Source organism: Hemibagrus wyckioides, unplaced genomic scaffold, assembly GCF_019097595.1.
Source record: "Hemibagrus wyckioides isolate EC202008001 unplaced genomic scaffold, SWU_Hwy_1.0 Contig10, whole genome shotgun sequence".
Taxonomy (NCBI): Eukaryota; Metazoa; Chordata; class Actinopteri; order Siluriformes; family Bagridae; genus Hemibagrus; species Hemibagrus wyckioides.
The window spans coordinates 110,385-182,473 of record NW_026690770.1 but is presented as its reverse complement, the minus strand read 5'-3'; the positions used below and the strand labels follow the sequence as shown (position 1 = coordinate 182,473).

The following is a 72,089-nucleotide window of genomic DNA, read 5'->3' as shown; positions in this document are numbered from 1 at the left end:
GAAGAGGAAGATGCGAGACACCAGACCCAACAACGCAGAAGAGCTGAAGGACGCTATCAGAGCAACCTGGGCTTCCATAACACCTCAGCAGTGCCACAGACTGACCGTCTCCATGCCACGCCGCATTGCTGCAGTAATTCATGCAAAGGGAACTCCGACCAAGTATTGAGTGCTGTACATGTTCATACTTTTCAGTAGTCCAACATTTCTGTGTTGAAAATCATTTTTTTAATTAGCTTTTTATTGGTGTAATATTCTAGTTTTCTGAATTTTGGGTTTTCATTAGATGCAAGCCATAATCATCAAAATTAAAAAAAATTAAACACTTAAAATATATAAAAAATATATCAGTCTGTGTGTAATGAATCTATATACTATAGAGTTTCACTTGTTGAATTGAATTACTGAAATAAATCAACTTTTCGATGATATTCTAATTTATTCAGATACACCTGTGTATATATGGTGGGGGGGACAAAATCTCTGCTGCCCTCTAGTGGACAACTCTGAACATAACCATGACGACCACGATTTGACCAAGCAGGAGTAAAATAAAAATATATAAAGGCTAAAAATATACATTATAGAAATATAACATACATATAATAATAAAAATGCTTTTTATTACAAAAGTACAGCTTTTGTATAAATATATAATCACTGCCCGATGCCTGTGGGTCATTATACACAGAATCGAACTGAGCAATTATTTTCTTTACCCGTGTCACGAAAACTGAAGGACGTCATAGTACGGGTTTTTAAACTGTGGTCAGCCCTGAATAGGGGACAATGTCATTTATTTGTTGCTGCTGTTTCTTCTTCTTCTGGTGTCCTTATCCATGAGAGACAGAGAGAGAGAAAGAGAGAGACTTTGACTTTTACAATCCTTTTATTTACACATAAGTCACATAATATGTGGTAAAATCAGGGTGACTCAGTAATTCAATAAATACATTTTAAAATATTTCAATAAATTAAGTTAAGACACATCAGTGAATGGTGGATTTAGTTTAGCTCTGGTGCAAAGCAGAGTTTCTCTTCTGCTACAGAGCACAGAGCATTAGCATGACACCACACTGTCTCAAACATCTTCACATCATTCATCTTTCTGTAGAAATTAAAATCAATTAAAATTCTTGATTTAACAAGTCTGAGGAAAATTCTCTTTGCATCAGTCTGTGTTTTGTGCAAACACAGGTATATCGCCATTTTTGCCTGACCAAATATAAAATTGATCATTTGAAACTGTTCCTCCTGACGTACTTAAAACATACTGAGAGAGAGACAGAGAAAAAGATCTTTATGTGGTGGGTATGAGAACCCTGATTTGGCTGATGTGATAATTATAGCATCATTACAGATAATACAGTCTATCTGTGTAAACTGTGTGTGACGGATAAAAAGTGCAGCTTTGTTCCAGAGCTACAGTATCCTATAGTAATGTTGTAAATGCTTGATTCTGATTGGTCAGATTCATTCGTTAATAAAAAGGGTGTGGCTGGTGATATGTTGAAGCTTTTCATGAGGAAATGTGTAATATATTTGGAAGGAGTCTCCAGTTTTAGTGTTTTTCTAATAAGGTTTGTTTGTGTTATTTTCAGTAACAGGATACGTTTTAGATTTTGGTCTAAAACTTTAAGAGCAAAAAATCAAGAGTTTGGTGAGATCATGATCCTTTATAACTGGAATAATGTGGATAATTTGCTTTGGTGATGTTCCACGATATTGGATGCAACTCAACAACAAAAGATGTTCATTAATTAGTAAAACATTCTACACCAATTACCCATAACATTATGACCACCTGCCTAATATTGTTTTGGTCATCCTTTTGCTGCCAAAACAGCCCTAACCCGTCAAGGCATGGACTCTACTAGATCCCTGAAGGTGTGCTGTGGTATCTGGCACCAAGATGTTAGCAGCAGATCCTTTAAAGGAGAAGTTCACTTCCAGAACAAAAATCTACTGATAATTTCCTCACCCCCTGGTCATCCAAGATGTTCATGTCTTTCTTTCTTCATTAAAGAAATGATGTTTTTTTAAGAAAACATTTCAGATTTTTCTCCATATAGTGACCTTCAATAGTGTCCTGGAGTTTGACCTTCCAAAATGCAGTTTAAATGCAGCTTGAAAGAGTAGTGTTTACGTTAGGTTAATATCTATGCATTGAAAATATAGTCAGTGAATGTTTTTTGGGGATTAATTGCAGCTCAGCCTCTTTCCTGTCCAGGCCTATACAGTGTTTCTATATTAATATTAAAAGCCATTTTGAATTGGATTCATTATTGGGGTTTGGAACTTAACTGTTTAATGTTAACTGCTTACATGATGTCATGAGGTCATGTGACCAACTGGCATCATGTAGAATTCTGAATTCTGTTCTGAACATCACCTGACGACGTACATAGCAACCATCCTCAGACCACCTTTAGCTATTGACAGAGAAACAGTGCCCCTTGTGTAACAGCGATTTTACACCATTTAGCAGCGGTTTCACTGAGTTTAGCAGTATTTTACAGCGTTTAGCAGCGGTTTCACTGAGTTTAGCAGTATTTTACAGCATTTAGCAGTATTCCACCACTTTTAACTGTTTTATACAATGGCTGCACTGTTTGTGAAAGATCTTCACCCTGAAGTATCAGAGGTGATACTTTCTAATAGATTTAGACCTGCAGGACACGTCCAATCTGTCCACATTTGCAGGGACAGGAAGACCGGCTCTCCTCTTGGATACGCGTACATCAACTTTCGCTATCGAGATGACGGTAAAACAAACCTTTTCTTTTTTCTACACTGTTTCTTACCTGTTTTTGCAGCAGATTTAAGGCTACATGTGTAACTTCTGTAGTATTTTATAGTTTTACTATATGGATATGGTCATGTTTTAAATGGTACTAAAAAGATATGAAAAGATATTTGGATGAGTTATATATAGACTATAATAGACTTTAATTAAAAATGAATGGTTTATTTCTGTTCCCTCAGCTGAGAGAGCCATTGACATGTTCAGTTTTGAACTCCTCCTGGGGAGACCCATGCGTGTCATGTGGTCTAACTGGGAACCCACCGCCAAGCCCATCAAGGGAGGGAACATATTCATCAGGAACCTTGATTGGTCCATTGACTGCACCTCCCTGTTTGACACTTTCTCTGTGTTCGGGAGGATCGTGTCATGCAAGGTTCGAGCTTTGAGCTGTTATATATGAATATATATATCTGAATAGCTGAATATCTGTGTTTCATGATTAGTGTGTTGTTGTGTGTTGACACGCTGTGTTTCTCCTGAAGGTTGTGGAATCAAAAGGTTATGGGTACGTTCAGTACGAGTCAGCGGAGGCGGCGGAACGGCTGAACGGAAAACTCCTGAACGACCGCCAAGTGTAAGTCACATGTAAATTAGTGTCTTTTTACCAGCCAGGGTTCAAATATCAGGATTTTTTACATTCCTTTTTAAACTAATTGCATTGAACTCTTTATATTGTCGAAACAGAGATTTGTTTGGTCTTATGAGGGTATTTCAGTCAACATCTGGTGGTAATTTTGCTGTCGAGGACATAACTTTTAACAGCAGGGTTTAGATTCTAAGTGCAGCTTCTCTGTTGTGTTACAGCACCATCGAGTACTTCAGGTCTTGGGAGGAGCCCAAGGTGGAGGCACGCAGGGCCGAGGAGCCCAAGGTGGAGGCACGCAGGGCCGAGGAGCCCAAGGTGGAGGCACACAAGGCTGAGGAGCCCAAGGTCGAGGCACGCAAATTTATCAAGAAGATTGACCACACCATCCACAGAAAGTGCCTGCGTAGAGCCCCACCATTACTGTACAATGTACCACCAAAACTGCGCCAACCAGTGCTGCCTCCCTGGTTCAAAAGGAGCACCCTTAAGACACCTTGCACAAAGGACACTGTCCAAAGCACCAAGGCATCTGCCTCAGAGGACATCAGCCAGATTGTCTACACTGCTGCCTCACAGATGGTCCAAGCCGCTGGATCCCCTGCCCCAGTAAACAATGTGGAAGCTGTTGAAACTGCTGGCCCAGAGAACTCTGAGGAATCTGTTGAGACAGCTGCCTCAGAGGGATCTGTGGAAGCAGTGAAGACAGTGGCCTCAGATGACAGGGTGGAAGCAGTAGAAGCAACTGCACCAGTGGAAGCTACTGAGACAGCTGCCCCAGAGGAAACTCTGGAAGCTGTCTCAGAAATCAGAGTTCCGGCTCCACTTCAGGTCCAAAACACAACAAAAAGCACCCTCACACAACAATAACAATATTCTGCATGCTTAATATTACATGCTAAAGATAGTGTATGAAGGATTATGGTACTAATCTAATTGTGTGATTATTATATTGTGTAGTAATATTATTATTATTATTATTATTATTATTAATAATAATAATAATAATAATAATAATATCCTGTGTTCCCAGGATGTACCTAAATTTCCACCACCCCAGAAGAGGCTGACGATCTATATGTTAGAGTCAGCAGATTTAGATGACCAGATCACGATGGCCTGTGAATTTCACACACACACACACATCCGGCTCGTATACACTCCTGCTCTCCAGCTTAGCATTTTATTCCACTTTTATCATCACATGTCCACTGAAAACATCTACAAACTCCTGCTTTCAACTGCATTTGTTTTTAGTACTTGATATCAGTTCATAGAGAGTCTGAGCCCCACCACCCATGCTACCTGATCAGATGCCTCTGTTTCTGTTCTCTCTCGCTCTTTCACACACCTCACACACTTTCTCTCTCTTTGCAGATGATTACTTGCTTCCACTGGTAGCAGAAATCCACCCTGCTGATGCAAAACAAATCACTCTGATGCTTGTGCAAGGAGAAAACAATTTCAAGATCATGAACATGATTAGTGATCCCGAGCACTTGCAAGCCAAGGTACACACACACACACACACACACACACACACTATACATTCAAGCAACATGGCAAGTGTTTCATATCAGATTCGTAAATATCTTTAACATGTTAGCTTTGGTCATTTGGAAAACAAAGCCCAAAGTGTGTGTGTGTGTGTGTGTGTGTGTGTGTGTGTACGTTTGTAGGTGGATAAAATGGACACTTTACTGCGGGCAAGAGAAGCTGGTGTCAAGCTGGTACTAGTGAGACAGGTAGCAAGACAGATACTAGTGAGTATAGATGGTGACATAATGAAGTTAGTGCCTCCACAGGAGCAGTCTGACACTTTCACGGTTGGCAAAAGGCAAGCTGTCAAGAACAAAGACAACAAATCACCTAAATTTATTGTAACTGCAGGTATAAATGAACTGCAACACTCAGGGTTTCATAAATTTGGGGCAGAAGTGTAATGCCTACCTCAGGAACGAAGTTCTTCATTAGGCAGGGAGGCAACATGGGCTGGCAGAGTTTCTGAGGAATATAAAACTGCATCCTCTGCATTCTCTGACAAGCAAGGAAACCATAACCTCATTCACGGAGCCGAACCCCCTAGAGCGGCCGTTCTCTATCATCACCTTTATGTTTTTGATTATTCCAAACTGCACAAAGAACAAGCGCGGACCCTCATAACCCAGGTTCTCATCCACGTTCTTAACGTAGAGATTCAGACCCTGGAGCAGAAGAGGCAGAGTTAGCATTCCTTTTGTGTGTGTGTACACATGTGTTTACCTGCTCAGTCTTCTGACTGAGCCCAGTCTGCCTCTCTACACTTGTCTGCCCTTATCCCACATCCAGCTTCTTGTGCACCTCTGCCTCACGATGCTTGAAGGATTTGAAGTGCTCGAACAAACGTTGCTCTTAGAGTCTTTATCTAAACCCTGCTGTTAGAATGACATCTTTGCCAGCAAAATTACACCAGGAATTTGACTGAAACGCTCTCATAAAATCAAACAGAACCCTCTGTTTCAACAGTATATGGAGTTCAATAGACATCAAATGCAATTAGTTAAAGCACAAAAAAACCTGACACTTTAACCCTGGCTGGTAAAAACATACAATTTTACACATGGCTTACACTTTGCAGTTGTTTAACAGTTTTTCATTTAGCTGCTTGATGGCCATCTCCGCTGCCTCCACCTACTCATCCTGGGTGTCGTCCAGCACAGTGCCATGCGTGTGTCCATCTAGTGAGATAAAAATCACTGAAAAGAAGTTGGACTACTGGTCGGAAGGTTGTGAGTTCAAATCCCAGGTCCATGAAGCTGCTACTCATGAACCCCTGAGCAAGGCCCTTAACCCTCAATTTCTCAGTTGTCTAAAATGAGATAAAATGTTGCTCTGGATAAGGGCATCTGCCAAATGCCAGAAATGTAAATGAAAATATCTGAAACCTCCCTCTTCTCTCCTCACAATAATCTCGTGTCACAATATTCAAAACTCATGTCACTAAGACCTATCGTAAACATCCATCCATCCATTTTCTAAACCTGCTTTATTCTTAATTGGGGTCACGGGGATCTGCTGGAGCCTATCTTAGCACACACTGAAAGGCAGGGGTAGACCCTGGACAGGTCACCAGTCCATCGCAGGGCCACATATAGACAGACAACCACACACACTCACACCTACTGTATGAGGATTTAAGAATTACCTAATTACTCCTATTTAGAATTACCAGTCAGCCTATTGTACATGTGTTTAGACTGTCATTGGTCTAGGAGTATGATTCTCGCTTCATTGCGAGAGGTCCCAGGCTCAGATCCCGGATGAGCCCCCAATTTCATGTTACACCCCGTCTAGGGAAAAGGCGAAACAAGAAAGAGTCGATGACACAGGACAGTGTGGAAAAAAGGCATTAAAGTGGCATTTTAATGAAAACCTAGGGGTTTAGAGTACTACGGGGGAGTGTAGCTTCGGAAGCCGGCAAGGCCAAAATAACAAACAAAAACCCACAACCGTCCAGGATCTAAATACCCTGCTTCACAAAACAAAAATAAATATAAAAGACAAGTTCCTTCCCTAACTCCCTATCCAAAACAATCAATGAAGGATCCAATAAAGAAAATGGCATAAGTCTCCCTACATCCCCAAAATCCCTTGTAGAACTATGTACAGTATTAAGAACAATTTTACAACAGGGAAATCCAGAGTCAAGGCCTGAAAACAGGCAGCAGGCCGTACTATAAAGAGTTGAGCTAATCACATTAGCAAACAGTCGGTTCCTTACCCTCAAACATTCAAACAAACACACGCTGTCTTAGCATATACCTAGATAGCTATTAGACAAGGCAGGGCAAATACAGAAAGCCAGCACAGGACAGAGCAAACACAGCAAGTGAGCACAAGGCTGAAGGCAGGAAGTGATGAAGGAGACTTCTTATAGGTTGCATGGACACTGGGGGAACCAATTAGGCTTCTTCCTAGACAGAAGACACAAACAACTTCCCAAACAAAAGAAAACACTGAAGTAATACCAAACAGGACATTATTGGGAGGAAACCAGAGTAAACCCACACAAGCACAGGGAGAACATGCAAACTCCACACAGAATGACCCCTGGATCTTCTTGTTGTGAGAAAACAGTGCTAACCACTAGGCCACCGTACTGCCCCCAGTGTAATTTTAAAACCTTTTTTTAGTGTTTTTTTTTTTACTTTAATTTGAGACTTGAGTACATTTTGGATGGATTCCTCTTTTAGTAAAGATTTTCACATTGACTATAATTTTTAAAGTCTACTTTAAATTATAGTTTTTTAAACTTTTTTTTTTAACTATACTTTTTAAAAAAAATACGTTCTGACCACATCCTACATATTCCTCAGACTTTACCACTGTATCTGCTGATGCTGATTGGACACTGCAAGGCTCCCAGGCTGAGACCCGCCCAAAGTGACATCATCACCCAGGGTCACGTTTGGCACATGTGTCTGCTGTTGAGACATGGTGCCATTATGCAGGTGCAGCCTGTAGATCTCCCAGTGCTACTGTAAATACACAAAGAACATCAACTGTCAAAATACACTCGTTGTGTGTAGTACCCTATACTACAAATGGGTAGGGTTTCTCTTTGCTCTCAAAACAGCCTTCCATGGTAGATTCTGTTCCATGTTGATGTGACTGCATCATGTAATTCCTGCAGGTCCTTCAGGTGCATGCTGTGAATCTCCTGTTCTACTACATCCAAGTCCACATTCTACTGGATTCAGATCTGGTGACTAAAGACCAATAAAGAACCCTGAACTCATTGCCATGCTCATGAAACCAGTTTGAGACAACTTTAACTTTCTGAGGCTGTGGCATTTAAGCAGCCCAGCAGGCCCAATGTTTTTGCCCTGGCTTTGGCCGAAGGGACTGCCTGGAGGGGGGAAAGAAAAAAAAGGGGGGGAGGAGGGAGGAGGGGGGGAAAGAGGAGGAGTTTTTTTTTTTTACTCTCCTACTAGATTTTACTCAAAAAAAAATTACTGAAAGGTCAACGCTCAGATTTATTTCACCTTATTTTTCCCAAATCAAGAGACATACCAATAATATTCTGTTTTTTTTCAACAAGAATATATCTACACTTAATATTAAATTCTTTGTATACTTTCATTAAACTAAAAGATTACCACACAGGACACTTATTTCTCCAAACAAACTTTATTCCCTTTAAACAATTAAAAACTTTACTTAATAACAGCACAAGTATTAATAACAATAATTATTATTAAGAACAACAAAATTACAATTAAAAAAAAAATTACAAGTCTTTTTTTTTCTTTACAAAAGTCTTTTTTTTTTTACAAAACTACAAGTCATTACAAAAATTACAAAAGTCATAACTACAAAACTTTTTTTTTTTTTTACAAAATTACAAGTCTTTTTTTTTTTTTTTAAACAAAATTACAAAAGTCATTACAAAATAGACTATAGAGAGGCTTTCCACTGCTCAATGGTCTTCCCAGATGCTGGACAGTACCATTTTCCTTTCACCTGAGTGTGGCCAGTAAGTTTGTTTTTTGACTGACCACATATTTTGCATTTGTACTCATAGCCTTCTTTAGAATGCCGCTTCCTTGGTGGCTCCCCTCTTGCCACACGCTCTTGATCCTCTTGCTCTGCCTTTCGCAGTCTCCATGCACGTTGTCGATTCTGAGACTGCAGTACTGGAGCTGATGGCTGAGGACCCGGCAGAAAGGATGACCACCCCTGAGTCTGCGGTTCTGGAGCTGATGGCTGAGGACCCGGCAGAAAGGATGACCACCCCTGAGTCTGTGGTGTTGGAGCTGATGGGCGATGAGCAGGTGGAAAGGATGACCACTCCTGAGTCTGTGGTGTTGGAGCTGATGGCCGATGAGCAGGTGGAAAGGATGACCACCCCTGAGTCTGTGGTGTTGGAGCTGATGGCCGATGAGCAGGCGGAAAGGTGGACCATTCTTGGGAATGTGGTGTTGGAGCTGACGGCCGATGAGCAGGCGGAAAGGATGACCAACCCTGAGGCAGAGGTCCTGGCGCTGATGGATGATGATCCTGCTGATCTGAAAACCCAGGCCAGTTAAACCAATCAGGATCTTGCTGGACCCCAGGCCAGAAGGGTTCACCTGCTGCCTGACTCTGTGACGCTGTAGTCTCTGTTCTTGCATGCTTACGGCGGCGAATTACTGCCTCACCCTCAAGATTTTCAGGTTCCTGGAACTCAATGACAGCATGTCCATGTTGAACAGGTGTTGATGGGAGCCCTCTAGGTTTTGGCAGTAAATCTTTTGCCACACTGATCTGCTGGGGAAGGTCCACTCCTTGTAGCAAGGTGTCCCGGTCAGTTCTCTTCTGCCGATCAAGCAGCCTGAAAAAACAAATCCATTTTAGAATAAAAAATTGCAAAGCTTTCATCATTGAACTGAGTGTAGAGAACAGAAGCCCAACTCACCAAGAAGAAACTGTAGTGTTATTTATGGTTACTAAAACCAGGTTGGTCCGGTCCAGCAGCTCTTTGCAGTCTTCAAGCAGCTGCTTGATGTGACTGTATGTCATGACGATTGCCTGTGGAATAGGAATTGTTGTCTTTAGGCCTATTCCTTGCTTCCCTGTATTCCTTCAAAAGCTTGAGGGCAACACATTCAGAAATCCTGTTGGCATCAGGTCTCTGGGCAGCCTGGCCATGAGTCATGAACAGTCTGTGGATAAACAGATGCATTGTTTGTGTAATGCATGATCAATATCCTATCACTACAATTGTTTCAATAACAGCATCACCAAAATATACAGAATATTATTTCAGAAAATGCAAATCACATACGACTATTTTTTATTTTTGTTTACACGAACATGCGTCTGCCAGTTTTCAATTAAGAAAGGTAATTGCTATTGTGACATGATAATTTACACAATTCCTTTGAGAACTGTCACTTCCACAGTCTGTATGTAAATTACAAAATGTGTGCATCCACTAAAGGTCAACTCACCTCTCAGCTGCTTGCTGACCAGGGCCTGAGCCACTACGCTTCCGTGAAGCTCTCCATGGACCTGGCAAGGTCTTTTTCTTGGATTTAAGTGAATATCTGGAGGGGATTTGGTCCATGGCATGCAGACAGGAATACAGTCGCAAGATCTCTGCTATCTCGTTGGTTGATAAAGCAGTAATGGTGCGGTTGAGGCTGACAAGGTACCCTGCCAAGTCATCCACTGCCTCCCATCCAAGAACACCCCTTGAATCACAACGACTATCCTGTTAAAAAAAAAAATCCTTAATTTCGGTAAAAAAAACTGATAAATTATTCTTCACAATTTACAGATTATCAAACTTTAGCCATTTTACCGGAGCCAATGCGTCGGGCACACCAGAGTAAATATCCTCAGTGTCACTGTCAGTAAGATGAGGGCCACTGCTTCCAAGACTGGTTTCCTAAATTATGCATTGTTAGTCAGGAATAAACTACAAAAACTCTAAACAAAATGTAGATTTTGTTTAGAATCTACAACCTGTAGATTCATGTGACAATTCAACATAAAGAGCAACTGTAAATTAACTTTCCCTAAAAAAAGTCACATTACCTGGTATGAGGAGTCAGCAAGTATGTCAAGGCTGCTGGAGGTGTGTGAAGTGTCTACACTGATATCAGTCACATCACAGACTGTGACATCCAGGCACTCATCCTCCTGAACTTCAGCCTGCACCTCTGGCAGAGTGATGCCTATTTCAGCATGCTGCAGAGGAGCCAGCAGATCCCCTCTGTTGGACTGTGCCAGCAAGTACTCCACAGCAATATGCTCACCTATCATAAAAAACATTAAATATTTTTTGAATTAAGAGAAGTAGATCAGACTATGTAATATTTTTAACAAACAATCTATTGTTAATTATTTGCCATTAATTTAAATCGCTCATGAAAATTGCACTGAGTAAGAAAAATAAAATCACATAGGCAGAAGACAGCAAACTAAACTGAATAAATTTACAACCTCACATTCAGTGATATCACGTTAGATTTGGTCAAACTGCCAACTTGGATTGTAAATCCATCTGCTAATATTTAAATAACACATTTTGTTTATCAAGTGATATATTTTGAATATATCTTGACACACTCTGTGCTAATTTTGTGATGTCTTTTGTCTATGACCTTATCTTATGACCACTATATCCTTTGTTTAAGTCTTCAAAGATTGAATAAAGAATGTGTCGTGCACAGACACTCTGTCATTAGTCTACCTGTAGTGAACTTTGCCACCACCTTCGTTAACACCTTTGATGTCCATCGTTAATGCCTTTTGTTACCCATGGACAACGCTTTTTGTCATTAGCCCATCTGTAGTGACCTCTGTTGACACCTTTGACGTCCATCGTTAAATGCCTTTTGTTACCCATACGGAATGCCTTTTATCACACATACCATAGATAATGACAAATCCAAGTGTCTGACTCCCTGTCTGTCTCAATAAACTCTGAAAAAGCATTGCTACCTAAACCCTGACTACGTTTGTCTATCATCAAGCAAGTAGTTAGATGAATCTTACCGGTGGGTTTCCCAGGGGGTGTGAATTCTGGCAGGAGGGCACATCCGAGGACTCTGCTGCTGAAGGCATTCATTTGAGACATCAGACGTACACTATATTGCCAAAAGTATTCGCTCACCTGCCTTGACTCGCATATGAACTTAAGTGACATCCCATTCCTAATCCATAGGGTTCAATATGACGTCGGTCCACCCTTTGCAGCTATAACAGCTTCAACTCTTCTGGGAAGGCTGTCCACAAGGTTTAGGAGTGTGTTCATGGGAATTTTTGACCATTCTTCCAGAAGCGCATTTGTGAGGTCACACACTGATGTTGGACGAGAAGGCCTGGCTCTCAGTCTCCGCTCTAATTCATCCCAAAGGTGTTCTGTCGGGTTGAGGTCAGGACTCTGTGCAGGCCAGTCAAGTTCATCCACACCAGACTCTGTCATCCATGTCTTTATGGACCTTGCTTTGTGCACTGGTGCACAGTCATGTTGGAAGAGGAAGGGGCCAGCTCCAAACTGTTCCCACAAAGTTGGGAGCATGGAATTGTCCAAAATGTCTTGGTATGCTGAAGCATACAGAGTTCCTTTCACTGGAACTAAGGGGCCAAGCCCAACTCCTGAAAAACAACCCCACACCATAATCCCCCCCTCCACCAAACTTTACACTTGGCACAATGCAGTCAGACAAGTACCGTTCTCCTGGCAACCGCCAAACCCAGACTCGTCCATCAGATTGCCAGATGGAGAAGCGTGATTCGTCACTCCAGAGAACGCGTCTCCACTGCTCTAGAGTCCAGTGGCGGCGTGCTTTACACCACTGCATCCGACGCTTTGCATTGCACTTGGTGAGGTATGGCTTGGATGCAGCTGCTCGGCCATGGAAACCCATTCCATGAAGCTCTCTGCGCACTGTTCTTGAGCTAATCTGAAGGCCACATGAAGTTTGGAGGTCTGTAGCGATTGACTCTGCAGAAAGTTGGTGACCTCTTCGCACTATGCGCCTCAGCATCCGCTGACCCCGCTCCGTCAGTTTACGTGGCCTACCACTTCGTGGCTGAGTTGCTGTCGTTCCCAAACACTTCCACGTTCTTATAATACAGCTGACAGTTGACTGTGGAATATTTAGGAGCGAGGAAATTTCACGACTGGATTTGTTGCACAGGTGGCATCCTATCACAGTTCCACGCTGGAATTCACTGAGCTCCTGAGAGCGACCCATTCTTTCACAAATGTTTGTAAAAACAGTCTGCATGCCTAGGTGCTTGATTTTATACACCTGTGGCCATGGAAGTGATTGGAACACCTGATTCTGATTATTTGGATGGGTGAGCGAATACTTTTGGCAATATAGTGTACATCATAGATTTTACTCTGTGATGTACCACTCATGTCGACAGCTTGATATGCTCGGTTGACATTCCATCTAGATACACCCTCAAGCATGTACATCTGTGTGTGCAGAGCATTGCATCGCCACCCTATAAAGACAAAATGATCATAAAAATACTAACTGCATTTAGTAAATAATGAATCACATGTTCACCCTTAGGAAATCTTCCAGTGATAAACGAATAAGACATCGAGTTTCTTAAGATGAAGAATTCAACAGCAACCATGTAAATATAACAAATGATTTATGTGAGATCTATTTAAACAAATATGATATTTTCACATAATTTCAGTTTACCTGGAATAAAATTACACTGGTGGTGATGGAAGCTCTCCAGAGAAGAGGACCCTCTGCCACACCTCAGAACATCCAAGACCTTGTCGCCCTTTAACCCAGTGCCCAGTTTTGTATAAAGCTGTACACCAGGTAGATCTTGGATGCATGGCAAGTGCCTTTGTTGTACCTCCCACACGTCATGCTCTCTGGATTTATGAGACGCAAACCTGTGGTGTCTGTCAGTTCCCACATTGAGTCCAGCAATCCTTGTATCATTGACCGTGTTTCTTCAACCCCACGAGTCCTCCTCCTGCAGTGTTTGGCCAGCTCACTGGAGGTGATGCTTGACAGAACTTGGGCTTCAGATGGAATATGGCTGCCATGTTTTTTTAAAAGCTCTGCCTTCTTTGCTGCTTTAAGCTGACAGATGTCATCCTTGTCCCACTCAAAAATGCAGCTGGACAACTTGGAGCAAAATGTGCCAAACAGTGGATGGTGCTCTGTTGTAAGACCAGAAGTGAAGCGCCTCATGAAGTGGAAAATATCAAGTCTCACTTTGGTTTTCCATGGTCGAAACCAGGTGAGAACTGGGGTTACACCTGTACCAATGAGAAACGATAAGTGAATTTATGCAGAGAAGCAATGAATCATTTTTTTTTTTATTTCAATTTTGAAGTGAAATTAAAAAAAATAATTGACAGAATTCTTGGTAGGGAAAGATTGTCACACACCTGTCTCACTGCAGCAATCCCTGTCAACATAAATCACTTCTGGCTCTGCCTCCCCAGCATCCATGTAGCGCTTAACTATACCTTGACACAGTTCATCCAGACCAGCTCCCTCACCAGTGGTCAGGACACAATTCAGGACTTGGCCAAACTCGTTTCCAATGTTGGTCATCCATGTAGCTGTGTCTGCAATGCCACCAGCAAGCTTTTTGGTGATCTATACAAACACAATGCAAAAAATATATATATTTACATACACACACACACACACACACACACACACACATATATATAACATAAATATATGTGTACTTGCCTTCTTTGTAGAATCAAGCTTCAGGATTCTACCATATGTTGAGGTAATGACACCCTTTAGCTCGTCAAGATGACCAAGGATCTCATTCGCATGAACGGTTTCAAACCACTGGGCCAGGGGTAAGGGGCTGAAAGGTGGTGGCCGCTGATAGACTGCCTCAGACTGGATCAGGGCACAATGCTTTTTGTGAAGTTCACAGTCTGACAGGTATTCTACAGTTCGTCTTGCCCACTCCTCACTGTGAATTTCTTGTAGGGACTGCTGCAAGTAACTTGAGCTGTTTCCTGCAGTCCTTGACTTCAACAAAGTCACGCATTTCCTGTCAAGGGCAAGCTGAGTGGTGAGGACAGCCGGGAATTTGTTTCTGTGGGAAGGATCAAGTTGTTGTAGCACCTCCATACTCCAAGGGCAGATGGGAATCCTACACTTGCTACAGCGAGGGTAGTCTGCTCCAATGAGATAATACCTGGAGTCAATGTCAATGACTTCCCTCACTTTTGTGTAGATCCCTGAATGGTGCATTTTCATATTACATGCAGTGCATTTTATAGGAATGCCCCACATCCGCATTGGTGCCCACAGAAACATTCGCTGCCTGAAATAGCTGCCTGGATCAGGAGGTGAAGTTCCAGGCTTGCCAGGACTTGGTGGATGAAACCAGTTTTGGGAAAATTGTTGCTTCAGCTGTCCTGTACTGTCATAAAGACACTGCGCTATCCACCTCTGAACTGCTGGTTTAATAACTCTACAGAATTGCTTGGGGAGAAAACTCACCCAATTCACTTCTGGAGGCTTTATGCTGATTTCAGGCGTGGTTGATGTGTGAGGAGCACTTCGTGGAGCTTCTTGTCACTCTTCAGGATGAGTTGCAAATGCCTCTTTGAGTGGAGCTGGAGGTGGCACCACAGTTGTCATTCTTTGATCTGCAGCACTGGTGGAATGGTGATCATTTTCAATGTGCTTAAGCATTCCAACTGCACCCTGAACTATTGTGTCACATTGGTCACAACTCTCTTCGACATGGTAGTCTATGAGATGTCCAGAGAAATGCTCCAAAACAATGTCTTTTTTGCATAAACTACAGGTGATCATCTTATGCTCACTTGCTTGAGTAGTGGTCTGAGTGGCTGGACAAACTGTGGTGCTGGTCAGAGGTGCTGGACGAACTGATGGTGCTGGACGAACAATTGTGCTGGTCAGAGGTGCCGGGCAAACTGATGGTGCTGGACGAACTGTTGTGCTGGTCAGAGGTGCTGGATGAACCGTTGTGCTGGTCAGAGGTGCTGGGCGAACTGATGGTGCTGGACGAAGCGTTGTGCTGGTCAGAGGTGCTGGGCGAACTGATGGTGCTGGACGAAGCGTTGTGCTGGTCAGAGGTGCTGGGCGAACTGATGGTGCTGGACGAAGCGTTGTGCTGGTCAGAGGTGCTGGGCGAACTGATGGTGCTGGACGAACCGTTGTGCTGGTCAGAGGTGCTGGGCGAACTGATGGTGCTGGACGAACTGTTGTGCTGGTCAGAGGTGCTGGACGAACCGTTGTGCTGGTCAGAGGTGCTGGCTGCGTTGCTGAGCTGGTCTGAGGGGCTGTTTGTATTGGCTGACTCCCTGTCTGCTGAGTTGACTGAAAAAAAAAAGAAAAAAAAAAGCATTAGTGTTTTCCACAGATCATAAAGTATGCCAGTGAATTTTAAACAAAATGTATTTTTTAATTGACAATAAATTCTGCTATGAAGAATAAAACATGGAAGAAATTTAAAAAAATTAGTAATGGCAGTGGAAGTTTATCATAACCTACCTTGTGATAACCGCATTTGCAAATGATACTTTGCCCAAAGATGTTGTGACTATGAGTCTTGTTGTGTAATGGACAGTTATTGATGGAATGCAATACATCCTTCCACTTCTTTGACCCCGGCTTCTTGCCTGTTGTGAAGTGGTACTTCCCTTGGGCATACTTGCACATGATGTCATGCCAAAAAGTGTCTGGTTTACCCGTCTTAGTCATATCTACATATATGAAATAACAGGGTACAAAGGTCAGGAAACATGTACACAGAGAATGTGTTTATCAAATAAACAATCGTACACAGTAGGACATATAGTGAAATGAAAATATAGTGAAAAAAATCAGATATTGAAATGAAAATATAGTGGAAAAAAACAGATATTGAAATGAAAATATAGTGAAAAAAATCAGATATTGAAATGAAAATATAGTGAAAAAAATCAGATATTGAAATGAAAATATAGTGAAAAAAACAGATATTGAAATGAAAATATAGTGAAACAAATCAGATATTGAAATGAAAATATAGTGGAAAAAAACAGATATTGAAATGAAAATATAGTGGAAAAAAACAGATATTGAAATGAAAATATAGTGGAAAAAAACAGATATTGAAATGAAAATATAGTGGAAAAAAACAGATATTGAAATGAAAATATAGTGAAAAAAATCAGATATTGAAATGAAAATATAGTGAAGAAAATCAGATATTGAAATGAAAATATAGTGAAAAAAACAGATATTGAAATGAAAATATAGTGAAAAAAAATCAGATATTGAAATGAAAATATAGTGAAAAAAAACAGATATTGAAATGAAAATATAGTGAAAAAAATCAGATATTGAAATGAAAATATAGTAAAAAAAAATTAGATATTGAAATGAAAATATAGTGAAAAAAATCAGATATTGAAATGAAAATATAGTAAAAAAAAATTAGATATTGAAATGAAAATATAGTGAAAAAAATCAGATATTGAAATGAAAATATAGTGAAAAAAAAACAGATATTGAAATGAAAATATAGTGGAAAAAAAATTAGTTATTAGGCTGATGGTATCCTAAGTCTGTGACCTACTGAACCAGTGTTAATGTATTCATCAATAGAGACTTCAGAGCACTTTTGTTGCTCTGGATAATAGTGTGTGCCAAATGCCAGACATCTGAATGTAAATGCTTTTTTTTCTATTACAACCGAGTGTTCGCGCCAAATATAGAGAGGGACGTGTCTGGCCTTTATTCTAAACGCAAAAATTTGGCACGAACACGCGGTTATAATAGAAAAAAAAGTTATACATTTACATGCCTGGCAACGTAAAAAAAAGTGCTCCGAAGACTCTATTAATGAATACATTAACACTGGTATCCACAGACTTAGGATGGGATCCACAGACTTAGGATACCATCAGCCTAATAACTGATTTTTTTTTGACTATACAGTATATAGTATAAGTAAAATCATGCCCAGCAAAAGCGGATCAATATAAATCGATATAAATGTTCGTCGCGACGAAACAGATAATAAAATAGTCTAACCAACGACTGAACAATAAAGTTAGCCAAATCAAAGACTGTACTCACCTGCACGGTGCCGATAGGTTGCCGAAAGGTCCGAAAGGAGACTAAATATGTGTAAATATGTCTGTCACAGCGGTAAATATATATGTCAGGATCGCGAACTAAAGTCACCTCCTTCACGCAAGTTACGTGATATCGCTTCGGCCAATGACAGATCATCCCCGCCCCAACCTCCTGCTTCGGCCAATGAGAGGTTATCCCCGCCCCAACCCACTGATTCAGCCAATGAGCGTTTTGCCCCGTTAGGACTCGCTGTTCGGATTTGTTAGGACTTGTTAGGATATCTGTTCGGATTTCCGTTAGGAATCGTTTGAAGTGTGTTAGGACTCGTTAGGACATGCTTTGCCGTCCATTCACCTCAGGGTGCGGCCACCTCGTCAGGCGGCAGGACTTCCATGGAGCCTTGTCAAAAGCAGGGGTTTTCTAATGGCATGCGGGCTAGGTAGCTGCCTTGCCAATGATTCGTACAGAGGTATTAAGGCATTAAGGCATGCAGTCACGTAAACTGAAGGGTGCAGGCTAAGCGTTCAACGAGAACCCAAGAGTTCTGTAGCATCCGAGTTTTTTTGCTCTCGACTCGGACCAGGGCTTTCAGATCTTTAGCCTGCACTATTTCCATGTTCTGTTGTTTCCAACTCTGAGGCATCAGCGGCAGAACTGTGCTGGTAGACTCCCCTGCCTACAGCTGCCGAAACCCGGGATCGAACCAGGGACCTCTAGATCTTCAGTCTAATGCTCTCCCAACTGAACTATTTCGGCACCTCTGCCAGGGCTCTCCTGTACGTGTGAGTGATCAGGTTTTTGTCGGCACGACTGCACACCATGTCCAGACCGGTGAGGCAAACTTCTTTCGAAAGCGGTAGAGCTTTTTCCTTGGCATAGACAGAAGGCATGGGAGCCTTACACCACTCAAATCCCACGCTACCCGAGGGCGCCGGTGGGGTTACGCATGCGTGGTAAGAAGATGACCGAGTCATTCGGCCAGACAAGGAGGAAGCCTGGCACGGGCACTACAAATGGTCTGCCGTGCGACTAACACGCCTTCCACTTCACCAGCTCTACAGGAGACATCTAACCATTCCCAAGGAAGGAGGGAGCTCGGCCTTGGCTGTGACTGGTCACTGACCTCCATTGGTCCCAGGTTTATGGCCCCATGGTCAACCGCCACCCCTGTAGCCATGTGGCGGAAGAGCGCTCTGCTTAAAGAAGAATAAGAAATGTGTTTGAATCCACATTTTCTAAAGGTGACTATATTATTATTATTACTATTATTTTTAAATTATTTTTTAACCAGTCTGCTCTGATAAAAATATTCAGCCTGATCTACCTAATAAAAATAATTATGTAGTTCAAGTAAGACTAGTCTTTGTATTTATTACTTAATTTTCTATATGTAAGAAATACTTCTTGCTCTTAATTTCTGCATTTCCTTAGTCATTGTTTTGGGTTTGCTCTACTTAACTTTGAGAGTTTTAAAAGTGTATTTTTATTGAAACTTAAACCTAATTTTTTTTAAAGCTTCCATATTACTTAACTTTGAGTGGACCCTACTTTATTTTCTAAATGTACTAGTCACATTTGAAAGTTACATTTACTCCCATTTTCTGGTCAGGAACTAGGCATTTCCTATGCATTACAGGTAAAATATGAATTGTGTAATTATGCATTTTGAAATGCAACTTCACCCAGCACAAGAATAAAAGGAAGGAGATTTTTTATTATATGCACACACTCATGAACAGTCAGTTCTTCCAAAATGCACTTGGTCCTGAATTTACACAACATGAAATAAAGTAAATACCAGATTTAACAAAACAACAACAACCACAGAGTAGTGCGACATGCATTGGGAGAACCTGAGAAAATGCTGTTTAACATGAACAACTGTAAAACAGGGAGCTTACTGTGACTACCTTCACTGACATCTGTATGGCTTTTAGGTTTGCAAGCTGACCTTGAGACTATGTACCTTAGAGGAAATGTTTTGTTCACACCCTGATTTTAGCACAGGGTTCTCAATTGTGGAGATCAAGGACCCCTGCCCTGCCCACTACAGATGACATAAACCAGGAGTCTTCAGTGAATCAGAAGCATGAAGACACCATCTGAGTCTCACTTCCACCATGAGAGTGAAGTGGGGAAAGACAACGTGAACAGGTATACAGAGCACTGATTAAATACAGTATATATTTATGACCCAGGTTTAGGATCTAGATGATATGTGTGGATGGGAGTATTCTACCTAATCTGGGGCATGAAGAGCTAATTGTGAGTGTTAGAGGAGCTAAACACGCAGCGCTAGCATGAGCATGTGAACTGAGTGCGCCATAGATTGGAAGGAAAACGGAACATCCACCAAAATATCCCCTTCTCAAATTTCAGACTCATCACCTATGTCAACTTACTTCACATCCAGTACAGTAGGTGGCGATAATGATCCTAAGGAGTTATTCGCCATTAAACAAGAAGAAGAAGAAGAAGAAGCAGCTCGACTCTCTGCTTGTCCGTCCATCAGTACCCAAAAGTAAAAAAAAGAAGAAAAAATATATTTAGCTGCACCCCGAAACTGGAATGCCCGCAAACCACACATCAAGATAATAATTGAACTAACAAGTCAACACCAACAGAAAGTTTCAGTCAACAGGACCAAGCTAGCTATTGGCATTAGCGATTAGCATTAGCTGCTAGAGCTAACGCGATTGGCGTATAAAATATGCCATTTATTCATTAGCAATGTTACAAAAAGGCACCAAAGCGCGTGACATTAGACATCATTCTCACAAACTCCCGACTGGTTTTCATGACAAGTATCTAGACAACAATTTTATAATATATATAATAATTATAATAATATTAATCCTCAATATTCTTAAATGGAGGCTTGTGCTCTAGTCACCTCTTAATTTTGGGCAAACAAAATTTACATTAGTCCACCCTCACAGGTTTTTTTTTTTTAACATTTCACATGCTGAAAGGCTGAATTTGTCAAATGTCAGATTCATTCAATCACCACAAAATAAAAGTAATATATAATAAAAATATAATCTTCATTATTATCTATAGGTAAACAAAAGACGTCAGCAGAATCAGACGTGGTGGTTGACGTGTTCACTGGCAATTTTACGAGTTTACTACGACAAGGCCTATCTAAGATACAGAAGACTGTCACTGAGTGTCTGTGTTCAGCACATGTTGTCCAAACAGAACAGAAAGAACTTCTAGGACAAAACAAAGAATATCACGGTAATAAGATGAGGTCATGAACAAATGGTGACAGCTGACAGGAGTCAGCCCAAGACAGAGCGTGCCGAGATACAGAATATATCAATGCCCTCTTAGGTCCAAACAGGACCTGTGCACGTTCCTAGGGAGCATCAAAACACTCTTACTGCCAACTGGGCCATCCCACAGCCCCAACCTCACACTAATTACCCTTTAAGGCCACACATGACAGAGGTTAGAGTGTGGTCCTGTCCAGCAGAAAGCAAGATGTACTTCATTGTACTGATTGGAACTGCTACATACGTATCGTGTTAACTAGGGCATCTACAGATTTATTTGACTGCAAACAAACAGTAGCATTTACATTTACAAGATTTATCAGATACTTTTATCCAGAGCAACTCACATTTACACAGCTGAGCAGTTAAGGGGTAAAGGGCTTTCAAGTGAGCAAAAGGGTGAAGCAAGTGAGCACAAGGCTGAAGGCAGGAAGTGATGAAGGAGTCTTCTTATAGGTTGCATGGAGTCAGCTGACCAGGCAGGGCGTGGCACCAAGTAGACTGGGGGAACCAATTAGGCTTCTTCCTAGACAGAAGACACAAACATCTCCCTAAACAAAAGAAAACACAGAAGTAATACCAAGAGTAGGGAGGAAACCAGAGTAAACCCACACAAGCACAGGGAGAACATGCAAACTCCACACAGAATGACCCTGCCTGTTTAAACCCAGGATGTGAATCCAGGATCTTCTTGTTGTGAGGTAACAGTGCTAACCACTAGGCCACCGTACTGCCCCAGCTTTCACCTTTGCTTTTGCATTGGTAATGAACCCTTAGCAATTGCCATTCATACTGAACAATTGGGAGAGCTGGTACAGTTCACAAAATCTCAGAATGATTTTGCTCGCTGGTCAGCTTCGCCCCCATTTCTCTGGCTGGTTGTTTAAACTCAGTAAAGATGAACATTTTGCCGAGATTTCTGTATTTATTTCAGTGTGTTCCAATTTTTATATCTAAAACTTTCTTTAAGACTTCAAACCAACACATCTCATCTTTTATTTGGAACAAATGACCAGCCAGAATCCCCAGGGAAATACTTTAAAAACCAAACTGCCCTTCAAAATTTCTTATTTAACAACTGGGCGACAAAGACACAATGTACACAGTTCTGGTTCCAGAGTCATTACGGACCCTGTGAATGAGTTCCAGATTGAGACAGTGTTGGAGAGGTTCTTGCTCCCAGTCTCACCATCCTGACCAGCTGCACTACTGTGTGGTCCTCTTACTGCCAACTCACGATATCCTTTCAGTAATTCCATCGTCCGGCTATTATTTTTTCAGTTGTCAGTGATAGCTACATTGATAATATTTTTCCAAGCTTTTCTGACACAAAAATTCCCCTTCCATTCATGTTTTTAGATATTTTCAGTTCCAAAACTTTGTTAAAAACTCATTTCCCAACTTTTCGGATCTTCCACAAAAATCCCATCTAGATCAAATTCTTGAAGTACTTTCAGATAAAGGTTGTTTCCAACACATTAACATATATTTTGCACTTTTTTTAATATTTGGTATTATAAATCTCATTTATATACAATTATACCTCATTTTTGAGTACTTTTACAGCGGGTCAAATTGACCCAAAGATAACAGGAGGGTTAAATGATTGGAGTTTGCCAAATACTTTGATTTAACTGTTTTTAGAGAAACAATAATCAGAAAGAGGACATTCTTAAAAAAGAGAGATTTGATTTGAAACCTGAACTGTTATCAGGACCATGCTGAACACCTGACCAATCCAAATCAAGTATAAATTTTAATGTCAATACTGCACATAATTATCAAATAAAAGTCTATCCAGCTGTTATGCAAAAATCTGTAATAATGTTTCTCTTAAGCGTTTTAATTAAAATCCATATTGTGGTGTAATTTATACACATTGATTTGTCCATCATGACTTTTGGACGCTTTATTATGTCCATTTTATGATGAAAAAGGAATATAAACTGCTATCTACTGGTTTCCTGTCAGGGTTGTGGACTGTTTTCTGGCCACTAGAGACCCCCACTGCCTTTTTGTTGGTTTCCAGTCTCTGTCATTATGTCTAATAGGTGTCCCCTGTGCTTTGTTTAGGTTTGTGTATTTAAGTCACAGGGACCTTCAAAGATGATGAAAATACTCAGATCTTTTGTCTCAGCAGAATCTTGCCTCTTAGGTCTACAAGGGTTTTTTTTGCTATGACTGTTAATGATGTTTTAGAAAAATCTCAAGTGTGATCAGTGGAAATCACATGTACCTAAGCTATAATTTTAGCACCACAGATAATTAACTTTCTTTAATTAACTTACCTACTTAAATGTGTTATTCCAAAACCTTATGAAAACCTGTTTATGAGTTCAATCCATTTTAGAGTATGACTGTAACGTTATAAAATGAGTGAAAAATCAAGGGGTCTATTTACTTTCTGAATTCACTGTACCTTTTCATTATAATGGTAAGACAGTCATTGACAGCTGCAGAATGCTCAATAATCCTCCAACATCCAATCACCATTTAAAACTTGACACTCGAGGCCACAACACAATGATGGGCATCAAATTCCACCCAGTCTGAACAATGCATCAGGTAGAAAAGTCACTGATTATTCCACATGCCATTTATGATACAGATGAGTTTAACAGGAAGATAAAGAAATTAGTTCATTCATTCATTCATGAAATACTGATACACTCTGTACTTAAAAAAAATCCCATAAGAATTTATTTGCATTTTGCACCATGACACTGATAGTCCAATTGACAACCATTGATATATTTTAATACTTTTCAGGTAAAAGTTCTGACATCTGATCTAAAAATTAGAAATTAGCAATTAGGATCATTAGTATCATATTTGTCTTCAGAGTAATCAACTGATCATTTTTTGAATATGACCAATATCCTGACTTTAGACATAACAATTAAGTCACATGTATATATGTAAATGTATTAGTGTACATGTCTGCTTTGTTCATTGCACTAAAACAACCATTTGATGAAACGTGATGAAATGAAATGGATATGATTTTATACATTTTTTTTATTATATTACTTTCATGCAAATGTCACAGTACTCTGAACACCTATAGTGCTAAAGGCAGCTACAAGCTATTCATCCATTCATCAACTAATGTTTAGCTTGGTTTATCACCAGTCTTCTATCATGTCTTCTGTTACATTTAGTTCAATCTACAAGCAACAACAACACTCTATCCACCTTTAGAGTTTAAGGTACTGGGAACAGGAAAGTCACTCACACAACACATCATTTCACACCTCATATCAACCATATAGCTTGTAGGCAACCAGTTTAAAAAATAGTAAACATTTTTGCATTTAGGTCTATAAAAATTAAAATGGATCAGTTGGTCATAACCCTATTTGTCTTTATATACAATTGTCCTGATGTGAAGGAAAACTCACACGAACCAGTGAGTTAAATGCTTAGCTAGCCAGGCTGCAAATATAAACATGCAAAATAATAAGACACAGACTGCACAACATTTCAGTCACAACCTTACAAGGAGCATATTCTCAGCAGCTACTAATGAACTAATAGAGGTGTAGATGACATTTATAGGTACTGATATTCATACCTCTGGAGGAAACAAGGCACTGCTCATCATCTGGCCGGTTGTAACCCCTAATAACACAGTGGGATGTTTGTACATAGCAGGGACTGGGAGGAGGAATGAAGAGAAATGTGAAACAGTTACAAAACATATACTTATAAGTTACACTCATACAGTATGTGAAAAACTATACTTTTTGTTATGGTGTTTTTTGGAGAATTTATTTAATTTCAGAATAAGGGTGTAACCTATTAAAAAACAAGGAAACGAACAGTTTTGAATACTTTCTACAATATATCAATGTCCCATTTTATATACATATTACAGATGCAGCTCCACAATACATGTTTTTTCCCATTCAAGATCGGATGCTTCCCAGATGGGGAGAGTAAACATGAGATTTGTGCAGAGTTCTTTTCACATTTCTCCTTTCTCTCTTCTGTCTTCACAGTAACCTTTGTACTCATTCACTCTAACACTAATTTAGGGACACAAATAGCAGAGACCATGGATATGACTAAGCAAGCCTATTATGTCAAACCATAATAAAACAACTCACCTTGAAGAAGCCTGTTTGAAGTTACATTACCCTCCATTAGAATTTAGCTTGCATTTAGAAGGATGTACTGTTATGGCTAGCTCAGCAGTGAGAGACCTGGGTGTAATATTAGACAGCAACTTGTCCTTTGAAATCATATTTCCACTATTACTAAAACAGCCTTCCACCTTAGAAATATTGTCAAGCTTAGGAACATTTTATCTGTATCTGATGCAGAAAAGCTAGTTCATGCATTCATGACCTCCAGACTGGACTATTGTAATGCATTACTAGGTGGTTGTCCTGCATCTTCAATAAACAAGTTTGAAGAATGCAGCTGCCAGAGTTCTTACCAGATCAAGAAAATATGATCATAAAACCCCAATATTATTATCCCTGCACTGGCTACCTGTTAAGTCTAGAATTGATTACAAACTAGCACTACTTACATACAAGGCTCTAAATGATTTAGCTCCCACGTATCTAACCAGTCTTCTGACATGCTACAATCCACCACGCTCTTCAAGATCACAAAACTCTGGACTTCTGGTAGTTCCCAGAATATTAAAATCTACAAAAGAAGGTAGAGCATTTTCGTATTCAGCTCCCAAATTTTGGAGTAGTCTTCCTGACAGTGTTTGGGGCTCAGACACATTCTCCCAATTTAAAAGTAGATTAAAGACATATCTCTTTAGCCTGGCATACACATAACACACCCAATAACCTTGTACTCCAGTACATCTGATCAAATGCACATTATCATCTAGTCCTGCTAATATTACGAATGCTAATTCCTTTCCACCTGTTCCTTTTTTTACCCATCCCGAGGCATCTGGAGATTGTGCCAGCTCCAGTAGACAGAGGCCAACCCTGCGAGGATCATGAGGCATCCAGAGATGGACCAACCTCAGCTGGATTCTGCTTCGTGAGGATTTGGGTATATCAAAGCAATGCTGCCAGCCCTATGTGGACTTTGAGGACGACGACAACCTCCTAATTAATACACACACTAACATTCTACATCACACTGTAGACTGTACATAACTGCAGAAAGGACATTGTTCATATCACACTCTTCGGTGATTAGAATAATTTATAATCACACTCTCCGGTGTCACCCAAATGAGGATGGGTTCCCTTTAGAGTCTGGTTCCTCCCAAGGTTTCTTCCTCATACCATCTAAGGGAGTTTTTCCTTGCCACATGTCTCCACAGTCTTACTCACTAGGGATGATTTTGTCTAACATCTAGGACTTTTTACACTATGTTTTTTGTTTCTTATGTTCTGTAAATCTGCTTTGAGACAATGTTCATTGTTAAAAGTGCTATACAAAAAAAATGAATTGAATTGAACTGAATAGAATATGAACGCAGCCAGTCCATGATTTGTACCACTCAAAGGACACATTCATGAAGATTATGAAGAAGGGAAGCATCTTCCCTTCTAGCTGGTCACCAGATTTCCATGTAAGCCAGTCCTTTGCATGCAATGTTTTGACTTTGGCTCCCAGACAGTGTGGTGTAAATATATAATGGCCTTTTTTCTTGTCAAATAAGGATGTGGAGACACACTGGTGGATCAGAGAAATATAATATCTGCATTGTATTATTTATTTATTTGATCTGTTTTGAAGTAGTATTATAACAAGCGATAAATTATAGAGCCATTAATTGAAATAATTATTCATCCCTTACTTGTGAATCAAGCACGTGACTTAAATACACAAACCTAAACAAAGCACAGGTGACACCTATTAGACATAATGACAGAGACTGGAAACCAACAAAAAGGCAGTGGGGGTCTCTAGTGGCCAGAAAACAGTCCACAACCCTGACAGGAAACCAGTAGATATCTTACCTGTATATTTCAGTCTAGTTGTGTTGATATTTATCATGATCAGAAAATGACAAATGATTTTCAAACTCTTTTGCTGTTTCATCATAAAATGGACATAATAAAGCGTCCAATAGTCATGATGTACAAACCCATGTGTATAAATCACACCAAAATATTAAAACGCTTAAGAGAAACATTATTACAGACTTCTGCATAACAGCTGGATAGACTTTTATTTGAGAATTACGTGCAGTATTGACATTAAAATTTATACTTTTTAAATGCAGTGATGTAAAGAAATACTGAATACATAGAACTACTGTAATGCTGAAACTTTCTGTAAGGAGAATGTTTAACATATACTGAAGGAGATTCCAATAACACTATGTAACTTTCATTCCTTTATTTCAGTCATTTTCTGTTTTTTTTTTCTTTTGCTGAACCTGTTTATTGAACTTTTATAATAATAAAAGAATAATGATACAATAGAATAGAAACTATATAGATAGATAGATAGATAGATAGATAGATAGATAGATAGATAGATAGATAGATAGATAGATAGATTTTATTGATCCCATGAGTGATATACTGTATATATATATAAACAGTAACAATCATTTTTGGAAAGTTCTAGCAACCACAGCTACCAGTGTTTTTCACCACAGATGGACCAGTTTGTTTTTAATAATGCATAATCTAAAATAAAAATAACGCATAATGTAAAACAAAATCTGTGTGAAAGAAAAAAAGAAGTGTTGTGGATAATTATTAAGAGTTGTAAGGAAATGCAAACTTGTTATCCAAACCCTGGTGTCTATCTGACCACAGCATCTCTCTGACAGCTTTTCCTCCATATTTAGAGCTGATGCTGCTTTGAACTCTGAAGTTTCTTCCTCATGGTGCGTTAGTTCCTAAGTCTCATCTATGAACTAATCACTTGATCACCTTTGTGAATTAACTTGAACATGTACAATTAAAATCATATCTTGTGCTTCACTTGTTATCAGTTTATTTGACATTACAACAACACCAGATCATTAGTTATACAGATTTAACAGGTTTAGACTGTTGGCTAGAAAGTATTTGCTTGTGAGAGAAAAACAGTGTAATTACTTCTGAACACCAAGGTTCCAGCTGAGGGAGAATTTCTACAGTGTAATTATATGAGAAATAAATGAGAAATGCTTATGATGTGTTATAAAAAAAAAAGAAGACACTTGAGACACGAGTATTGAACAAATAAATAATTTATTAACTATTTAGAACTATTTACAAGCAATGATGAACTATAAACTTATTACAGATATTAATATATCTTATACCACAACGAAATGCCCGAATCTAATTGAAATAAGGTGTGCATAATTTTAAAATATTTTAGTACGATTCCTTACTTAGCATTATTTTAGCAGCATTTATTATATGTTAAGATTAATATTAATTATTTCCATAATAAAAGTGCATTCACAGGGACGTGTATGCCAGACATAATCAGAGACTATGAATGAATTTAAAAACTGATTATCGTTTAATAAAGTGTTGTGACAATTTTTTATGAAATGCTTATTTAACATTAATGTTTAATAAATAAAACATTGCTATCATTGGCAAATCGCTGTGGTATAAATATCTTAATAATCTCTAAACTTGCTGGTGGGGGTGTTTAGGGGGTTTAGAAGGGGAAGAGAGGGGGGTTTGGGGGGTGGGAGTACACTACATTTGTATAACTTAAAAAAATCTTAATCTTAAAAATGTAATATTTACATATTTACAGCAATGCATAATTTAACAACAAATTAACAACAGAACAATAAAAAACAACATTAATAATCTAAAAATTCTAAACATTTAACAAAATCAAAATACATATGAAAAATACAAAAACCAGCAGACATTTTATTTTAACTAGATGCCATGACTACTTCAATGATGCCACAGTTATATCATTAAAATGGTTTACATTTATAGATTATACTAGGGATAAGACTAATGCTGAAATCTAGGGGTGAAATACTTACCACACATACTTACCACAGATACATACCTTACATCATGAATACGAGGTGATGAATATGAGGTGAAGACTGAGCTTTTTAAAGTTACATCTCACTCACATAAAACCTTACAAACCTACTGGGGACTAGGACATCCCTCCCGATGAAATCCACATCCCCATCAGGTTCCACACGCTGCCGTCTACTCAGAGGGGCTTCTTGATAGCCATCCTCTTCGTCCCGCCTCCTCCTTATGCCCCGGCGTCGGAAAGGAGTCATCATTGTGGCAGGAACATAGCCCCTATCATCCACAATGTTGTTGAGGCTGATTTCATAATAAGGCAGCAAATGATATCTTGTCAAGGGTAAGGTCCTGACAAGGGATGGGGTCCTGAGAGGGGATGGTCTCCTCACAGGGGATGGGCTCCTCACAGGGGGTGGGATCCTGACAGGGGATGGGCTCCTCACAGGGGGTGGGGTCCTGACAGGGGGTGGGCTCCTCACAGGGGATGGGCTCCTCACAGGGGATGGTCTCCTCACAGGGGATGGGGTCCTGACACGGGATGGGCTCCTCACAGGGGGTGGGGTCCTGACAAGGGATGGATTTCTCACAGGGGATGGGGTCGTGAGATGGGATGGGCTCCTCACAGGGGGTGGGCTCCTCACAGGGGATGGGCTCCTCACAGGGGATGGGCTCCTCACAGGGGATGGGCTCCTCACAGGGGGTGGGGTCCATATAGGAGAGAGGCCTCTCATCGGTGGGGATGGACTTCTATCAATGGACGGGTTCCTCGTCGAAACCTCATATTCACCACCATCTCCAGCTTCATTCTGCTGAGCAGGCCGGCTGTCATCGTCCTCGTAATCGCTGAGCTCTCTGTTGTAGTTGAGCTCATCTTGCGGAAACACAAACGTCTCCCTCCGACTCCCTGTGTCAAAGAAGATGAACAGACAATGCAACACATCTATTAACATCTCATAAAAGAAAGCAGAAACCTTCATTTTAATAGCACTGTGTATGTTTTATAAAGCAGCAAAGCCTCACTATCAAAACAAGAAGTATTTACACAAGTTATATTACTGTAATCTTCCTGTAAAAGTGCATTAAAAACTCAGTATTTACATTTAAGCTGCATTTATAGGTGTTATACAGGGCTCTTCCAGTATCACGGCTTCACTGTTAGTCACACTGGGCATTTATTTCAATGCTTAAAAATATCGTGTCTCCTCTCAAAAATTCGCCCTTTATCATAAATTACACTACTCCTAACTATTTTATTCACGACAGCTAGAAACAAAGCCTTGCTGAACAGAACTGAAACAAACAGCTTGATATTTTTGCCTAAGCTGCACTCTACATTGCCACACTAGCTCCATTTATTTGTACCGATTGGTTTTGTTCAGCTAGCTGCCTTTCCTCACAGCCCCTTTCTCTCTCCGCTTTAACAACTCGACAAACACGGACAATGAAAAATCCTTAAAATAATATGTTACTTCATGTTATTATAAGCATTTTAACTCATTCTATTCACTCCATCAAAAAAACAAACTATGAACACTGAAAAACAATTACTTAGCTACATGCTAACTAGCCGTCTAGCTAATCTTTGCTAACTCTCCTCGGCTTGACTTAGTAAACTTTAGCAAACGTTAAGTAAACATTGGGACTTTTATGAAAAGCTGATGTTAACATATCTGAAAACATGAACACTGTTTTCTTCTTCCCTGCTCGTTTCACTGGAGTCTGCCGCTTTGTCCGCTAGCTTTAGCATACTGATCGTGTCCGTAAAGCGATTAGCCAAATAAAGATTAGCCGAACAGAATTTCTCAAACCATCTAATCATATAAAACGATATTCCTGATTGCGGTTTTTTGTAATAACGCGGTGTTTAAAAGACTTTATACTTAAGTGAAAAAGAGGAAACTCAGTAACTCACCGTTCCAGGGGTCGTACAGTCCGCTCCATCCGGGCTCGGGATCCACATCCTGGTGCTGAGGCTCGGCTCCTCCCCCGAAGTTCATCATCGCTGCGCTGTAGAGTCGGTGTAGGAGTCAAATCCAGTAGTGGAGTAAAGAGAAATCCGAAAGGTGTGAAGCAAAAATGCCAAAAGATAATCCAAATCTTGCGACCTTCAGAACCGCAACACTTTAGGATTTAAAAGTAAACACTCCACAGAAACTCGATCACGTGACGCTGCAGCGTGACAAGCGCATGCGCAGACCTCCGTGATTCCCCTCACTCATACTGACGAATAGATATACAAATAAAAAAGGTCTTTCTAAATGTCTGAGCTTTTTTTCTTGTTTTTATTTTTACACATGCACACATATTGTATGAGTTTTCAATAGTACAGTACATATATATATATATTTACATAAACTGATATATGCCATAACATTATGACCACTTGCCTAATTGTTGGTCTCCCTTTTGCTGCCAAATCTGCCCTGCAGCCCTGCTCCATAGAGGTGTGGTCTCCACTAGATACCTATATGTATGTAATTAATATATATATATATATATATATATATATATATATATGACAGATGAAGTGAATAATTATCTGAACTGATTATCTTGTCATCATGGCACCTCTTTGTGGGTGGGATATATATTAGACAGTAAGTGAACATTTTGTCCTCAAAGTTGATGTGTTAGATGCAGAAAAATGGGCGAGTGTAGACATTTGGGCAACTTGACAAGGGCCAAATTGTGACAGCTAAACGACTGGATCAGAGAATCTCCAAAACCGCAGCTCTTGTGGGGTGTTCCAGGTCTGCAGTGGTCAGTATCTAAAGTGGTCCAAGGAAGGAACAGTGGGGAACTGACAGGGTCATGGGCAGCCAAGGCTCATTGATGCACATGAGGAGCGAAGGCTGGCCCATCTGATCCCATCCCAAAGACGAGCTACTGTTGCTCACCTTGCTGAAGTTAATGCTGGTTCTGATAGAAAGGTGTCAGTGGATGACGGGTCAGGGCTGTTTCAGCAGGTGGTCACAATGAACCAAAATTTGCTCCTTCCTGATTTTTTTTTCCACATTTGTCACACTTAAATGATTCAGCTCATCAAGCCAATTATTTTTTATACAAGGATAACCCAAGTAAATACAAAATGCAGTTTTTAAATTATATCATTTCTTAAGGGAAAAAAGCTGTCCAAACCTGCCTGGTTTGCCTATGTAAAAAAGTAATTTCCCCCACACTAATAACTGGCTATGCCACCTTCAGCAGCAACAACTGCAATCGAGCATAAATGATAACTGGCAAGGAGTCTTTCACATCACTGTAGAGAAAATTTGGTCAACTCTTCTTTGGAGAATTGTTTTAAAGAAAACCAATCAGACCCTACTGTAGGGCTACATGCAGCCATAAGCCAAGGACACCACACTGCTCTCTGCATCACACACTCATGCAGAAACACTCTCATTACTCTGTACTTAAATACACAAACCTAAACAAAGCACAGGTGACACCTATTAGACATAATGACAGAGACTGAAAACCAACAAAAAGGCAGTGGGGGTCTCTAGTGGCCAGAAAAAGTCACAACCCTGACAGGAAACCAGTAGATATTTTTCCTGTATATTTCAGTCTAGTTGTGTTGATATTTATCATGATCAGAAAATGACAGATGATTTTCAAAGTCTTTTGCTGTTTCATTATAAAATGGACATAATAAAGCCTCCAAAAGTCATGATGGACAAATCAATGTGTATAAATTACACCAAAATATGGATTTTAATTAAAACGCTTAAGAGAAACATTATTACAGACTTTTGCATAACAGCTGGATAGACTTTTATTTGATAATTATGTGCAGTATTGACATTAAAATTTATACTTGATTTGGATTGGTCAGAAGGTGTTCAGCATGGCCCTGATAGCAGTTCAGGTTTCAAATCAAATCTCTCTTTTTTAAGAATGTCTTCTTTCTGATTATTGTTTCTCTAAAAACTCCAATCATTTAACCCTCCTGTTATCTTCGGGTCAATTTGACCCGCTGTAAAAAGTACTCAAGTACTTTTTTTTTTAAGTGCAAAATATATGTTAATGTGTTGGAAACAAACTTTATCTAAAGGTACTTCAAGAATTTGATCTAGATGGGATTTTTTGTGGAAGATTCGAAAAGTTGGGAAATTAGTTTTGAGATGGCAATTTGGTTTTAAAAGTATTTCCCCGCGGATTCTGGCTGGTCATTTGTTCCAAATAAAAGATGAGATGTGTTGTTTTAAAGTCTTAAAGAAAGTATTAGATATAAAAATTGGAACACACTGAAATAAATACAGAAATCTAGGCAAAATGTTCATCTTTACTGAGTTTAAACGACCAGCCAGAGAAATGGGGAGAGCTGACCAGCGAGCAAAATCATTCTGAGATTTTGTGAACTGTACCAGCTCTCCCAATTGTTCAGTATGAATGGCAATTGCTAAGGGTTCAATTACCAATGCAAAAAGCAAAGGTGAAAGTGGGCAGCCCTGTCTTGTGCCACGTTTCAAGGGGAAATAAGAGGAAGATACTCCATTTGTCCAAACTGAGGAGACTGGGAAGGAATATAAAATTTTAATCCAGGAAATGAATGTGTTGCCAAAACCAAATTTCTGTAGCACATAAAAAAATGTAATCCCAATCCACATGATCTACATGATCATGTTTGTGTCAGTTTCTTCCTCCTCCCTGCTCCCCAAAACATGCAATCAGGTGAACTGGCTACATGCAATCATGTTCACTTCAAGAGAGAGAAAAGAGAGGTTTAAAATCATTTCTATAATCTACTATTTAAAACAGTCCAGGCTGGTGGAGGTGGTGCAACGGTGTGGGAAATGTTTTTATGGCACATTGGGCCTGCTGGGCTGCTTAAATGCCACAGCCTCAGAAAGTTAAAGTTGTCTCAAACTGGTTTCATGAGCATGGCAATGAGTTCAGGGTTCTTTATTGGTCTTTAGTCACCAGATCTGAATCCAGTAGAATGTGGACTTGGATGTAGTAGAACAGGAGATTCACAGCATGCACCTGAAGGACCTGCAGGAATTACATGATGCAGTCACATCAACATGGAACAGAATCTACCATGGAAGGCTGTTTTGAGAGCAAAGAGAAACCCTACCCATTTGTAGTATAGGGTACTACACACAACGAGTGTATTTTGACAGTTGATGTTCTTTGTGTATTTACAGTAGCACTGGGAGATCTACAGGCTGCACCTGCATAATGGCACCATGTCTCAACAGCAGACACATGTGCCAAACGTGACCCTGGGTGATGATGTCACTTTGGGCGGGTCTCAGCCTGGGAGCCTTGCAGTGTCCAATCAGCATCAGCAGATACAGTGGTAAAGTCTGAGGAATATGTAGGATGTGGTCAGAACGTATTTTTTAAAAAAAGTATAGTTAAAAAAAAAAAGTTTAAAAAACTATAATTTAAAGTAGACTTTAAAAATTATAGTCAATGTGAAAATCTTTACTAAAAGAGGAATCCATCCAAAATGTACTCAAGTCTCAAATTAAAGTAAAAAAAACACTAAAAAAAGTTTTTAAAATTACACTGGGGGCAGTACGGTGGCCTAGTGGTTAGCACTGTTTTCTCACTACAAGAAGATCCAGGGGTCATTCTGTGTGGAGTTTGCATGTTCTCCCTGTGCTTGTGTGGGTTTACTCTGGTTTCCTCCCAATAATGTCCTGTTTGGTATTACTTCTGTGTTTTCTTTTGTTTGGGAAGTTGTTTGTGTCTTCTGTCTAGGAAGAAGCCTAATTGGTTCCCCCAGTGTCCATGCAACCTATAAGAAGTCTCCTTCATCACTTCCTGTCTTCAGCCTTGTGCTCACTTGCTGTGTTTGCTCTGTCCTGTGCTGGCTTTCTGTATTTGCCCTGCCTTGTCTAATAGCTATCTAGGTATATGCTAAGACAGCGTGTGTTTGTTTGAATGTTTGAGGGTAAGGAACCGACTGTTTGCTAATGTGATTAGCTCAACTCTTTATAGTACGGCCTGCTGCCTGTTTTCAGGCCTTGACTCTGGATTTCCCTGTTGTAAAATTGTTCTTAATACTGTACATAGTTCTACAAGGGATTTTGGGGATGTAGGGAGACTTATGCCATTTTCTTTATTGGATCCTTCATTGATTGTTTTGGATAGGGAGTTAGGGAAGGAACTTGTCTTTTATATTTATTTTTGTTTTGTGAAGCAGGGTATTTAGATCCTGGACGGTTGTGGGTTTTTGTTTGTTATTTTGGCCTTGCCGGCTTCCGAAGCTACACTCCCCCGTAGTACTCTAAACCCCTAGGTTTTCATTAAAATGCCACTTTAATGCCTTTTTTCCACACTGTCCTGTGTCATCGACTCTTTCTTGTTTCGCCTTTTCCCTAGACGGGGTGTAACATGAAATTGGGGGCTCATCTGGGATCTGAGCCTGGGACCTCTCGCAATGAAGCGAGAATCATACTCCTAGACCAATGACAGTCTAATCACATGTACAATAGGCTGACTGGTAATTCTAAATAGGAGTAATTAGGTAATTCTTAAATCCTCATACAGTAGGTGTGAGTGTGTGTGGTTGTCTGTCTATATGTGGCCCTGCGATGGACTGGTGACCTGTCCAGGGTCTACCCCTGCCTTTCAATGTGTGCTAAGATAGGCTCCAGCAGATCCCCGTGACCCCAATTAAGAATAAAGCAGGTTTAGAAAATGGATGGATGGATGTTTACGATAGGTCTTAGTGACATGAGTTTTGAATATTGTGACACGAGATTATTGTGAGGAGAGAAGAGGGAGGTTTCAGATATTTTCATTTACATTTCTGGCATTTGGCAGATGCCCTTATCCAGAGCAACATTTTATCTCATTTTAGACAACTGAGAAATTGAGGGTTAAGGGCCTTGCTCAGGGGTTCATGAGTAGCAGCTTCATGGACCTGGGATTTGAACTCACAACCTTCCGACCAGTAGTCCAACTTCTTTTCAGTGATTTTTATCTCACTAGATGGACACACGCATGGCACTGTGCTGGACGACACCCAGGATGAGTAGGTGGAGGCAGCGGAGATGGCCATCAAGCAGCTAAATGAAAAACTGTTAAACAACTGCAAAGTGTAAGCCATGTGTAAAATTGTATGTTTTTACCAGCCAGAGTTAAAGTGTCAGGTTTTTTTGTGCTTTAACTAATTGCATTTGATGTCTATTGAACTCCATATACTGTTGAAACAGAGGGTTCTGTTTGATTTTATGAGAGTGTTTCAGTCAAATTCCTGGTGTAATTTTGCTGGCAAAGATGTCATTCTAACAGCAGGGTTTAGATAAAGACTCTAAGAGCAACATTTGTTGTGTTACAGCACCATAGAGCACTTCAAATCCTTCAATCATCGTGAGGCAGAGGTGCACAAGAAGCTGGATGTGGGATAAGGGCAGACAAGTGTAGAGAGGCAGACTGGGCTCAGTCAGAAGACTGAGCAGGTAAACACATGTGTACACACACACACAAAAGGAATGCTAACTCTGCCTCTTCTGCTCCAGGGTCTGAATCTCTACGTTAAGAACGTGGATGAGAACCTGGGTTATGAGGGTCCGCGCTTGTTCTTTGTGCAGTTTGGAATAATCAAAAACATAAAGGTGATGATAGAGAACGGCCGCTCTAGGGGGTTCGGCTCCGTGAATGAGGTCATGGTTTCCTTGCTTGTCAGAGAATGCAGAGGATGCAGTTTTATATTCCTCAGAAACTCTGCCAGCCCATGTTGCCTCCCTGCCTAATGAAGAACTTCGTTCCTGAGGTAGGCATTACACTTCTGCCCCAAATTTATGAAACCCTGAGTGTTGCAGTTCATTTATACCTGCAGTTACAATAAATTTAGGTGATTTGTTGTCTTTGTTCTTGACAGCTTGCCTTTTGCCAACCGTGAAAGTGTCAGACTGCTCCTGTGGAGGCACTAACTTCATTATGTCACCATCTATACTCACTAGTATCTGTCTGTCTGTCCGCCTTTGTAATGATCCATTTAAATATGAATCAATATCAGAAATTTTAATTAAAGATCCTCACCAGCTTGACACCAGTTTCTCTTGCCCGCAGTAAGGTGTCCATTTTATCCACCTACAAACGTACACACACACACACACACACACACACACACACACATGAGGACTGAGGGAGTAGTGGGTGGGGCTTTGTTTTCCAAATGACCAAAGCTAACATGTTAAAGATATTTACGAATCTGATATGAAACACTTGCCATGTTGCTTGAATGTATATTTCTTGACTGTGTGTGTGTGTGTGTGTGTACACTTACCTTGGCTTGCAAGTGCTCGGGATCACTAATCATGTTCATGATCTTGAAATTGTTTTCTCCTTGCACAAGCATCAGAGTGATTTGTTTTGCATCAGCAGGGTGGATTTCTGCTACCAGTGGAAGCAAGTAATCATCTGCAAAGAGAGAGAGAAAGTGTGTGAGGTGTGTGAAAGAGCGAGAGAGAACAGAAACAGAGGCATCTGATCAGGTAGCATGGGTGGTGGGGCTCAGACTCTCTATGAACTGATATCAAGTACTAAAAACAAATGCAGTTGAAAGCAGGAGTTTGTAGATGTTTTCAGTGAACATGTGATGATAAAAGTGGAATAAAATGCTAAGCTGGAGAGCAGGAGTGTATACGAGCCGGATGTGTGTGTGTGTGTGTGTGTCTGTGTGTGTGTGTGTGTGTGTGTGAAATTCACAGGCCATCGTGATCTGGTCATCTAAATCTGCTGACTCTAACATATAGATCGTCAGCCTCTTCTGGGGTGGTGGAAATTTAGGTACATCCTGGGAACACAGGATATTATTATTATTATTATTATTATTAATAATAATAATAATAATAATAATAATAATAATAATAATATTACTACACAATATAATAATCACACAATTAGATTAGTACCATAATCCTTCATACACTATCTTTAGCATGTAATATTAAGTATTGTGTGTGTGTGTGCTTTTTGTTGTGTTTTGGACCTGAAGTGGAGCCGGAACTCTGATTTCTGAGACAGCTTCCAGAGTTTCCTCTGGGGCAGCTGTCTCAGTAGCTTCCACTGGTGCAGTTGCTTCTACTGCTTCCACCCTGTCATCTGAGGCCACTGTCTTCACTGCTTCCACAGGTCCCTCTGAGGCAGCTGTCTCAACAGATTCCTCAGAGTTCTCTGGGCCAGCAGTTTCAACAGCTTCCACATTGTTTACTGGGGCAGGGGATCCAGTGGCTTGGACCATCTGTGAGGCAGCAGTGTAGACAATCTGGCTGATGTCCTCTGAGGCAGATGCCTTGGTGCTTTGGACAGTGTCCTTTGTGCAAGGTGTCTCAAGGGTGCTCCTTTTGAACCAGGGAGGCAGCACTGGTTGGCGCAGTTTTGGTGGTACATTGTACAGTAATGGTGGGGCTCTACGCAGGCACTTTCTGTGGATGGTGTGGTCAATCTTCTTGATAAATTTGCGTGCCTCGACCTTGGGCTCCTCAGCCTTGTGTGCCTCCACCTTGGGCTCCTCGGCCCTGCGCGCCTCCACCTTGGGCTCCTCCCAAGACCTGAAGTACTCGATGGTGCTGTAACACAACAGAGAAGCTGCACTTAGAATCTAAACCCTGCTGTTAAAAGTTATGTCCTCGACAGCAAAATTACCACCAGATGTTGACTGAAATACCCTCATAAGACCAAACAAATCTCTGTTTCGACAATATAAAGAGTTCAATGCAATTAGTTTAAAAAGGAATGTTTAAAAAAGTTTAAAAAATCCTGACATTTGAACCCTGGCTGGTAAAAAGACACTAATTTACATGTGACTTACACTTGGCGGTCGTTCGGGAGTTTTCCGTTCAGCCGTTCCGCCGCCTCCGCTGACTCGTACTGAACGTACCCATAACCTTTTGATTCCACAACCTGCAGGAGAAACACAGCGTGTCAACACACAACAACACACTAATCATGAAACACAGATATTCAGCTATTCAGATATATATATTCATATATAACAGCTCAAAGCTCGAACCTTGCATGACACGATCCTCCCGAACACAGAGAAAGTGTCAAACAGGGAGGTGCAGTCAATGGACCAATCAAGGTTCCTGATGAATATGTTCCCTCCCTTGATGGGCTTGGCGGTGGGTTCCCAGTTAGACCACATGACACGCATGGGTCTCCCCAGGAGGATTTCAAAACTGAACATGTCAATGGCTCTCTCAGCTGAGGGAACAGAAATAAACCATTCATTTTTAATTAAAGTCTATTATAGTCTATATATAACTCATCCAAATATCTTTTCATATCTTTTTAGTACCATTTAAAACATGACCATATCCATATAGTAAAACTATAAAATACTACAGAAGTTACACATGTAGCCTTAAATCTGCTGCAAAAACAGGTAAGAAACAGTGTAGAAAAAAGAAAAGGTTTGTTTTACCGTCATCTCGATAGCGAAAGTTGACGTACGCGTATCTGAGAGGAGAGCCGGTCTTCCTGTCCCTGCAAATGTGGACAGATTGGACGTGTCCTGCAGGTCTAAATCTATTAGAAAGTATCACCTCTGATACTTCAGGGTGAAGATCTTTCACAAACAGTGCAGCCATTGTATAAAACAGTTAAAAGTGGTGAAATGCTGCTAAACGCTGTAAAATACTGCTAAACTCAGTGAAACCGCTGCTAAATGCTGTAAAATACTGCTAAATGGTGTAAAATCGCTGCTACACAAGGGGCACTGTTTCTCTGTCGATAGCTAAAGGTGGTCTGAGGATGGTTGCTATGTACGTCATCAGGTGATGTTCAGAACAGAATTCAGAATTCTACATGATGCCAGTTGGTCACATGACCTCATGACATCATGTAAGCAGTTAACATTAAACAGTTAAGTTCCAAACCCCAATAATGAATCCAATTCAAAATGGCTTTTAATATTAATATAGAAACACTGTATAGGCCTGGACAGGAAAGAGGCTGAGCTGCAATTAATCCCCAAAAAACATTCACTGACTATATTTTCAATGCATAGATATTAACCTAACGTAAACACTACTCTTTCAAGCTGCATTTAAACTGCATTTTGGAAGGTCAAACTCCAGGACACCATTGAAGGTCACTATATGGAGAAAAATCTGAAATGTTTTCTTAAAAAAACATCATTTCTTTAATGAAGAAAGAAAGACATGAACATCTTGGATGACCAGGGGGTGAGGAAATTATCAGTAGATTTTTGTTCTGGAAGTGAACTTCTCCTTTAAAGGATCTGCTGCTAACATCTTGGTGCCAGATACCACAGCACACCTTCAGGGATCTAGTAGAGTCCATGCCTTGACAGGTCAGGGCTGTTTTGGCAGCAAAAGGATGACCAAAACAATATTAGGCAGGTGGTCATGATGTTATGGGTAATTGGTGTAGAATTTTTTACTAATTAATGAACATCTTTTGTTGTTGAGTTGCATCCAATATCGTGGAACATCACCGAAGCAAATTATCCACATTATTCCAGTTATAAAGGATCATGATCTCACCAAACTCTTGATTTTTTGCTCTTAAAGTTTTAGACCAAAATCTAAAACATATCCTGTTACTGAAAATAATACAAACAAACCTTATTAGAAAAACACTAAAACTGGAGACTCCTTCCAAATATATTACACATTTCCTCATGAAAAGCTTCAACATATCACCAGCCACACCCTTTTTATTAACGAATGAATCTGACCAATCAGAATCAAGCATTTACAACATTACTATAGGATACTGTAGCTCTGGAACAAAGCTGCACTTTTTATCCGTCACACACAGTTTACACAGATAGACTGTATTATTTGTAATGATGCTATAATTATCACATCAGCCAAATCAGGGTTCTCATACCCACCACATAAAGATCTTTTTCTCTGTCTCTCTCTCAGTATGTTTTAAGTACGTCAGGAGGAACAGTTTCAAATGCCAGTTGATCAATTTTATATTTGGTCAGGCAAAAATGGCGATATACCTGTGTTTGCACAAAACACAGACTGATGCAAAGAGAATTTTCCTCAGACTTGTTAAATCAAGAATTTTAATTGATTTTAATTTCTACAGAAAGATGAATGATGTGAAGATGTTTGAGACAGTGTGGTGTCATGCTAATGCTCTGTGCTCTGTAGCAGAAGAGAAACCCTGCTTTGCACCAGAGCTAAACTAAATCCACCATTCACTGATGTGTCTTAACTTAATTTATTGAAATATTTTAAAATGTATTTATTGAATTACTGAGTCACCCTGATTTTAGCACATATTATGTGACTTATGTGTAAATAAAAGGATTGTAAAAGTCAAAGTCTCTCTCTTTCTCTCTCTCTGTCTCTCATGGATAAGGACACCAGAAGAAGAAGAAACAGCAGCAACAAATAAATGACATTGTCCCCTATTCAGGGCTGACCACAGTTTAAAAACCCATACTATGATGTCCTTCAGTTTTCGTGACACGGGTAAAGAAAATAATTGCTCAGTTCGATTCTGTGTATAATGACCCACAGGCATCGGGCAGTGATTATATATTTATACAAAAGCTGTACTTTTGTAATAAAAAGCATTTTTATTATTATATGTATGTTATATTTCTATAATGTATATTTTTAGCCTTTATATATTTTTATTTTACTCCTGCTTGGTCAAATCGTGGTCGTCATGGTTATGTTCAGAGTTGTCCACTAGAGGGCAGCAGAGATTTTGTCCCCCCCACCATATATACACAGGTGTATCTGAATAAATTAGAATATCATCGAAAAGTTGCTTTATTTCAGTAATTCAATTCAACAAGTGAAACTCTATATTATATAGATTCATTACACACAGACTGATATATTTTTTATATATTTTAAGTGTTTAATTTTTTTTAATTTTGATGATTATGGCTTGCATCTAATGAAAACCCAAAATTCAGAAAACTAGAATATTACACCAATAAAAAGCTAATTAAAAAAATGATTTTCAACACAGAAATGTTGGACTACTGAAAAGTATGAACATGTACAGCACTCAATACTTGGTCGGAGTTCCCTTTGCATGAATTACTGCAGCAATGCGGCGTGGCATGGAGACGGTCAGTCTGTGGCACTGCTGAGGTGTTATGGAAGCCCAGGTTGCTCTGATAGCGTCCTTCAGCTCTTCTGCGTTGTTGGGTCTGGTGTCTCGCATCTTCCTCTTCACAGTACCCCATTGATTCTCTATGGGATTTCTATGGGATTTCACAGGGTTTGCTGGCCAATCAAGCACATGGACACCATGGTCCTTAAACCAGATATTAGTACTTTTGGCAGTGTGGGCAGGTGCCAAGTCCTGCTGGAAAATGAAATCAGCATCTCCATAAAGCTGGTCAGCAGAATGAAGCATGAAGTGCTCTAAAACCTCCTGGTAGATGACTGTGGACCTGATAAAACACAGTGGACCAACACCAGCAGATGATACGGCTCCCCAAACCACTCCCCAAACTTTACACTGGACCTCAAGCAACTTTGGATTTTTTGCCTCTCCTCTCTTCCTTCAAAGTCTGGGATCTTGATTTCCAAATGAAATGGAAAATTTATTTTCATCTGAAAAGAGGACTTTGGCCCACAGAGCAACAGTCCAGTCCTTTTTGTCCTTAGCCCAGGTAAGACACCTCTGATATCGTCTCTGGTTCAGGACTGGCTTGACACAAGGAATGCGACTGACTCCAGCTGCAGTCCACTCCTTGTGAATCTCCCCCAGATTCTTGAAGGGGCTTCGTTTCACAATCCTCTCAAGGCTGCGGTTATCCCTGTTGTTTCTGCACCTTTTCTATCACACTTTCTTTCCATTAAAATTTTATTAACGTGCTTGGACACAGCACTCTGTGAACATCCAGCTTCTTCAGCAATGACCTTTTGTGTCTTACCCTCCATGTGCAGGGTCTCAATGACCGTCTTCTGGATGTCTGTCAAGTCAGCAGTCTTCCCCATGACTGTGTAGCCTACTGGACCAGACTGAGAGACATTTAAAGGCTCAGGAAACCTTTGCAGGTATTTTAAGTTAATTAGCTGATTAGAGTGCGACACCATGAGTCTCCAATATTGAACTTTTTCACAATATTTAAATTTTCTGAGATACTGAAGTTTGGGTTTTCATTAGCTGTAAGCCATAATCGTCCAAATTAAAAGAAATAAACACTTGAGATATATCAGTCTGTGTGTAATGGCTCTATATAATACAGCAGTTTCACTTGTTGAATTGAATTACTGAAATAAATCAACTTTGCACCTGTATATATATATATATATATATATATTAAGCCTTTAGATATTTTTATTTTACTCTAATTGGTCATGCTTGGTCAAATCATGGTTGTCATGGTTAGAATTGGATCATTATAATTACTCCCTCATCATCATCATTATCATCAGTGGTGAGGAAGACGAGGAGAGAGAACACGTGCTATGTACAATCGAGGAAAACACGTGAGCTTCCTCCAGCAGTGTGTATGTTCACATGTGAGCAGTGTAACACTTCAGTTCAGGTTCGTGATGCGGTGTGTCGTACCGAGACGCAGAGGTTCCACTCTTGAGAGAACTTGCTGTCGGGGAAGTCATCCTGCAGCGTGAGCTCGGACCGAAAGGCGTCTCGATACTGACGGAAAGTCAGAGAACTCAACAGGTGACTCTGTCTGTGGGAAAAACGAGACTTCTCACACTTTTCCAAGAGCTCAAGAACGTCCTGGAATAAACAAACAGGAAAAAAATACAGAGATTTTATAAACATGCAGCGTTTTTTGGTGACAGGTATATTAAGTGTGTGTGTGTGTGTGTGTGTGTGTACATACTAGTCTGCAGGTGAGTCCCACCACAGCTACAGGAGCCTGAGCAGACTGAGAAACATCCAGCAGGTTGTACAGCAGCGTCTGGTTCTTATGATGAGCAAACAGATCAAACTCTTCCAGGATGAAGAACACTGGCTGACTGCTGCTTTTATCACCTGCAGACAGACAGACAGGGAGGAAGACAGACATGTAGACAGGCAGATAGACGGGCAGTCAGATAGGCAGGCATGTGGGCAGGCAGGTAGGCAGAGAGGTAGGCAGGCAGACAAACAGAGAAACAGACAGATAGGTAGGCATACAGACAGCCAGGTAGTCAGACAGACAGGCAGACAGGTAGGAAGACAGACAGACAGACAGGTAGGCAAACAGGAAGACAGGCAGGCAAGAAGGCAGACAGGAGGGAAGATAGACAGACAGGTGGGCAGACAGACAGGCAGGCAGGCAGGAAGACAGACAGAAAAACAGTTAGACAGGCAGGTGCACAGACAGGCAGACAGGAAGACAGACAGACAAACAGGTAGGCAGGCAGGAAGACAGACAGAAAGGAAGACAGCCAAGAAGGAAGACAGACAGACAGACAGACAGGTAGGCAGGCAGGCAGGCAGGCAGACAGACAGGTGCACAGACAGGCAGGCAGGCAAGAAGACAGACAAACAGGTAGGTAGGTAGGCAGGCAGACAGACAGGTGCACAGACAGGCAGGCAGGGAAGAAGACAGACAGGCAGGTAGGCAGGCAGGAAGACAGGCAGGCAAGAAGGCAGACAGGCAGGAAGAAAGAAAGGAAGGAAGACAGGCAGGAAGACAGGCAAACAGGTAATGGCAGACAGACAGACAGGCAGGAAGATAGACAGACAGGTAGGCAGACAGGCAGACAGACAGGAAGACAGGCAGGAAGATAGACAGACAGGTAGGCAGACAGGCAGACAGACAGGAAGACAGGCAGGCAGACAGACAGGAAGGCAGGCAGGAAGACAGACAGAAAGACAGACAGGCAGGTGCACGGACAGGCAGACAGGAAGACAGACAGACAAACAGGTAGGCAGGCAGGAAGACAGACAGGAAGAAAGACAGGCAGGCAAGAAGACAGACAGACAGGCAGGCAAGAAGACAGACAGACAGGTAGGTAGGCAGGCAGGCTGACAGACAGGAAGAAAGACAGGTAGGTAGGTAGGTAGACAGACAGACAGACAGACAGGTGCACAGACAGACAGACTGGGTTATCAGTTACAGTAATATCACTCCCAAGTTTCTCTCACATTCACTTCTTTTGAATCATGTGATGTTGCCGCTCCTGTAACGTCCCAGCTGTATACACGACTCGAGAATTCCAGGAATACTGGAACACACTCACCAACACTTTGTCTCCTACGACGTTCTCCAGTTGAAGCTGGCGTGTGATCTCTCTCAGAACGATCCGGTCGTCCATCTGCAGCAGACCTGCACGAGACACGCGGCCATGAACGGAGCCGTGACTTAAACCAGCAGCCTCTTTTAAACACACGCTCTTTTACACAACACTCACTGCTCAGGTGAACCTGCAGGACATTCATCTTCACCTCCTGCAAGTCCAGCAGCTCTCTCAGAGCACAACGTAGCAGCTACACACACACACACACACACACACACATACACACACACACACAACAGCTTAGTGTAAAGTACATGTGTGTATCCTAACCTAATAGAAGTAGCACACAGACAGCTTCGTACCATGGTTTTAACAGATCCACATGGACCGATGATATGCAAAGAGTTACTCTCACCGTGAACCGCTGTCCTCCTTAACAGCTCCAACAGGTGCCTAAAACACACACACACAGAATACATCATACACACACACACACACACACACAGAATACATCATACACCTTTACAAAATATAGGTCTTAGCAGACACCTCATATAAAGAGTGCATTCTGTTCTAAAAACCCACTTGTACTTCGATTCCAAGCCCATGGGTTTACCCTCAGCACTCTCTGGACCTTCAGACATCAGAAGAACAATTTTAAAACAAAGATTAGCATGCAGAGTGCAGACGACAGCGGATAGTACTTTAAAATCGATGTTTTTACAGCATACTCCAGCACTTCCTCTACAAACATTTACACACATATCTGGGTGATTCTCACGAAATCTTGGTTTTAAAAATTTCAAACATGAAAATTTTAAAAATGCTTAAATTAACTTTTTTTTTTTAGACATTAGCAACAAAGTCTGGAGTGTTTGTGAACATTAATTTAAAAACTTTTACTTACCATTTAACACCTTTTTGAACATAATTTCCAAAATAAGTCCTAAAAAATCTCATTACTGCAACACTGTGAAAACATTAACACTGATAGAAAAGCAAATACATTTTCACAGTTTTAAAAATGGATTATTAATAGTCATGCACAGTTACTTCAAGTTCTGAAATAATATTTATTTTTAATTTAACAGTTTTTTAAATTTTGACTGATTTCTCTCATTACCGCAACACCGTCCACAATTTACAAACATTTTTTCTTTATATTTTGAAGAAACCTGACATTTTTTCAGAATGACGTGACAAACCTGAGAGAACATCATTTTAAGATTCTGCACATGCATTTAAAATCAAAGTACTATATCTCTATTAATTAAATTAACATCTAATAATCATGAGTTTCAGTAATGATATATAGGTTTCAGTAATGAGGTTAATTATTTCGGTAATGATAATAAGTATACTAGTCTGAGATTTATACTGAGCCTTGTATACTTTTTCTTATACCTTGTGTAAGAAAAACATTAAAACAGGAATAAACAGGACAACATTTCAACGTTTACCTAAAAAACATGAAGCATTTTACCATGGCACTAAAAAATAACTGACCACTGTCTTTTTTTCTTTTCATGTTGCTTCTTAGTCAGCTCTTCAGTTTTCTTTATTTTTCCAGTTTGTTTTCGTTTTTGATTCCTGGAAGCGGAAAGAAAGCATTACATTAAATTAGTCTCATAACATGGGGAAAAACATTTTATGTATACATCATCATATAGTATAGACTTGATGCTTACTCTGTGTGTGTGTGTGTGTGTGAGTGTGTGTGTGTGTGTGTGTGTTCTATACTGGGCCTGAAGTTGTGGGGTGGGGTAGAGCTTAATTTTAGTCTTTGAAATGAATTGAAAAGTAAAGTAAAAAAGAAAATAAAAAAAACAAACAAATTACTAACAGAAGAACAAATAACTGTTTATTTATTATGTAATTAAATTACTAAATTATAACAAAATTGTGCAGCAAATTTATTAGGCTGCTGTCACTTTAAGAATCACACGACCTCCATGCCTTAGTGTGGCGGGAATTTCCCCCAGTATGAACAGTCCACTCAGTCCAGCACCAAAGTCCTGTTATAGTAGTGGCTAAAGGGTTGTGTGTGTGTGTGTGTGTGTACTCTCATGTACATTTCCTAACACTGTAGGGTGTTTATTGCTAATTACACCTGCTGTAACATCTCCAAACCTAACCTCTCTCTCTCTCTCCTAACCTCCCTCTTCTGTACTCCTCCAGCAGTTCTGGGTTTCTGTAGAATTTTTCCCTGAAATTTGTCACCCTAACCTTTGCTAAAGCTTTTTTTCACACTTGCTGATTGTCTACAATGAAACAAATCATGAAGCAAAATATCAACATTTAGGAAATTTGAAATTAATATTAAATTCATAAGAGATACTTAAAGTTCTCTTTACCACAACTGCCCTTAAATGGTTGCGGCGTATGAGAATGGTGTGTTGCGGAGGATGAGGTGCCTCAAGATGTTTTGCTAACAATAGAGAAGCCATGATGGTTTTACTCATTATATATATATATATATATATATATATATATATATATATATATATATATATAGAGAGAGAGAGAGAGAGAGAGAGAGAGAGAGAGAGAATTTATTTTTTTAAATTCATGATTGGCATGGATATGGAACAGGATAATACATGAGACCATTCAGCAACGAATCTTTATAATCTTTATAATTGTGCTACCACCGTTTTGTCACAGCGGCGAGAGACTGCTAGTTTTGTTCCGGAAATTATTGATTTACTAATTAAGCACTGAGCGGGAACATGCACTAGGAGAATATTTAGAACAAAAGGCCACCCTGGCAGCGGTGGGATTTGAACCCACGCCTCCAAAGAGTTGAAATGTGGATTGGCGGTCCATATCCTCCACCTCCTGTTGAAGTGGCTTGTTCATATGAACTTACAGCATGTGTGTCCAACCAGCATGGGAATGCAGCCCAAGGTTGTGGAACACTTATGCCGAGTTCACACTGCACGATTTTCAAAGTAGTCGGATCACTGTTGTTTTCACGCTGCACGACTGTCTGGGGGAGCATTCAGTTGCTGCTGTGTGGCACATAGCGGTAAATGGGAAGCAGACGCACAACAAGGGTGGGACTGGAACCCACACATGCAGAGCACAAAGGATTAGCAGTCCATCGCCTTAACCTCTCGGCCACCTCGTCAGGTGTCAACGCTTCCAAGGAGCCTTGTCAAAAGCAGGGGTTTTCTAATGGCATGCAGGCTAGGAGGCTACCTTGCCAATGATTTGTATGCAGGTATTGAGGCATGCGGTCATGTAAACTGAAGGGGGCAGGCTAAGCATTCAACGAGAACCTAAGAGTTCTGTAGCATACTAGTTTTTTTGCTCTCGTCTCGGACCAGGGGGCTTTCAGACCTTTATCCTGCACCATTTCCATGTTTTGCTGTTTTCAAGTCTGAGGCATAAGTTGCAGAACTGCGCTAGTTGACTACACTGCCTCCAGCTGCCGAAACCCGGGATTGAACCAGGGACCTTTAGATCTTCAGTCTAACGCTCTCCCAACTGAGCTATTTCGGCACCTCTACCAGGCCTCTCCTGTATGTGTGAGTGATCAGGTTTTTGTCGGCACGACTGCGCACCACGTCCAGACCGGCGAGGCAAACTTCTTCAGAAAGCGGTAGAGCTTTTTCCTTAAGGGCATAGACAGAAGGCATGGGAGCCTTACACCACTCAAATCCCACGCTACCTGAGGGCGCCGGTGGGGTTACGCGTGTGTGGTAAGAAGATGACCGAGTCATTCGGCCAGACAAGGAGGAAGCCTGGCACGGGCACTACAAATGGTCTGCCGTGCGACTAACACGCCTTCCACTTCACCAGCTCTACAGGAGACATCTAACCATTCCCAAGGAAGGAGGGAGCTCGGCCTTGGCTCGCGGCAGGTCACTGACCTTGAATGGTCTCGGCTTAAGGCCCCGTGGTCAACCGCCACCCCTGTAGCCATGGGCGGAAGGAACGCTTCTGCTTAAAGAAGAATAAGAAATGTGTTTGAATCCACATTTTCTAAAGGTGACTATATTATTATTACTATTATTTTTTAAATTATTTTTTAACCAGTCTGCTCTGATAAAAATATTCAGCCTGATCTACCTAATAAAAATAATTATGTAGTTCAAGTAAGACTAGTCTTTGTATTTATTACTTAATTTTCTATATGTAAGAAATACTTCTTGCTCTAAATTTCTGCATTTCCTTAGTCATTGTTTTGGGTTTGCTCTACTTAACTTTGAGAGTTTTAAAAGTGTATTTTTTATTGAAACTTAAACCTAATTTTTTTTAAAGCTTCCATATTACTTAACTTTGAGTGGACCCTACTTTGTTTTTCTAAATGTACTAGTCACATTTGAAAGTTACATTTACTCCCATTTTCTGGTCAGGAACTAGGCATTTCCTATGCATTACAGGTAAAATATGAATTGTGTAATTATGCATTTTGAAATGCAACTTCACCCAGCACAAGAATAAAAGGAAGGAGATTTTTTATTATATGCACACACTCATGAACAGTCAGTTCTTCCAAAATGCACTTGGTCCTGAATTTACACAACATGAAATAAAGTAAATACCAGATTTAACAAAACAACAACAACCACAGAGTAGTGCGACATGCATTGGGAGAACCTGAGAAAATGCTGTTTAACATGAACAACTGTAAAACAGGGAGCTTACTGTGACTACCTTCACTGACATCTGTATGGCTTTTAGGTTTGCAAGCTGACCTTGAGACTATGTACCTTAGAGGAAATGTTTTGTTCACATCCTGATTTTAGCACAGGGTTCTCAATCGTGGAGATCAAGGACCCCTGCCCTGCCCACTACAGATGACATAAACCAGGAGTCTTCAGTGAATCAGAAGCATGAAGACACCATCTGAGTCTCACTTCCACCATGAGAGTGAAGTGGGGAAAGACAACGTGAACAGGTATACAGAGCACTGATTAAATACAGTATATATTTATGACTCAGGTTTAGGATCTAGATGATAATATGTGTGGATGGGAGTATTCTACCTAATCTGGGGCATGAAGAGCTAATTGTGAGTGTTAGAGGAGCTAAACACGCAGCGCTAGCATGAGCATGTGAACTGAGTGCGCCATAGATTGGAAGGAAAACGGAACATCCACCAAAATATCCCCTTCTCAAATTTCAGACTCATCACCTATGTCAACTTACTTCACATCCAGTACAGTAGGTGGCGATAATGATCCTAAGGAGTTATTCACCATTAAACAAGAAGAAGAAGAAGCAGCTCGACTCTCTGCTTGTCCGTCCATCAGTACCCAAAAGTAAAAAAGAAGAAGAAAAAAATATATTTAGCTGCACCCCGAAACTGGAATGCCCGCAAACCACACATCAAGATAATAACTGAACTAACAAGTCAACACCAACAGAAAGTTTCAGTCAGCAGGACCAAGCTAGCGATTGGCATTAGCGATTAGCATTAGCTGCTAGAGCTAACGCGATTGGCGCATAGAATATGTCATTTATTCATTAGCAATGTTACAAAAAGGCACCAAAGCGCGTGACATTAGACATCATTCTCACAAACTCCCGACTGGTTTTCATGACAAGTATCTAGACAACAATATCAAGTGTGGTGTCATTTCTTGTTAGCATATTAGCCACAGCTACGAGCTAAAGTTGAACATGCTATACACTCACCGGGCTTTCGGCAAGAAAAGTAGCCCAATATCTCGTACGGCTTCCAATAAGTTGTGGTTAATTCATTTTAATTCACAACCAATTATTTTTCCAATACCACTTATCAATTATTTGTACCAATCACAGGCTTAGTAATGGCACAGATCAAGCTAGCGATTAGCATTAGCGATTAGCTGCTAACGCGATTGGCGTATAAAATATGCCATTTATTCATTAGCAATGTTACAAAAAGGCACCAAAGCGCGTGACATTAGACATCATTCTCACAAACTCCCGACTGGTTTTCATGACAAGTATCTAGACAACAATTTTATAATATATATAATAATTATAATAATATTAATCCTCAATATTCTTGAATGGAGGCTTGTGCTCTAGTCATCTCTTAATTTTGCAAATTTCTCAAAATTTACATTAGTCCACCCTCACAGGTTTTTTTTAACATTTCACATGCTGAAAGTCTGAATTTGTCAAATGTCAGATTCATTCAATCACCGCAAAACAAAAGACTTGAAGAAACCAACTCGGGTAAAACAACAAATTCTGTGACCACATGAATAATCTGGGATTTTTCTTCAACTGCATTTTTTCCTATTTAAAATATAGAAAGTAAACAGTAGTTAATTTAAGATTCTGTACTCTTTCTAGGTGTCTATTTAAAGGTCAGATTTTCCTCATGTCTGATCTTTTTTACTGAAGCATGTGTTCAAGTGACACACTGATGCATTTGATCTAAAATGACTTGTAAGGTTTTGCATAAACTTGTGGTGTCCATGCAGCTCACATGCACACACTCATTTAAAGCAAAAAAGGCAACATGCTAAATGCTAGAAACTCAGAAAGCATAAATTTCAAAGATTTGACTTCAAGTTGTTGTCAAATAATATAATCTGTAAAACAAATTAATGTATTAAATAAAAAAATGGCATTTGGACCCCACTATATATATTATGGCCTTAGCAAGGCTATAAAGTGTCCACCTTTTATATATTTCTTTTCTGTTTTGTACATCCCTTATTTTGAAGGCTAGTGTATTAATTTAAGTGTGTTCATTTTTGACAGAAATGGCCTCAATGTGTCTTAAAATGTCCTTGTTTTGTCTGTGCAGGCAACATTTATAACTGATTCCAGGTGTTTTGAGGAAATGCATCTCAAGCTCTGACATACTGCTGTGGCTAAAATTGATTTTTAAGACACTAATGTACATGGAAGTTGCTGGACAAAGCTCAGTCTGATGGTGTGCTTTTAGATCATTTGTGGCATATCTTGCTTCTTGTCATAGATAAATGTGAACTGTCTGAAAATGGAAAAATCGTGTTGGCAGTAGGACTAAAAGGCAACTGTAAGCAAACATTTTGATCAGTGGAGTTGAAATAAAGCTTATCTAACAGTTAGAACAGCTGTCCTGTGTTGTAATTATTTTATTGTTCATATTCTTATTATTAACATGAGTTAATCATAGTGGACTTTATACTGGACAATGGCAGCACACAGAGCGCTTACTCTAAATAAATTATGTTTATTATTATTTTTGTATGATATGGTGATGGAGTTCTAATTGAAACACTACAAACTAAAATATTTATGCTGTATTATTGGAGTACATGCCCACAAAATAAACAGCACACAGGTGATATTTCAGGAGTTTGGTGTCTGTAAACAGCTGTCTGTAGTTTTAACTCAGATCAGATCAAATCACTTTATTGTCACATCACCATCCACACATGTAGAAGTGAGTGAAATTCTTGAGTACAGCTCCAGACATTGCAGTAGAATATGTAATGTACAAATTTAAATACTTCTATATATAGTCTGTAATCAGCCTGTACAGTCTAAATTGCAATCTAAACATATACTTGGATAAACAGTATGGTAATGACATATGATACATTATTATAGAGTATACACAGTAGACATGGCACAGTATATTACAGTGTGATCATGTATAACAGTGCAGTGTGTTACAGTGTGATCATGTATAACAGTGCAGTGTGTTACAGTGTGATCATGTATAACAGTGCAGTGTGTGTTACAGTGTGATCATGTATAACAGTGCAGTGTGTGTTACAGTGTGATCATGTATAACAGTGCAGTGTGTGTTACAGTGTGATCATGTATAACAGTGCAGTGTGTGTTACAGTGTGATCATGTATAACAGTGCAGTGTGTGTTACAGTGTGATCATGTATAACAGTGCAGTGTGTGTTACAGTGTGATCATGTATAACAGTGCAGTGTGTGTTACAGTGTGATCATGTATAACAGTGCAGTGTGTGTTACAGTGTGATCATGTATAACAGTGCAGTGTGTGTTACAGTGTGATCATGTATAACAGTGCAGTGTGTGTTACAGTGTGATCATGTATAACAGTGCAGTGTGTGTTACAGTGTGATCATGTATAACAGTGCAGTGTGTGTTACAGTGTGATCATGTATAACAGTGCAGTGTGTGTTACAGTGTGATCATGTATAACAGTGCAGTGTGTGTTAGTGTGATCATGTATAACAGTGCAGTGTGTGTTACAGTGTGATCATGTATAACAGTGCAGTGTGTGTTACAGTGTGATCATGTATAACAGTGCAGTGTGTGTTACAGTGTGATCATGTATAACAGTGCAGTGTGTGTTACAGTGTGATCATGTATAACAGTGCAGTGTGTGTTACAGTGTGATCATGTATAACAGTGCAGTGTGTGTTACAGTGTGATCATGTATAACAGTGCAGTGTGTGTCACAGTGTGATCATGTATAACAGTGCAGTGTGTGTTACAGTGTGATCATGTATAACAGTGCAGTGTGTGTTACAGTGTGATCATGTATAACAGTGCAGTGTGTGTTACAGTGTGATCATGTATAACAGTGCAGTGTGTGTTACAGTGTGATCATGTATAACAGTGCAGTGTGTGTTACAGTGTGATCATGTATAACAGTGCAGTGTGTGTTACAGTGTGATCATGTATAACAGTGCAGTGTGTGTTACAGTGTGATCATGTATAACAGTGCAGTGTGTGTTACAGTGTGATCATGTATAACAGTGCAGTGTGTGTTACAGTGTGATCATGTATAACAGTGCAGTGTGTGTTACAGTGTGATCATGTATAACAGTGCAGTGTGTGTTACAGTGTGATCATGTATAACAGTGCAGTGTGTGTTAGTGTGATCATGTATAACAGTGCAGTGTGTGTTACAGTGTGATCATGTATAACAGTGCAGTGTGTGTTAGTGTGATCATGTATAACAGTGCAGTGTGTTACAGTGTGATCATGTATAACAGTGCAGTGTGTGTTACAGTGTGATCATGTATAACAGTGCAGTGTGTGTTACAGTGTGATCATGTATAACAGTGCAGTGTGTGTTAGTGTGATCATGTATAACAGTGCAGTGTGTTACAGTGTGATCATGTATAACAGTGCAGTGTGTGTCACAGTGTGATCATGTATAACAGTGCAGTGTGTGTTACAGTGTGATCATGTATAACAGTGCAGTGTGTGTTAGTGTGATCATGTATAACAGTGCAGTGTGTGTCACAGTGTGATCATGTATAACAGTGCAGTGTGTGTTAGTGTGATCATGTATAACAGTGCAGTGTGTTACAGTGTGATCATGTATAACAGTGCAGTGTGTGTTACAGTGTGATCATGTATAACAGTGCAGTGTGTGTTACAGTGTGATCATGTATAACTGTGCAGTGTGTTAGTGTGATCATGTATAACAGTGCAGTGTGTGTTACAGTGTGATCATGTATAACAGTGCAGTGTGTGTTAGTGTGATCATGTATAACAGTGCAGTGTGTTACAGTGTGATCATGTATAACAGTGCAGTGTGTGTTACAGTGTGATCATGTATAACTGTGCAGTGTGTTAGTGTGATCATGTATAACAGTGCAGTGTGTGTTACAGTGTGATCATGTATAACAGTGCAGTGTGTGTTAGTGTGATCATGTATAACAGTGCAGTGTGTTACAGTGTGATCATGTATAACAGTGCAGTGTGTGTTACAGTGTGATCATGTATAACAGTGCAGTGTGTGTCACAGTGTGATCATGTATAACAGTGCAGTGTGTGTTACAGTGTGATCATGTATAACAGTGCAGTGTGTGTTACAGTGTGATCATGTATAACAGTGCAGTGTGTGTTACAGTGTGATCATGTATAACAGTGCAGTGTGTGTCACAGTGTGATCATGTATAACAGTGCAGTGTGTTACAGTGTGATCATGTATAACAGTGCAGTGTGTGTTACAGTGTGATCATGTATAACAGTGCAGTGTGTGTTACAGTGTGATCATGTATAACAGTGCAGTGTGTGTCACAGTGTGATCATGTATAACAGTGCAGTGTGTGTTACAGTGTGATCATGTATAACAGTGCAGTGTGTGTTAGTGTGATCATGTATAACAGTGCAGTGTGTTAGTGTGATCATGTATAACAGTGCAGTGTGTGTTAGTGTGATCATGTATTACAGTGCAGTGTGTGTTACAGTGTGATCATGTATAACAGTGCAGTGTGTGTTACAGTGTGATCATGTATAACAGTGCAGTGTGTGTCACAGTGTGATCATGTATAACAGTGCAGTGTGTGTTACAGTGTGATCATGTATAACAGTGCAGTGTGTGTTAGTGTGATCATGTATAACAGTGCAGTGTGTTACAGTGTGATCATGTATAACAGTGCAGTGTGTGTTACAGTGTGATCATGTATAACAGTGCAGTGTGTTACAGTGTGATCATGTATAACAGTGCAGTGTGTGTTACAGTGTGATCATGTATAACAGTGCAGTGTGTGTTACAGTGTGATCATGTATAACTGTGCAGTGTGTGTTACAGTGTGATCATGTATAACAGTGCAGTGTGTGTTACAGTGTGATCATGTATAACTGTGCAGTGTGTTAGTGTGATCATGTATAACAGTGCAGTGTGTGTTACAGTGTGATCATGTATAACTGTGCAGTGTGTTAGTGTGATCATGTATAACAGTGCAGTGTGTTACAGTGTGATCATGTATAACAGTGCAGTGTGTGTTAGTGTGATCATGTATAACAGTGCAGTGTGTGTTACAGTGTGATCATGTATAACAGTGCAGTGTGTGTCACAGTGTGATCATGTATAACAGTGCAGTGTGTGTTACAGTGTGATCATGTATAACAGTGCAGTGTGTGTCACAGTGTGATCATGTATAACAGTGCAGTGTGTGTTACAGTGTGATCATGTATAACAGTGCAGTGTGTGTTACAGTGTGATCATGTATAACAGTGCAGTGTGTTACAGTGTGATCATGTATAACAGTGCAGTGTGTTACAGTGTGATCATGTATATCAGTGCAGTGTGTGTTAGTGTGATCATGTATAACAGTGCAGTGTGTTACAGTGTGATCATGTATAACAGTGCAGTGTGTTACAGTGTGATCATGTATAACAGTGCAGTGTGTTACAGTGTGATCATGTATAACAGTGCAGTGTGTGTTACAGTGTGATCATGTATAACAGTGCAGTGTGTGTCACAGTGTGATCATGTATAACAGTGCAGTGTGTGTTACAGTGTGATCATGTATAACAGTGCAGTGTGTGTTACAGTGTGATCATGTATAACAGTGCAGTGTGTGTTACAGTGTGATCATGTATAACAGTGCAGTGTGTGTTAGTGTGATCATGTATAACAGTGCAGTGTGTGTTAGTGTGATCATGTATAACAGTGCAGTGTGTGTTAGTGTGATCATGTATAACAGTGCAGTGTGTTACAGTGTGATCATGTATAACAGTGCAGTGTGTGTTACAGTGTGATCATGTATAACAGTGCAGTGTGTGTTACAGTGTGATCATGTATAACAGTGCACTGTGTGTTAGTGTGATCATGTATAACAGTGCAGTGTGTGTTAGTGTGATCATGTATAACAGTGCAGTGTGTTACAGTGTGATCATGTATAACAGTGCAGTGTGTTACAGTGTGATCATGTATAACAGTGCAGTGTGTGTTAGTGTGATCATGTATAACAGTGCAGTGTGTTACAGTGTGATCATGTATAACAGTGCAGTGTGTGTTACAGTGTGATCATGTATAACAGTGCAGTGTGTGTCACAGTGTGATCATGTATAACAGTGCAGTGTGTTACAGTGTGATCATGTATAACAGTGCAGTGTGTGTTACAGTGTGATCATGTATAACAGTGCAGTGTGTGTTACAGTGTGATCATGTATAACAGTGCAGTGTGTGTTAGTGTGATCATGTATAACAGTGCAGTGTGTTACAGTGTGATCATGTATAACAGTGCAGTGTGTTACAGTGTGATCATGTATAACAGTGCAGTGTGTGTTAGTGTGATCATGTATAACAGTGCAGTGTGTGTTACAGTGTGATCATGTATAACAGTGCAGTGTGTGTTACAGTGTGATCATGTATAACAGTGCAGTGTGTGTTACAGTGTGATCATGTATAACAGTGCAGTGTGTGTTACAGTGTGATCATGTATAACAGTGCAGTGTGTTAGTGTGATCATGTATAACAGTGCAGTGTGTTAGTGTGATCATGTATAATAGTGCAGTGTGTTAGTGTGATCATGTATAACAGTGCAGTGTGTTAGTGTGATCATGTATAACAGTGCAGTGTGTGTTACAGTGTGATCATGTATAACAGTGCAGTGTGTTAGTGTGATCATGTATAACAGTGCAGTGTGTGTTAGTGTGATCATGTATAACAGTGCAGTGTGTGTTACAGTGTGATCATGTATAACAGTGCAGTGTGTTACAGTGTGATCATGTATGACAGTGCAGTGTGTGTTACAGTGTGATCATGTATAACAGTGCAGTGTGTTAGTGTGATCATGTATAACAGTGCAGTGTGTTAGTGTGATCATGTATAACAGTGCAGTGTGTGTTACAGTGTGATCATGTATAACAGTGCAGTGTGTTAGTGTGATCATGTATAACAGTGCAGTGTGTGTTACAGTGTGATCATGTATAACAGTGCAGTGTGTGTTACAGTGTGATCATGTATAACAGTGCAGTGTGTGTTACAGTGTGATTATGTAACAGTGCAGTGTGTGTTACAGTGTGATCATGTATAACAGTGCAGTGTGTGTTACAGTGTGATCATGTATAACAGTGCAGTGTGTGTTACAGTGTGATCATGTATAACAGTGCAGTGTGTTACAGTGTGATCATGTATAACAGTGCAGTGTGTTAGTGTGATCATGTATAACAGTGCAGTGTGTGTTAGTGTGATCATGTATAACAGTGCAGTGTGTGTTACAGTGTGATCATGTATAACAGTGCAGTGTGTGTTACAGTGTGATCATGTATAACAGTGCAGTGTGTGTTACAGTGTGATCATGTATAACAGTGCAGTGTGTGTTACAGTGTGATCATGTATAACAGTGCAGTGTGTGTTACAGTGTGATCATGTATAACAGTGCAGTGTGTGTTAGTGTGATCATGTATAACAGTGCAGTGTGTCAGTGTGATCATGTATAACAGTGCAGTGTGTGTTAGTGTGATCATGTATAACAGTGCAGTGTGTGTTACAGTGTGATCATGTATAACAGTGCAGTGTGTGTTACAGTGTGATCATGTATAACAGTGCAGTGTGTGTTACAGTGTGATCATGTATAACAGTGCAGTGTGTGTTAGTGTGATCATGTATAACAGTGCAGTGTGTTACAGTGTGATCATGTATAACAGTGCAGTGTGTGTTAGTGTGATCATGTATAACAGTGCAGTGTGTGTTAGTGTGATCATGTATAACAGTGCAGTGTGTGTTACAGTGTGATCATGTATAACAGTGCAGTGTGTGTTAGTGTGATCATGTATAACAGTGCAGTGTGTTACAGTGTGATCATGTATAACAGTGCAGTGTGTGTTACAGTGTGATCATGTATAACAGTGCAGTGTGTGTTAGTGTGATCATGTATAACAGTGCAGTGTGTGTTACAGTGTGATCATGTATAACAGTGCAGTGTGTGTTACAGTGTGATCATGTATAACAGTGCACAGGTATAAATGTGATTCACAGGATGAATGTCATGTCATATGCACAGACAGTGTACAATGCACAGTGTGTTCGCAGCCTGTGCATATGATTGCAACAGAGCATAGAAATAGAAATCACATTCATTTAACTAAGTTTGTGTGTAATAATCGGGAGACTTCACTGGAAGCGGGGACCAAACCCAGATCTCTGTGGTAGTCGCGAACTCCTGCACACAGTGTAACAGACCCACATGCTGAACAATTAAAGCGTTGCTTTATTAACATGAATCAAACGAAACCAACACAAGACACGGGACAAATAGAACATGATTAACAAAATACAAGGAGAACATGGAAACCTAGTTTTAGAATTTTTGTGTTCACTCTGAGAAAATTCCTGAGTCGCGCTGAATTCAGGGAAGAGATGCTAAAGAACTACGCAGAGACAGTGATTAAATAGCAGAACTCTTCGAAATTTAATGAGATGAACAGGGAGTATTTATACAGAAGAAAGGTATAATCTTCATTATTATCTATAGGTAAACAAAAGACGTCAGCAGAATCAGACGTGGTGGTTGACGTGTTCACTGGCAATTTTGCGAGTTTACTACGACAAGGCCTATCTAAGATACAGAAGACTGTCACTGAGTGTCTGTGTTCAGCACATGTTGTCCAAACAGAACAGAAAGAACTTCTAGGACAAAACAAAGAATATCACGGTAATAAGATGAGGTCATGAACAAATGGTGACACACCCTCAGCCAAGGGCCACAGTCAGCCCAAGACAGAGCGTGCCGAGATACAGAATATATCAATGCCCTCTTAGGTCCAAACAGGACCTGTGCACGTTCCTAGGGAGCATCAAAACAGTCTTACTGCCAACTGGGCCATCCCACAGCCCCAACCTCACACTTATTACCCTTTAAGGCCACGCATGACAGAGGTTAGAGTGTGGTCCTGTCCAGCAGAAAGCAAGATGTACTTCATTGTACTGATTGGAACTGCTACATACGTATCGTGTTAACTAGGGCATCTACAGATTTATTTGACTGCAAACAAACAGTAGCATTTACATTTACAAGATTTATCAGATACTTTTATCCAGAGCAACTCACATTTACACAGCTGAGCAGTTAAGGGGTAAAGGGCTTTCAAGTGAGCAAAAGGGTGAAGCAAGTGAGCACAAGGCTGAAGGCAGGAAGTGATGAAGGAGTCTTCTTATAGGTTGCATGGAGTCAGCTGACCAGGCAGGGCGTGGCACCAAGTAGACTGGGGGAACCGATTAGGCTTCTTCCTAGACAGAAGACACAAACATCTCCACAAACAAAAGAAAACACAGAAGTAATACCAAGAGTAGGGAGGAAACCAGAGTAAACCCACACTAGCACAGGGAGAACATGCAAACTCCACACAGAATGACCCCTGCCTGTTTAAACCCAGGATCTTCTTGTTGTGAGGTAACAGTGCTAACCACTAGGCCACCGTACTGCCCCCAGCTTTCACCTTTGCTTTTTGCATTGGTAATTGAACCCTTAGCAATTGCCATTCATACTGAACAATTGGGAGAGCTGGTACAGTTCACAAAATCTCAGAATGATTTTGCTCGCTGGTCAGCTCTCCCCATTTCTCTGGCTGGTCGTTTAAACTCAGTAAAGATGAACATTTTGCCTAGATTTCTGTATTTATTTCAGTGTGTTCCAATTTTTATATCTAAAACTTTCTTTAAGACTTCAAACCAACACATCTCATCTTTTATTTGGAACAAATGACCAGCCAGAATCCCCAGGGAAATACTTTAAAAACCAAACTGCCCTTCAAAATTTCTTATTTTACAACTGGGCGACAAATATACAATCTACACTGTTCTGGTTTCAGAGTCATTTCGGACTCTGTGATTGGGTCCCAGATTGAGTCAGTGTTGAAGAGGGTTCTTGCTCCCCAGTCTCACCATCCTGACCAGCTGCACTACTGTGTGGTCCTCTTACTGCCATCTCACGTTTTCCTAACAGTAATTCCATTGTCCAGCAATTATTTCTACAGTCGTCAATGATATCTACATTGATAATATTTTTCCTAGCTTTTCTAACAGAAAAATTCCCCCTTCCATTCATGTTTTTAGATATTTTCAGTTCCAAAACTTTGTTAAAAACTCATTTCCCAACTTTTCGGATCTTCCACAAAAATCCCATCTCGATCAAATTCTTGAAGTACCTTCAGATAAAGGTTGTTTCCAACACATTAACATATATTTTGCACTTTTTTTAAATATTTGATATTATAAATCTCATTTATATAAAATTAGACCTCATTTTTGAGTACTTTTTACAGCTGGTCAAATTGACCCCTTAGATAACAGGAGGGTTAAATGATTGGAGTTTGCCAAATACTTTGATTTAACTGTTTTTAGAGAAACAATAATCAGAAAGAGGACATTCTTAAAAAAGAGAGATTTGATTTGAAACCTGAACTGCTATCAGGACCATGCTGAACACCTTCTGACCAATCCAAATCAAGTATAAATTTTAATGTCAATACTGCACATAATTATCAAATAAAAGTCTATCCAGCTGTTATGCAAAAGTCTGTAATAATGTTTCTCTTAAGCGTTTTAATTAAAATCCATATTGTGGTGTAATTTATACACATTGATTTGTCCATCATGACTTTTGGACGCTTTATTATGTCCATTTTATGATGAAAAATGAATATAAACTGCTATCTACTGGTTTCCTGTCAGGGTTGTGGACTGTTTTCTGGCCACTAGAGACCCCCACTGCCTTTTTGTTGGTGTCCAGTCTCTGTCATTATGTCTAATAGGTGTCCCCTGTGCTTTGTTTAGGTTTGTGTATTTAAGTCACAGGGACCTTCAAAGATGATGAAAATACTCAGAGCTGTGCCTCAGCAGATCAGAGAAAATCAGTGAGATCAGTGGAAATCACATGTACCTAAGCTATATTTTTAACACCACATGTTTAGCTTGGTTTATCACCAGTCTTCTATCATGTCTTCTTTTACATTTAGTTCAATCTACAAGCAACAACACTTTATTCACCCTTAGAGTTTAAGATACTGGGAACTCTTTATATACAATTGTCCTGATGTGAAGGAAAACTCACACGAACCAGTGAGTTAAATGTTTAGCTAGCCAGGCTGCAAATATAAACATGCAAATAATAAGACACAGACCGCACAACATTTCAGTCACAACCTTACAAGGAGCATATTCTCAGCAGCTACTAATGAACTAATAGAGGTGTAGATGACATTTATAGGTACTGATATTCATACCTCTGGAGGAAACAAGGCACTGCTCATCATCTGGCCGGTTGCAACCCCTAATAACACAGTGGGATGTTTGTACATAGCAGGGACTGGGAGGAGGAATGAAGAGAAACGTGAAACAGTTACAAAACATATACTTATAAGTTACACTCATACAGTATGTGAAAAACTATACTTTTTGTTATGGTGTTTTTTGGAGAATTTATTTAATTTCAGAATAAGGGTGTAACCTTTTAAAAAACAAGGAAACAAACGGTTTTGAATACTTTCTGTAATATATCAATGTCCCATTTTATATACATATTACAGATGCAGCTCCACAATACATGTTTTTTCCCATTCAAGATTGGATGCTTCCCAGATGGGGAGAGTAAGCATGAGATTTGTGCGGAGTTCTTTTCACATTTCTCCTCTCTCTCTTCTGTCTTCACAGTAACCTTTGTACTCATTCACTCTAACACTAATTTAGGGACACAAATAGCAGAGACCATGGATATGACTAAGCAAGCCTATTATGTCAAACCATAATAAAACAACTCACCTTGAAGAAGCCTGTTTGAAGTTACATTACCCTCCATTAGAATTTAGCTTGCATTTAGAAGGATGTACTGTTATGGCTAGCTCAGCAGTGAAAGACCTGGGTGTAATATTAGACAGTTAGACAGCAACTTGTCCTTTGAAAATCATATTTCCACTATTACTAAAACAGCCTTCCACCTTAGAAATATTGTCAAGCTTAGGAACATTTTGTCTGTATCTGATGCAGAAAAGCTAGTTCATGCATTCATGACCTCCAGACTGGACTATTGTAATGCATTACTAGGTGGTTGTCCTGCATCTTCAATAAACAAGTTTGAAGAATGCAGCTGCCAGAGTTCTTACCAGATCAAGAAAATATGATCATAAAACCCCAATATTATTATCCCTGCACTGGCTACCTGTTAAGTCTAGAATTGATTACAAACTAGCACTACTTACATACAAGGCTCTAAATGGTTTAGCTCCCATGTATCTAACCAGTCTTCTGACATGCTACAATCCACCACGCTCTTCAAGATCACAAAACTCTGGACTTCTGGTAGTTCCCAGAATATTATAGTCTACAAAAGAAGGTAGAGCGTTTTCGTATTCAGCTCCCAAATTTTGGAGTAGTCTTCCTGACAGTGTTTGGGGCTCAGACACATTCTCCCAATTTAAAAGTAGATTAAAGACATATCTCTTTAGCCTGGCATACACATAACACACCCAATAACCTTGTACTCCAGTACATCTGATCAAATGCACATTATCATCTAGTCCTGCTAATATTACGAATGCTAATTCCTTTCCACATGTTCCTTTTTTTACCCATCCCGAGGCATCTGGAGATTGTGCCAGCTCTAGTAGACAGAGGCCAACCCTGCGAGGATCCTGAACCTCAGCTGGATTCTGCTTCGTGAGGATTTGGGTATATCAAAGCAACGCTGCCAGCCCTATGTGGACTTTGAGGACGACAACAACCTCCTAATTAATACACACTAACATTCTACATCACACTGTAGACTGTACATAACTGCAGAAAGGACATTGTTCATATCACACTCTTCGGTGCTTAGAATAATTTATAATCACACTCTCCGGTGTCACCCAAATGAAGATGGGTTCCCTTTAGAGTCTGGTTCCTCCCAAGGTTTCTTCCTCATACCATCTAAGGGAGTTTTTCCTTGCCACATGTCTCCACAGTCTTACTCACTAGGGATGATTTTGTCTAACATCTAGGACTTTTTACACTATGTTTTTTGTTTCTTATGTTCTGTAAATCTGCTTTGAGACAATGTTCATTGTTAAAAGTGCTATACAAAAAAAAATTTAATTGAATTGAACTGAATAGAATATGAACGCAGCCAGTCCATGATTTGTACCACTCAAAGGACACATTCATGAAGATTATGAAGAAGGGAAGCATCTTCCCTTCTAGCTGGTCACCAGATTTCCATGTAAGCCAGTCCTTTGCATGCAATGTTTTGACTTTGGCTCCCAGACAGCGTGGTGTAAATATATAATGGCCTTTTTTCTTGTCAAATAAGGATGTGGAGACACACTGGTGGATCAGAGAAATATAATATCTGCATTGTATTATTTATTTATTTATTTGATCTGTTTTGAAGTAGTATTATAACAAGCGATAAATTATAGAGCCATTATTTGAAATAATTATTCATCCCTTACTTGTGAATCAAGCACGTGACTTAAATACACAAACCTAAACAAAGCACAAGTGACACCTATTAGACATAATGACAGAGACTGGAAACCAACAAAAAGGCAGTGGGGGTCTCTAGTGGCCAGAAAACAGTCCACAACCCTGACAGGAAACCAGTAGATACACTATATTGCCAAAAGTATTTGCTCACCTGCCTTGACTCGCATATGAACTTAAGTGACATCCCATTCCTAATCCATAGGGTTCAATATGACGTCGGTCCACCCTTTGCAGCTATAACAGCTTCAGCTCTTCTGGGAAGGCTGTCCACAAGGTTTAGGAGTGTGTTCATGGGAATTTTTGACCATTCTTCCAGAAGCGCATTTGTGAGGTCACACACTGATGTTGGACGAGAAGGCCTGGCTCTCAGTCTCCGCTCTAATTCATCCCAAAGGTGTTCTATCGGGTTGAGGTCAGGACTCTGTGCAGGCCAGTCAAGTTCATCCACACCAGACTCATCCAGTCATCCATGTCTTTATGGACCTTGCTTTGTGCACTGGTGCACAGTCATGTTGGAAGAGGAAGGGGCCAGCTCCAAACTGTTCCCACAAAGTTGGGAGCATGGAATTGTCCAAAATGTCTTGGTATGCTGAAGCATTCAGAGTTCCTTTCACTGGAACTAAGGGGCCAAGCCCAGCTCCTGAAAAACAACCCCACACCATAATCCCCCCTCCACCAAACTTTACACTTGGCACAATGCAGTCAGACAAGTACCGTTCTCCTGGCAACCGCCAAACCCAGACTCGTCCATCAGATTGCCAGATGGAGAAGCGCGATTCGTCACTCCAGAGAACGTGTCTCCACTGCTCTAGAGTCCAGTGGCGGCGTGCTTTACACCACTGCATCCGACACTTTGCATTGCACTTGGTGATGCATGGCTTGGATGCAGCTGCTCGGCCATGGAAACCCATTCCATGAAGCTCTCTGCGCACTGTTCTTGAGCTAATCTGAAGGCTACATGAAGTTTGAAGGTCTGTAGCGATTGACTGCAGAAAGTTGGCAACCTCTTCGCACTATGTGCCTCAGCATCCGCTGACCCCGCTCCGTCAGTTTACGTGGCCTACCACTTCGTGGCTGAGTTGCTGTCGTTCCCAAACACTTCCACGTTCTTATAATACTGCTGACAGTTGACTGTGGAATATTTAGGAGCGAGGAAATTTCACGACTGGATTTGTTGCACAGGTGGCATCCTATCACAGTTCCACACTGGAATTCACTGAGCTCCTGAGAGCGACCCATTCTTTCACAAATGTTTGTAAAAACAGTCTGCATGCCTAGGTGCTTGACTTTATACACCTGTGGCCATGGAAATGACTGGAACACCTGATTCTGATTATTTGGATGGGTGAGCGAATACTTTTGGCAATATAGTGTATATATACATACAGTATCTCACAGTACACCCCTCACATTGTTGTAAATATTTTATTATATCTTTTCATGTGACAACACTGAAGTAATGCCACTCTGCTACAGTGTAAAGTAGTGAGTGTACAGCCTGTATAACAGTGTAAATTTGCTGTCCCCTCAAAATAACTCAACACACAGCCATTAATGTCTAAACTGCTGGCAACAATAGTGAGTACACCCCTAAGTGGTGTAAGAAAAATAAAACGATGAGGGCATTGAAGATCTTAACGTAGAATTTTATTGCAGCGTCGCAGTGACAAAATACATAAGGTACTTTGGGTTCATCGGAGTCAAAAAGAACGCAGGACAAATCCTGCTATAACCTTTTATACAGTGTTTCCCGTGTGTAATTTAAATGAGTTTCACTTTAAATGTAAATTAGTGTAAGAACTGAGTATTCCCCAAATGGCTGGATGATACTGTCGTCTAGCCGGATGTCCTTATATGGTCATCAAGGTCACGTATACCTTGGCTAGGTATTGTTCTAAGTGTCCCAAATGTCCCAAATGGTCGGGTGATACTAAATGGTAATCACAGTCACGTATACCCTTTGTTCAGGGACTGTTCTTGATATCTTGCTGCCGCTCCCAGACTAATAATTGATTGGATTAAGTGTTCTAAATGTTTGGTAACGCTGCTTTAAGACAATGTAAAGATACCAAATAGATAAACTGATTTGAATCAAAGATATTTCTATATGATATGTAAGCCTTTTTGGGAATGAGCTCTTTCAGATGTGTACTGTGGAGTGGAATCTGGGTTGAGGCAGTCTGTAGTTTCTTACAGTCCCCCCTTTGATGCTTTTGGCCCTGAAGCATCACAACACTTCCTTTACACAGATTACACCTCCCATTTCGGGCAGGTGCCCAGTGGCGGTGAAGCCCTGCAGTGGGTTATCCTCCTTCGGCCCTCAGAGAATCTTACCCGTCATCGAAACTTCACCTCATGCACACTGGTTATGGCTCCATTCCACTAGGCAAACTTATCATAATGTTTCTTTTAAGAACCAAACATTTAGAACACTTAATCCAATCAATTATTAGTCTGGGAGCGGCAGCAAGACATCAAGAACCGTCCCTGAACAAAGGGTATACGTGACCGTGATTACCATTTAGTATCGCCCGACCATTTGGGACATTTGGGACACTTAGAACAATACCTAGCCAAGGTATACGTGACCGTGATTTAATATAACATTTACATTTTAGAATAAAAAAAAAACACAAAAAGAACAGGAGCAAGGCTCCATAATCCTTATGGATGGCCATACAGCAGATATTATGTTTAAAAAACAAATGATTATAAAATAATAATAATAATAATAATAATAATAATAATACAGTGGAACCTCGACATAAAAATCCCGTCTTCAAATTTTCTCCTTAAGAATTGAAATTTTGGAAGAAATTAGCATCGGCATATGAAGCATTTTCAACATACGAACGAACCGAACGCCGGCTAAGTTGTAGATTTTTGGGAGGCTGGAACGGATTATCTACATTTACATTATTTCTGAATTAAATTTGTATGCCGAGGTTCCACTGTTGTAGTAATAATAATAAAAATGAATGAAAAAACATTAACTTAAACAAAACTGGCAAGTCCCTTAAAGGTTAAAGGTTGTCCCACTTTAGACCTGGGTGTCTGACCCATGGTGGGATTGACCACTCGTCACAGAATGGACTGTGCAAAAGAATCTGTTTCTTTTTAAACAATTTGGTGCCTTTCGTGGTTGAAAGGAGGTTCATCAAAACTACCTACCTTCCTTCTTACCCACCTAACTGCATACTGACCACCACATTCTGCCACACCCACCTGCACCACCAGGCCTCATACACCCACCTGCCCCAGTCAGCCCAGCCCACGCAGCTACCCCAATAGGCTCCCCCTCCCGCCCACCCCGTCAGCCTGTAACACGCAGCCCTGCCCTACCCCACCCGCTCCGAAACACAGCCCACTCCATCGCCCGCCTCCTGGCCACTGTACGACACCACCGCCCACCCTCTCCAGACCGATCAAGCGTGCCCGCCCTCCGGTGGGCTCCGCCTGTCACGCACACTACGTTCCCTGCCCCTCCACCTACCTAAACATGACCACCCCCTCCCGGCCTACCCAGTCCCGCCCAGTCTACTGCACCCTCTCACCCCGCTGAATCCACCGACCTGAACACACACCTAACTAGGAACTAGAGCTGCACGATTACTCCTTAACAAACGGCCATCACGATTCCACACCATCTTAATCCTACTTTACTACAGTTCAGCTAAATCTATTTTCATGGAAATGAGAGAAGTGTAACGAGGAGAGAGGAGCGTTCCCAAGTATCGTCTATTTTTTCGGTTTTAAACTAGATTACGCTGCATTACAAGCAATGTTTAGTCACCAACCACCAACCTGTTTAATCACCTGAAACATTACAGACCACACTAACGTTAATAAAAGCGACGTTATTCAGCGCAGGGGAGCGTCAATAAATGACTAACTGAATGACACTAAACCGATGCTGTTACAAACACCTTCACACTGTCTTTCACATGTGAGTAAAAATTATGATTTAAAATCTATTTTGATTAAAATAATGTCTAAAATAATGTCTTACTAAAAGGCTTAAAAATAAGATAAAATAATACAATAAACATAAAATGATTAAAACTAATAAGATAAAAATAAGATTATTATTTTATTATTCTTATTACAGATTATTAAGATGATTTTACTTTTTATAAGTAATAAATTCTATTTAAATAATTAAAATAAATTCATTAATATTAATTATTTGTGTTTTTTTAATAAATTCTATTCATTACTACAAAAGTGAAATAAGAAGCGCCTCTTCATATTACATTTTGAGGGCTTCTTCTATTTTATATGAATATCTTTATGACAAAATTGAGATTTTTATTTATTTCTCATGAAAAACCTGGTAGTCATTTGTTTATATTTGTTTAAATTTAATTAAAGCCAAGAGCATTTTTTCTGTTTTGTTTACGTTTGGTAATTTAAGGTGCAGGGTTTCTAAACCACTAAAAGTTCAAAGAAATAGAAAAGCGTGATTTATATTCTAAAAAAAACGTTTTATTTATTCATAAAAATATTTTTAAAATTACGATGTATTTCTCATTTGGTCCAGAATCGTGCAGCTCTACTTCACACCTAAACACCTGAAACTCAACCTACTGACCTGAACAACTGTCCACCAACCTGCTCACTGACAGACCACCTACACACACCTACTGACCTGAACAACTGTCCACCTACCTGCTCACTGACAGACCACCTACACACACATACTGATCTACACAACTGTCCACCTACCTGCTCACTGACAGACCACCTACACACACCTACTGACCTGAACAACTGTCCACCTACCTGCTCACTGACAGACCACTTACACACACATACTAACCTGAACAACTGTCCACCTACCTGCTCACTGACAGACCACCTACACACATCTACTGACCTACACAACTGTCCACCTACCTGCTCACTGACAGACCACCTACACACACCTACTAACCTGAACAACTGTCCACCTACCTGCTCACTGACAGACCACCTACACACACCTACTGACCTGAACAACTGTCCACCTACCTGCTCACTGACAGACCACCTACACACACCTACTAACCTGAACAACTGTCCACCTACCTGCTCACTGACAGACCACCTACACACACATACTGACCTACACAACTGTCCACCTACCTGCTCACTGACAGACCACCTACACACACATACTAACCTGAACAACTGTCCACCTACCTGCTCACTGACAGACCACCTACACACACATACTGACCTGCACAACTGTCCACCTACCTGCTCACTAACAGACCACTTACACACACATACTGACCTGCACAACTGTCCACCTACCTGCTCACTAACAGACCACTTACACACACATACTAACCTACACACCTGCTCATCTACACACAAATACCCCACCTACACAAATATCTACCTATCTACACCCCACCTACACAAATATCTACCAATCTACACCCCACCTAATCATGCCTACACAGTTGTGTATGCACGCACCCACCTACACAAATATCTACCTATCTACACCCCACTTACACAAATATCTACCTATCTACACCCCAACTACACAAATATCTACCTATCTACACCCCAACTACACAAATATCTACCTATCTACACCCCAACTACACAAATATCTACCTATCTACACCCCAACTACACAAATATCTACCTATCTACACCCCAACTACACAAATATCTACCTATCTACACCCCAACTACACAAATATCTACCTATCTACACCCCCCCTACACAAATATCTACCTATCTACACCCCACCTAATCATGCCTACACAGTTGTGTATGCACGCACCCACCTACACACCCCACCTACACAAATATCTACCTATCTACACCCCAACTACACAAATATCTACCTATCTACACACCACATATACATGAATATCTATCTACCTACACCCAAACTACACAAATCTCTACCCATCTACACCCCACCTACACAAATCTCTACCCATCTACACCCCACCTACACAAATCTCTACCCATCTACACCCCACCTACACAAATATCTACCTATCTACACCCAACCTACACAAATCTCTACCCATCTACACCCAACGTACACAAATCTCTACCCATCTACACCCAACGTACACAAATCTCTACCCATCTACACCCAACGTACACAAATCTCTACCCATCTACACCCAACCTACACAAATCTCTACCCATCTACACCCAACCTACACAAATCTCTACCCATCTACACCCAACCTACACAAATCTCTACCCATCTACACCCAACCTACACAAATCTCTACCCATCTACACCCAACCTACACAAATATCTATCTATCTACACCCAAACTACACAAATATCTACCAATCTACACCCCACCTACACAAATATCTACCTATCTACACCCCACCTAATCATGCCTACACAGTTGTGTATGCACGCACCCACCTACACACCCCACCTACAGAAATATCTACCTATCTACACCCCAACTACACAAATATCTACCTATCTACACACCACATATACATGAATATCTATCTACCTACACCCCACCTACACAAATATCTACCTATCTACACCCCACCTACACAAATCTCTACCCATCTACACCCCACCTACAGAAATCTCTACCCATCTACACCCCACCTACACAAATCTCTACCCATCTACACCCCACCTACACAAATCTCTACCCATCTACACCCCACCTACACAAATCTCTACCCATCTACACCCCACCTACACAAATCTCTACCCATCTACACCCCACCTACACAAATCTCTACCCATCTACACCCCACCTACACAAATCTCTACCCATCTACACCCCACCTACACAAATCTCTACCCATCTACACCCCACCTACACAAATCTCTACCCATCTACACCCCACCTACACAAATCTCTACCCATCTACACCCCACCTACACAAATCTCTACCCATCTACACCCCACCTACACAAATCTCTACCCATCTACACCCAACCTACACAAATCTCTACCCATCTACACCCAACCTACACAAATCTCTACCCATCTACACCCAACCTACACAAATCTCTACCCATCTACACCCAACCTACACAAATCTCTACCCATCTACACCCAACCTACACAAATCTCTACCTATCTACACCCAACCTACACAAATCTCTACCTATCTACACCCCACCTGTACAAATATCTCCCTAGCAGGGATAACTAGCATGCACAGGTCTGGTGAGCGGTGAGCAGAGGCCGCCGGGCTAGGTAGGCAGGCGGGGCGGGCCGGACGGGCCAGGCAGGGCCAGGGCAGACTACGTGGACAGGCAGAGCAGGGCAGGTCGGGGGGGGTTAGCCATATGGGGCAAGCTGTGTGAGCTGGGCTGAGTGGGGCAGGCTGGGTGATGCAGGCCGGGTGATGCAGGTAAGGTGAGGCAGAATAAGTGATGTGAAGTACGCTAGCTGAGGCGTGATAGGATAGGAACGGTAGGAATAAACTTACATATTAGAATTGTCTTGATTATTCTCAACAATTTTGATCTGAACTTCAGTTCTCAGTTCAAAGAACTCAATATCCAATGTCAGGTGATGTACACGTGATGTCAGGTGTAATAATAATAATGTAAATATTATAGACATCACTTTTCATAATACATAATGTTTAGTCTGTGTACTTGCCAGTGATGTTTTATAGTAAAAAAAAAAAACCTTAACATTTA

The 72,089-nt window shown here is 40.4% G+C and overlaps 2 protein-coding genes and 2 non-coding genes across 4 annotated transcripts; 1 reads left to right on the top strand and 3 right to left on the bottom strand.

Moving 5' to 3' along the window:
* Window positions 1-2,599: 2,599 nt before the first annotated feature.
* On the top strand, window positions 2,600-3,384 carry LOC131349726 (polyadenylate-binding protein 1A-like). Its single transcript, XM_058385301.1, has 3 exons — window positions 2,600-2,765; window positions 2,986-3,179; window positions 3,289-3,384. Exons 1-3 carry the CDS (start codon window positions 2,600-2,602, stop codon window positions 3,382-3,384), a joined length of 456 nt encoding a protein of 151 aa, XP_058241284.1.
* Window positions 3,385-18,657: 15,273 nt separating this feature from the next.
* On the bottom strand, window positions 18,658-18,730 carry trnaf-gaa (transfer RNA phenylalanine (anticodon GAA)). The gene has a single exon. It is a non-coding gene; the product is annotated as a tRNA-Phe (tRNA).
* Window positions 18,731-43,468: 24,738 nt separating this feature from the next.
* Window positions 43,469-46,596, bottom strand: LOC131349725 (origin recognition complex subunit 4-like). The gene is made up of 6 exons (XM_058385299.1): window positions 45,899-46,596; window positions 45,676-45,766; window positions 45,488-45,563; window positions 45,302-45,402; window positions 43,969-44,154; window positions 43,469-43,862 (listed from the first exon to the last, which is right to left on the bottom strand). The coding sequence occupies exons 1-6, from the start codon at window positions 46,075-46,077 to the stop codon at window positions 43,662-43,664; spliced, it is 834 nt and encodes a 277-aa protein (XP_058241282.1). The 5' UTR covers window positions 46,078-46,596; the 3' UTR covers window positions 43,469-43,661.
* Window positions 46,597-48,744: 2,148 nt separating this feature from the next.
* trnaf-gaa (transfer RNA phenylalanine (anticodon GAA)) lies at window positions 48,745-48,817 on the bottom strand. Its single transcript has one exon. It is a non-coding gene; the product is annotated as a tRNA-Phe (tRNA).
* Between the last annotated feature and the right edge of the window lie 23,272 nt (window positions 48,818-72,089).

What these genes read in the sequence shown, in the direction of transcription:
- LOC131349726 (XM_058385301.1), top strand. Translation starts at nt 2,600, where the DNA reads ATGGCTGCACTGTTTGTGAAAGATCTTCACCCTGAAGTATCAGAGGTG. An exon ending in CTTTCGCTATCGAGATGACG is followed by an intron (nt 2,766 to 2,985) that starts GTAAAACAAACC and finishes CTGTTCCCTCAG; the next exon opens with CTGAGAGAGCCATTGACATG. An exon ending in GGAGGATCGTGTCATGCAAG is followed by an intron (nt 3,180 to 3,288) that starts GTTCGAGCTTTG and finishes TTTCTCCTGAAG; the next exon opens with GTTGTGGAATCAAAAGGTTA.
- LOC131349725 (XM_058385299.1), bottom strand. Translation starts at nt 46,077, where the DNA reads ATGTGTGTAAATGTTTGTAGAGGAAGTGCTGGAGTATGCTGTAAAAAC. An exon ending in CCTGCAGGTTCACCTGAGCA is followed by an intron (nt 45,403 to 45,487) that starts GTGAGTGTTGTG and finishes TGTCTCGTGCAG; the next exon opens with GTCTGCTGCAGATGGACGAC. An exon ending in TGGGACTCACCTGCAGACTA is followed by an intron (nt 43,863 to 43,968) that starts GTATGTACACAC and finishes TGTTTATTCCAG; the next exon opens with GACGTTCTTGAGCTCTTGGA.